Below are 70,754 nucleotides of genomic sequence, written 5' to 3' on the forward strand. Positions count from 1 at the left end.
TTAAAATAGTTAATACAAATTTTCTTAACAAAGACTCTTAACTTAACAAATCAAATGAGAAAAATCATATACAATTGTACATAATTAATAAATAAAAATATGTTTTAGATTTGGAATAAATAATAAGAATATAAAATTGTATCCTAAACTAAATATATTTAAAATTACTGTATCAATCCAAACACGAAATATATTTTGTTGTTTTTATAATTATTTATATTACTAAATTTTTTTAGTATTTATTTTTGGATATATTACCATAGTCTTATTATTTAAATATTTTTACGGGTACCAGACTTTTTTTTAAACATTTAATTATTATTTTTCACGGGTACCAGACTTTTTTCTATACATTCGCTTATTATTTTTTCATGGGTACTAGATTTTTTCTACACATTCAATTATTATTTTTTTACGGGTACCAGACATTTTCTATTAAAAATATATATATTTAAAACAAATGCGCGCTCCATACCAGAACCCGTGCAAACGCACGGGTTTGTTACTAGTTAGTTAGGAAAAGGAAAAGGGGTTTCATATATTTACTACTATGTAGTGTTTTTGTTTATTTTTATTTGTGACAAATTTAATTTAATTGAATTTGTATCTAAAAATATTATGATGTAATTATTTGATGGAATATGAGTTTAATTTTTTTTTGGTTTTATTTTAATTTTTCTGAGTTTTATTTTAATTTTTTTGGATATGAATATTAATGAATTTGGTGATGAAGATGAAGAAGATGAAGTTATATAAAAAATATTATATGTTGATAATTTATTGTAACTCTTAATAGACTATCATTTTTTAACCGTGTGATATTTGTTAAAAAGATCGAACGATCAAAATCAAAGAAAATAATAGAGTATATGGTGGTCATTCAAATTTTTTGTCTCACCTAAGACATTTAAAGTTATTAGAATGGACTTAATTGTTTAACAGAATAGTATTTAAGGAACTAAAATGTAATGTTTATTATATAAGGGATGAAAGTGAAACCTGGGGAATACCGAGTTCGATTCCTAGTAGGAACAATACTTGACCAGTGTCATGACCTCTCGACACAAACTCTGGATTACTAGAGCCCCTTTCCCCTAGGAACCAGAGTGCATAAAGCGAAAAAAAAAAGTGAAACCTTAAATTAAGTTAAGGGAAAAAAAATGAATTAAGCCTTTACATTTAGTACAAAAATTTGAAATTAATTTAAAGATGAAGAATAATTATGATAAGTTGATGGAAGCATCGAAAAAATTTCCACAAAAGTAAAGTAGTAACACCAAACAAAATAAATACTTTTGAAATACAAAAATTAAATTGAGGATATTTTATTAAATATAATAATTTTCAAATATTAAGACTCATATTCCCTCTCCTCTCATTCAAATCTCTTAAATTTTGAGGGACGCAAAAAATGTGTTTTTGAGGGATTTTGTTCCTCTCCCTTCTCTTACGCTCTTAAAATTTGAACCAAACATATTTAATTAAAATTTTCTCCTCCCTTCCCCTTTCTTCCATCTATCCCGAACCAAACACACCTTAAAGCATTGAGTCTATGTCTGTATTAGGAAGATCTTAAAGTCTCACATTGGTTGGAGATAGAGCATTGAAATAGTTTATATAGAGTGACACTCCTCACCTTACCAAACGGTTTTGTAAGGTTGAGTTAGGTCAAACTCTAATATGGTGTCAAAGCCTATCAATCAAACCATTGGCCGCCCACCGTTAATATCCACGCACCAAGCCCATAAAGAATGCTGCGCGTGAGAGGGTGTATTAAGAAGATCCTAAAGTCTCACATTAGTTAGAGATAGAGCATTAAAAGAGTTTATGGAGTGACACTCCTCACACTTAACATACCAACATCTTACTACTCAAAGATAAAATCATATGTTCTTTTATTGATTTAATTTTGATGCTTTAAAATTTTGAATTAACACATCATTTTAAAATATTATCTTGTGACAAAATTTCATTAATACACAGTAAATTACCCCAACTTCACATAGGGGTAGCTAAAAATTTACCATAACAAAACAAAAAGTACTATATTTTAAATCAATTAAGATGATTTATGAATATTTTAAACTAATTATAGAATATATTAAGGTAGTATTAAACAAAATGAGTATGACCCACACGGCATTAAAAAGCAATAAGGCATTACATTGTTATGATGATAGTCATAGGGATTTACAAAATAAGAAAGTCAAAGCTTCATATTGATTGATTTGGTACTCCATTTCATAAGAATCCCCTTGTCTCCTTTCCTGCATGCAGTGCAACAACTAATAAAGATAAAGTTCCATAATATATATTCTTTGCAACTCATCACAAGCAAAGGCAGTTAACAAAAGTTTTAACTTCAAATCAAATATTAAAAGAGTTATGCTACTTTGACACTGGATTTTGACACCAAGGCCATTTACACCGTATGTATGCTAATGATTTAGGCTTGCACGGTATTCTAGGTGAGACAAAATATCATTTAAAAAATAAGAAGTATGTATTTATGGTATAAAGATACGGTGTAAATGTATGATTTAGTGTCAAAATAGCATAACTCATATTAAAAATAGATAAACTATATAGTAATACTAACTTTGTTCACATCAACGCGGTTCTTCTTTTTCAGTCATACTTTCACACTAACATTTCTGTTTTTCAACAAATTTGGTGAAAATTTTGTAAAGGAAACACACAACAACTGTTCACATTGCAAAATGCAGGACATTCATAATTTAATTCATATAGTTCAAAATTAAATAAAGTTTAAAAAAAAGTTAACAGAAAATAAATCTTACCTGCTCTATGTTGATGAGCATAGAGTTTCCTTGTATAAAAAACTTAAGAGTTGGGAGGAATGAAGCCTGGTCCGGAATCATTTTATTGCACCCTTTAATTGCTTAAGAAGAATGGTTTCGAACCAGACAACAATCCCCTAAACTATTTAGTATATGTGAGCCAGACAAAAATCCTCTAAACTATTTAGTATATGTGTTTGTGTTGTTGTGATGCAAAGAAAAGTGGGAGAGAAATTATGATAGAGGTAATGAGGAGAGGACTATTTGATTTTGATTTGGCCATGCAACAATATGTTTTTCATGGGCCCTTTATTCTCCTTATATAGGGAACGTGTACCCTAAAACATTGCGTGGTTTTCCACTAGCTATGCCTTATGCTCCCCCATCTCAGTATAACCTCTTTTTTGTTTTCTTGAGTAAGGGAGGATGGAATAAAGTAGAATTATCTTTAGATTTTTTTTTACCCACCTCCCTATGGGGGTCACCCCAGGGAAAACCCTATTTTACCCTGCTTCGGAAATGCATTTCCGAAATATTTTTTTTTCTAAATTTTTACAGACTTCGGAAGTGCATTTCCAAAAAAATCCCAAAAATTGGGATTTTGACTAATTCGGATATGCATCTCCGAAACAACAAAAAAAAATCCCAAAAATTAATTTTAGGATATTAATTAATTCACATATCATAAATTTGATATAATTTATGAATAATGAATAATAATAATTATATATTTTGATATAATTTATGAGTTATGAATAATAGCTATTATATATTTCTATCCTGATTCATATTTTAAAATTTAAAAAAATTTTAATTAAAAAAATTAAAATAATTTCACTTATAAAATAGGTTATAATTTTTTATTTATATATTTATAATAATTGTTATATATTTATAAAAAAAATGAGTATTTTAATTTATATATTTATATAATAATTATAATAATTATTATATATTTATAAAAATTATTATATATTTATATATTTATATAATAATTATTATATATTAATTATAAATATATTTATATATTTATATAATAATTATAAAAATTAAAAAAATTGAGTGTTTTAATTTATAATAATTATTATATATTTCTATATTAATTATTATATATTTATATATTATATATTTATATAAGTTAAAAATTATTTTTAACTTTAAAATTGTTTAGGAAATTTTGATTCACCTTGATTTTATTGATTAACCTTCATTTTATTGATTCACCTTGATTTTATACCTATTAATTGTATTGATTCACCTTGATTTTATACCTATTAATTGTATTGATTCACCTTGATTTTAATTTTTTAATAATTATTAAATTCTTTCGGAAGTGTATATTCGAAACATTCCAAGACCAATTTGGTCTTGGAATATTTCGGATATGCATCTCCGAAGACACCCCCTCCCAAAAAAAAAGGTGTTTTCGGAAATGCATCTCCGAAGACACCCCCTCCCAAAAAAAAAAGGTGTTTTCGGAAATGCATCTCCGAAAACCCAAAAAAGGGGTGTTTTCGGAAATGCATCTCCGAAAACACCTTTTTTTTCGTGTTTTCGGAAGTGCATTTCCGAAATAAGACAAACTTTGAAAGAAAAAAAAGCGTTTCGGAAATGCATTTCCGAAGTGAGGGTATTTTGGGTTTTTCACCGGAGGTGATCTAGAAAAGAGGGAGGTAGGGAAAGAAATTTCCTTATCTTTATTATCATAATTGGAAAAATAAATAAAAATATTTACTTATAGAGTTTTTAATTCATTAGTCCATAGTTAACCGTTACAATCACGTAAATTTTACGATTTTGATCGGTACAACTGTTGTAACGTTGATTAGAATCATCATAGTGTAAACTATTTACAATTTTTTTGGGATAATGCTAACATGTGCTTTAAGGCACATGTTAAAAAAACTACAAATGAAAAATTTGTATTGAAAAAGTAAATAAAAAAATTAACTCCAATATTTTATAAAAACAATGCACAATTTTCAAGAAAAATATTTCTACATTTAGTTCTTAACATGTGTTTTTAGGACACATGTTAATATTATCCTTTATTTTTTATTATAAAATAATAAATAATAATATAAACAATAATTTTTGATATTTTTTTGTCACGACCGTTTTTCGTGATAATATTAAAATCATATTAGCTATTTTAACTGTGAGATATTGGATCAAACTCTAGTATTGTCGAAGGGTAGCTTCTTGGTTCGACAGTTCGACAGAGTTAAGCATGAAGTCGAAGGATTGTTCACATGCTGGTGTCGAAGTGTGCATGCTGTAGTCGAAGATGGGTCTAGCATGCAGATGTCGAAGATGCTAGGGTTGTTAGCATGTTAAATTAGGTTTTAGTGTTTAAACCCTAATTTGTTAAGTTAGCTTGTTTATTAAGTTGGTTTGTGTAATGGGCCTTGCTGAAAAAGCCCATTAGTTAGTATGTTAGGTTTTATTATAAATAGCATACTAGTCTCTCATCATTGCTAAGCTGCAAATCCTAATTTAGGGCGAGAGAGGTTATTTGTTATTCTTGTAAACTTGTAATCTTGTTTTAAGAGAAAGTGAAAGAATAACAGTTATAACCAATTCTTGTGTTCCTCTTCTTCCTTGTCCTTTATTCTTCCTTGTTTTATACTTTGTTCTTGGCATTGAATTCACAACAAATTGGTGCGGTGAGCGTGGAGAAGATGCCTTCAACAAAGTATGAGATTGAAAAGTTCACCGGAGTGAATGATTTCGGTCTGTGGCGCTTGAAGATGAAAGCCCTACTGGTTCAGCAGGGTTGTTTGGAAGCGTTGAAGGGAGAGGCAGCCATGAATGCAGAATTGACAGCAGCGGAGAAGACAAATATGATCGAGAAAGCACACAGCGCAATTTTGTTGAGCCTTGGTGATAAGGTTCTCCGGCAGGTATCAAAGGAGACGACGGCATCAGGGTTATGGGTGAAACTTGAAAGTTTGTATATGACCAAATCGCTGGTAAATCGACTCTACCTGAAGCAAGCTTTGTATTCATTCAAGATGATTGAAGACAAAGTATTGGCTGAGCAGTTGGATATGTTCAACAAGCTGATTCTTGATCTTGAAAATATTGATGTGAAGATCGATGATGAAGATCAAGCGCTGTTACTATTGTGTTCTTTGCCTCGATCACATGCTCACTTCAAAGAAACTCTCTTGTATGGAAGGGAGTCCCTGACGTTTGAAGAAGTTCAATCAGCCTTGTACTCTAAGGACTTGAATGAACGAAAGGAGCATAAACCTTCGACTGTTGGCGAAGGTTTGGCCGTTAAAGGAAAACTCTTACGAAAGGATGGTAAGTTCGACAAGAAGAAAGGCAAAAGCCAGTCGAAGACTTACAGTGGCGAAGCATCTGGCATTCGATGCTACCATTGTAAGAAGGAGGGTCACACAAGAAAGGTGTGCCCTGAACGCTTGAAATATCATGGAGGTAAGGATAATGGCAACGCTGCCATTGTTCAAGATGATTTCGAATCATCTGATGTTCTTGTGGTTTCAAGCAGTGACTCTAAGAAGGAGTGGATTATGGATTCAGGTTGCACTTGGCACATGACTCCAAACAAAGACTTGTTCGAGGAATTATGTGATCAAGATGGTGGATCAGTATTGCTGGGAAATAACAAGGCTTGCAAGATTGCAGGTGTTGGATCTGTGAGATTCAAGCTCCATAATGAGTCAATAAGGTTGTTGACTGAAGTCAGGTATGTTCCTGATTTGAAGAGAAATCTGCTTTCTCTTGGTGAATTCGACAAGAAAGGATATGTTTTCCAAGGAGAGAAAAGTATCCTAAGAGTCATGAAGGGTTCGAAGGAAGTCTTGAGAGGCGTGAAGAAACAAGGCTTGTATACCCTTGAGGCTGAAGTTGTAAGTGGTTCGACAAATGTTGTATCCACGAAACCTTTGTCGAAGACAGAAATCTGGCACATGAGATTGGGCCATGTCAGTGAAAGGGGTCTGGCCGAATTAGGGAAACAAAATCTGATTGGTGGAGACAAAGTCGAAAAGCTGAAGTTTTGTGAACCCTGTGTACTTGGAAAATCTTGCAGAGTGAAGTTCAACAAAGGCAAACAAAGAACACATGGATCCCTTGATTACATCCATGCTGATCTTTGGGGGCCTGCAAGGTGTGCATCACATTCAGGAGCAAGGTATTTTCTATCCATAGTAGATGATTATTCCAGAAAATTATGGGTATTCATCCAGAAGACTAAGGATGAAACTTTTGAGAATTTTAAAAGTTGGAAGACTCTGGTTGAAAATCAGACTGGTAGGAAGGTCAAGAGGTTGAGAACCGACAATGGCCTTGAATTTTGCAATGAGGCATTCGACAGTTTTTGTGCTGCCTTTGGTATTGCAAGGCACAGAACTACTGCAGGTACTCCACAGCAAAATGGTTTGGCTGAAAGGTTTAATCGAACTATTTTGTAGAGAGTCAGATGCATGTTGACTAGTGCGGGGTTAACAAAGGGGTTCTGGGCTGAGGCTGTTTCGACAGCAACATATCTGATAAACAGATGTCCTTCGACAACGTTAGATATGAAGACACCTGAAGAAGTTTGGTCGGGACATCCACCAGATCTCGACAAACTGAGAGTATTTGGCTGCGTAGCCTATGCTCACATTAGGCAAGACAAGGTCGAACCTAGAGCTCTGAAATGCATGTTCATGGGATACCCTGAAGGAGTCAAAGCTTATTGGCTATGGTGCCTAGAGCCAGGTCACAGGAGGTGTATCACCAGTCGAGATGTAGTTTTCAATGAAGCTGAAATGGCTTTTAAGAAAACTGATGATGTTGGTCGAAGTACAGAAACATCTGACGAAGAGCTGGAACAGGTAGAGATTCCTGTTGAGGTGGAGCATGTTGATGCTGAATTGCATATCCCAGATGAAGTCGAAGAAGAAGCAGAAGATGCTGAAGTTGAGGAAACTGACGATGACTACCTATTGTCGAGAGATAGGTCGAGAAGAGTCATCAAGCCACCTCAGAGACTTGGATATGCAGATCTTATAGCTTATGCCTTAATCTCTGCAAGTGAGGTTCTAGACGAAGAACCTAGAGACTATAAGGAAGTTATGAGAAGTCGAAATAAGACTGAATGGCTGAAGGCCATGGATGATGAGATAAAATCTCTTCATGATAATCATACCTGGGAACTGATCAAGAAACCTGCTGGGGCAAGGTTAGTCAGCTGTAAATGGATTTTCAAAGTTAAGGAAGGAATTGAAGGAGTGACGTCGAAAAGATACAAGGCAAGGTTAGTTGCAAGGGGTTTCACTCAGAAAGAAGGTGTCGACTTCAATGATGTGTTTTCTCCTGTTGTGAAGCATAGGTCCATTCGAATGTTGCTTGCCATGGTGGCACAGTTCGATCTTGAACTGGAACAGATGGATGTGAAGACTGCGTTCTTGTATGGTGATCTAGATGAAACGATCCTGATGAGGCAACCTGAAGGGTATGTCGAAAAGGGGAAGGAAGATTATGTGTGCAAGTTAAAGAGATCTTTGTATGGGCTGAAACAATCTCCTCGACAGTGGAATAGGAGATTCGACAAGTTCATGGCACGCATAAGTTTCATTAGAAGTCAGTTCGACCATTGCGTTTACTTCAGATTTCGACCTGGTAATTCATTTGTTATTTTGTTGCTTTATGTGGATGATATTCTCATAGCAAGCAACAGTGTCGAAGATGTGATGAGGGTGAAGGCTGAACTCAATAAGGAGTTCGATATGAAGGATCTGGGAGCTGCTTCCAGGATTCTTGGAATTGACATTCGAAGAGATAGAAAGAAGTCGAAGTTATGCATATCTCAAGAGGCATATCTACGGAAGATTCTTGAAAAGTTTGGTATGTCGAATTCGAAGCCAGTTGTGACTCCAACAAACCCTCAATTCAAGCTGAGTATTGATCAGTGTCCCAGTACTGATGTCGAAAGAGCCTATATGAATAGCATTCCGTATGCTAATATAGTTGGTTCTTTGATGTATGCTATGGTCTGTACTAGACCCGACATAGCATACGCAGTAAGTCTTGTAAGCAGGTACATGGCGAATCCTGGAAAGGCTCACTGGCAAGCATTGAAGTGGATTTTAAGGTACATAAATGGGTCTCTGGATAGAGTCCTAATTTATGGTGGAGCCTTGGGTGAAGATAGTAAAGCAGTAATAGAAGGATATGTCGACTCTGATTATGCAGGTTGTATGGATTCCAGAAAATCTATTTCTGGATATGTTTTCACTATGTTTGGCACTGCAATTAGTTGGAAAGCAACACTTCAAAAGGTTGTTGCTCTATCAACCACTGAAGCGGAGTATATTGCCCTAACTGAAGCTGTGAAAGAAGCATTGTGGCTTGAAGGTTTTGCGAAGGAGCTGAAACTTCAAGGTCGAGGTATCACTGTTAAATGTGATAGTCAAAGTGCAATACACCTGTCGAAGAATTCAGCCTATCATGAGCGAACTAAGCACATTGATGTGAGGCTGCATTTCGTCAGAGGAGTAATCGAGCGTGGAGAAGTCCAAGTGCTGAAGGTTTCGACTGAAGACAATGCTGCTGATATGATCACCAAGACATTGCCGAGTTGCAAGTTTTTCCACTGTATGCAGTTGATAAAGCTGCATGAAGAAAGCTAGTTTGTTCCTTGACATTGTAGAGTTAGGTCCAAGGTGGAGATTTGTGAGATATTGGATCAAACTCTAGTATTGTCGAAGGGTAGCTTCTTGGTTCGACAGTTCGACAGAGTTAAGCATGAAGTCGAAGGATTGTTCACATGCTGGTGTCGAAGTGTGCATGCTGTAGTCGAAGATGGGTCTAGCATGCAGATGTCGAAGATGCTAGGGCTGTTAGCATGTTAAATTAGGTTTTAGTGTTTAAACCCTAATTTGTTAAGTTAGCTTGTTTATTAAGTTGGTTTGTGTAATGGGCCTTGCTGAAAAAGCCCATTAGTTAGTATGTTAGGTTTTATTATAAATAGCATACTAGTCTCTCATCATTGCTAAGCTGCAAATCCTAATTTAGGGCGAGAGAGGTTATTTGTTATTCTTGTAAACTTGTAATCTTGTTTTAAGAGAAAGTGAAAGAATAACAGTTATAACCAATTCTTGTGTTCCTCTTCTTCCTTGTCCTTTATTCTTCCTTGTTTTATACTTTGTTCTTGGCATTGAATTCACAACATTAACCAACATAACCATAGTTTAATTCCACATTAATGTATAGTAGTGTCAAGGTTCTACCTATCATTTCAACTCCAAGGGAACACAGATTAATTATGTTCTAGGAAAAATGAAAAGGAAAACAATTGATAGTGTAAATAGGGCCCATATATATGCCTTATTCATAGCAAATGGTTTCAAATAAAGGCAGGATAGGTGCATTAGTGATGCAAAAGTGACACCTTTTTTCTAGCATAAATTAAAAAGACTCGCAAAGCTTCTTTTAAGTCTACCTTCCTCTTTAATGACCAATCTTACCTAACACGACACAATTACAAACTTTAATGTGACATTGCTTATTCCCATTTTGTTATAGTAAGGAACATTTTATTTATAAGATTTGTGTTGTCAAATGAACTTTATTGTAAAATGATTAAAAGTTTTAGACACATGTCTTTTGGTTGTCACCTCATAAAAAAGCAAACAAAGAGAAGGGGAAACTTCTTAGATAAATGATACTCGCAATGAGTGTGGTTCTAAGTGTATAAAGAAAGAAACAATGGGGTTATAAATAGAAATATTCTAAAAATTAAAATTGACTAGAAAAGTTAAAAGATATTCATGTGCTTCTCGTTCAAGTCTAGCTAAGAAAAAAGAGAACTATATGTAACGAACATGTGATTATTCTGGTGGTTAGAATAACTTTAAAGAGGGGTGTAGTTAGAACATGTAGTAATTAGATACTGGTAGCTTTGCAAGAATCTCGTTTGGGTGGTGTAGTTGTTCACACTTCACAGAACTATTAAAAGTTTGGCCTTCAAGAATTATGTGATTTTAAAAGTTGTTCCAAGAAAACATGTTTGCTCAAAAATTAAAAGTTAAATGGTTAAAAGACAGAGATTGTAATAGTAGAATTTTCTACAAGATTATGAAGGAGAGAAGAAGACATAATCATATTCGTCCTATTTTTTCTTCGGGTTCCTTACTTGAATCGGTTTTGGATGTTAAGGAGGAGGTTTGGGATAACTTTTCGAATAAGTTTGTGGAACCGGAGCGCGTGAGAATGAAGTTGGAAGGGACTTCTTTCAAAAGTATTAGTATGGAGGAGAGGTTGGTTCTTAAGAATCCTTTTTTAGAGGAGGAGATTAAAGATGCTATTTGGGGTTGTGGGAGTTTTAAGAGCCCGGGTCCGGATGATTACACCTTCTTGTTCATTAAAAAGCGTTGGTCTTTCTTAAAGAGGATTTCATCGTTTCTTTAATTACTTTCATTATGAAGATGTGTTATCTAAGGCGGTGATTTCTTCTTTCTTGACTTTGGTTCCGAAATCTCTAAATCCGGTGTCGTTGGACGATTATAGACCTATTTGTTTAGTTGGTTGTATGTACAAAGTGATTGCTAAGCTCTTGGCAGAGAGATTAAAAAGGGTGTTGAATTCCATTATTTCTCTGGGTCAAAGTGCTTTTGTTTTAGGAAGACAATTACTTGATGGTGTTTTGGTGGCTAATGAAGTGGTAGATTATGCCAAAAAGGAGGGGAATAATTGTCTTCTATTTAAAGTGGATTTTGAAAAGGTGTATGAGAAAGTGAATTGAATTTTTTTTAAGATTCATGTTGGAGAAAATGGGGTTTGGTATGATTTGGAGAAAATGGATGGACCTCTTGATTTTCCAAAGCAAAATGTCTGTGATAGTTAATGGTAGTCCAACTAAGAAGTTTGTTGTGGAGAAAGGGTTGAGGCAAGGCGATCCACTATCACCCTTTCTTTTTGTTCTGGTAGCGGAGGGTTTAACATCGTTAGTGAGGAAGTCCATTCGGGGAGTATTGTGGTTTCACCGTTAATGGGAGGTGTTTTGTTGATATTCTTCAATTTACGGTTGATACATTGTTGGTTGGAGGAGGTTCTTGGAAGCATGTGAGAGCTATCAAGTCGGTGTTGAGAGCCTTTAAGTTAGTATCGGGGCTTGATATTAATTATCACAAGAGCAAATTGGTTGGTATTAACACTAGTAGCAATTTTTTGGAAGCCGCGTCGGTCGTTCTAGCTTGCAAGGTGGAATTTTGTAAATTTTCTTTTCTTGGGATTCCGATTGGAGCCCATACGAGGAAACATTCGACATGGGTCCCTCTTTTGAACAAAATGAAGAAGCATTTATCGGGTTAGAAAAATCAGTTTCTTAATCTTGGTGGGAGGATTACTCTCTTGAAGTCGATCATTTGCTCTCTCACTATATTCACTATGTCATTCTATAAAATGTCAGAGAAGGTGACTAAAAGAGTTTACTAGTATCCAAGGCTCCGCCAATTGCAGTGGCAGATCTGAAATTAAATAATAAAATAATTAAAGGCTCCGCCAATTGTGGCGGATTTGAAATTAAATAATAAAATATTCAAAAGCTCCGTCATATGCAGATGCAGATCTGATCTTAAATAATAAAATATTCAAAAGCTCTGCCAACTGCAGAGGCCGATCTGATTTTAAATAATAAAATCAACCAAAACGCTATGGCAATTGCAGTGACATGTATTTAAATATTAACTAGTAAAAAACCGTGCTATCGCACGGGTCCCGTCTGAATTCACATGTCATGTCTATCAAACCACCATTTGTAAAGTTTGAATTCATTTTTCAATTGATTAACATTGACATAGTTACAAATATATGTTAATAATATTCACCAACTTTTAAGCATTGATTTGTAGTTATAATAATATTTAAAACAACAGCAAGAAAAATATTTAAAAGATGGATATTAGAATGAACAGTATACAACTGATATCTCATAGATATGTTTACATCTACTCGTGAATCCAGATGAATTAACAAAACTCAGTTGAATCCAGATGACTTAATTGTAAAACTACATATTTGAATAAAATCATTTTTCCAATTCAAATAACATTATTTTTTAGATATTAGTTAATTTTTCCAAACCTAAAATTTATAACAGCTTCCCGTCAAATATCAGTTTTAAATCCTTCTTATTATATCATATTGAAATTTTTTACAAACCTACAATATATGACAGCTCCCCGTCAAATTTCAATTCTAAATGAATATCTACACTCCATGGTATCTTGAAATTTCCGTTCTAAATGAATATTTTTTCTAACTTTTTTGTTTAGGAAAATTTCATAATAGAAGATTAACATTGACATAGTTACAAATATATGTTATTAATATTCACCAACTTTTAAACATTGATTTGTAGTTATAATAATATTCAAAACAGCAGCAAGAAAAATATTTAAAAGATGGATATTAGAATGAACTGTATACAACTGATATCTCATAGATACGTTTACATCTACTCGTGAATCCAAATGAATTAACAAAACTCAGTTGAATCCAGATGACTTAATTGTAAAACTACATATTTGAATAAAATCATTTTTCCAATTCAAATAACATTATTTTTTTAGATATTAGTTAATTTTTCCAAACCTAAAATTTATAACAGCTTCCCGTCAAATATCAGTTTTAAATCCTTCTTATTATATCATATTTAAATTTTTTACAAACCTACAATATATGACAGCTCCCCGTCAAATTTCAGTTCTAAATGAATATCTACACTCCATGGTATCTTGAAATTTCGGTTCTAAATGAATATTTTTTCTAACTTTTTTATTTAGGAGAATTTCATAATAGAAGATTAACATTGACATAGTTACAAATATATGTTAATAATATTCACCAACTTTTAAGCATTGATTTATAGTTATAATAATATTTATTATTTAAAACAGCAGCAAGAAAAATATTTAAAAGATGAATATTAGAATGAACAGTATACAACTGATATCTCATAGATACGTTTACATCTACTCGTGAATCCAAATGAATTAACAAAACTCAGTTGAATCCAGATGACTTAATTGTAAAACTACATATTTGAATAAAATCATTTTTCCAATTCAAATAACATTATTTTTTAGATATTAGTTAATTTTTCCAAACCTAAAATTTATAACAGCTTCCCGTCAAATACCAGTTTTAAATCCTTCTTATTATATCATATTTAAATTTTTTATAAACCTGCAATATATGACAGCTCCCCGTCAAATTTCAGTTCTAAATGAATATCTACACTCCATGGTATCTTGAATTTTCGGTTCTAAATGAATATTTTTTCTAACTTTTTTGTTTAGGAGAATTTCATAATAGAAGTTTAACTCTACAAAATTTATAAAATTTTAAAATTTCAAAATTATTTGATATTTCATTAAATAATTTTAAATAAAAATATAATAAATTTTTAAAATAATATAACTAATAAAAATAATTTAAATTTATATAAAATTTAGTATGCTTGATAATAATATATAATGAGAATATTTAAAAATTAAATTAATTGTTTATAAAACTCCAATTTAAAAAAAATCAATTTTGATATTGTAATGAAAAAACAAATGATAATTATGATTAATAATAAAAGACAACATTGACTATTATGATTAATAAAAGAATAAAATTATTAAGTGTTGCACAATGCAAATTTCCTTGGTAAATTGGTATGGACAAAAATTAAATTAAATTTTGTTGCAAATAAAACTCCAAATTTTTTTAAAAAAACTCAATTTTGATATTGTAATAAAAAAATAAATAATTATTATGATTAATAATAAAAGACAACATTAATTATTATGAATAATATAAGAATAAAATTCTTAAGTTTTTCACAAGGCAAATTTCCTTAGTAAATTGGTATTGTCACAAAAGTCATAAAGTGATCATTTTCTGCACAATGAAAAAGTATAACGTGTGAAATTTATTTTACACTATAATCAAAAGACATAAAGTGATTTAGTCTCCTAATAATGATTTAACGTTTCAATTTTCAAAATTAAAAAAATTAATATTTTTGAAATTATAATTTATTGGATAATTATTGTTTATTTAAATTTGAAAATTAGAGTTGATTTTAAATTATTGTTTATTTAAATTTGAAAGTTGCAGTTGGTTTTAATTTATTTTATTATATAAACGCTAAAAATGTTGTGAACGTTTCAATTTTCTAATTTTTGTCTATTTATTAAACAATTGTTGTCTATTTAAATTTTGTTTATTGAAATTTATTATAATTTTTAAAATGTAATAATTTTATAGTGAAACTCGTATATCATTATTAAAAGATAACATATTTTAAGCTAACAAATAATATTTTATTATATTATAAAATCGGAAAAAAATATGATTGACAAACATTACACTTTTCCTTTTTATAAATATATTTGACTAAAAATCCTATAATATGAAAATTAAAATTATCTGTTTTATTTATTAATTAATAAACATTATAAAATAAAACATACTATAATTACATAAAATGTAACTGGTTTAATAAGAAAATTAAAATTTATAATAATTGAGTAGATTTAATGAATTAAATCATAGAATACTTTTTTAAATATGTTTTATTTAGTTAGATTATTAAGAAATAAAAAAGTTATTGGTATTAAATTAAAATGACAATTTGGTCATTAATTATTAATTTGATTTTATAAGCAAATTCATAAAATAGTATAAATTAAATTTCGATTAGATCAATCAAAATAATTTATTATATTTATTATCACTTACTTTAAATTGGATCAACACTATACTTAATAAAAAAGAATAGAGTAACACTTATTTTAGTTTATCATAGAACAAATTTTATTTTTTTTATAAAAAATTTTGTTTGAAATTTTTTATAATAAATCAATTAATTTTTTTTTTTATAATTTAGTATATTTATAACTAAAAAAACTTTCAATCTTTAATTACCATTATATATATTTCGAAGATAAAAAAAATATGTTAATTTTTATAATTTAATATTTTACTGTTGGCATCAACAATAATTTATAAAATGGTCCATTAATTGAGGCCAAAATATTTAAAATATATGGTAATGTTTTTAATTTAAATGTGTTTCATATTCTTATTAGTTTTCTCATAAAAATCTATAACTTAAAAAAAATCTTTTATTTCAAAATAGAATCTTTTAACTTGTTTACTGGCAAAAAAAACAATCACACTAAATAAAGAAGTAATAAATTGTAATTAAGATTAAATAATAATTTAATCATTATTATTGTAGTTATATCATTTAATTGCGTTTAAGAGACAATGGCTTGAATCATATCAAGCTGCAAAACGTAAAATTAACCGTGGGAAATTAGAACGGATTAATTTAAACCTCCAACATCATATATTAACAAAAAAAACACCCTAATATTTATACATTTGAATCAAGCAAAATGTTGAATCAAGCAAAATGAGTTCCAAGTGTTGTTTGTCGGGGGAACTTGTCATAGTACACATATGTTTACAACGAACAACAATTTTTCACAAATCCTTTTAGACCGGTTACAAAATCTTTATTAAAATGGACACAGAAAATCAAAATATGAAAATGAAGAAGAATTGGAGAATGAAGAAGGAGTGAAAGAGTAAGGGTTTAGAATGGTTCTATATAAGGTAGAGAATGGATATGGGAAGTTGTGATATCTTGTAATATCAAAATAGTCTATTGTAATATCAATATAGTCTATTCAAATATAAATCAATTAAATAAAAAATAGTGTATAAAATTGTGATAGATTGACACATCAGCAAAATTAAATGTCAAATGAATATGGTAATAGCATAGTGTTGATTAGTCTATTATACCCTTGAAATAAGAAAAATTATAACATTTAATTAAAAGATTAGACTTGGAATTTCCAAGTACTTTACTTTTAATAGATTGATAATAGAAATTAATAATAAAACATTAATATATATTAAAATAAATATATTTCATAATCGAAATATTTATAAATATATTATTAAATTTAAATTATTTATTATTATAATATTTTTAAATATTAATAGTAATTATAATATTTTTTAATATATATTAATCTTTTATTATTATTTTTAATATTTAATTATAATATTTAAATTTAATGTTTATTATTGTCATACGGTAGTTGAATCTCTTTTCCACTATGTAAATTAAGATTTGATTAATCTTTCTCTTATTTTTAAATTAAAAATATGCTTACTGTTATGATTCTTAAAATTGATAAACCTTGAGTTTGTTTTTTTATTTTAGACATATATCTCCAGTGTTGTTTACAATAATATCTCTGTAATTGTTACCAAAATTAAGATATATTTAAATGATATAATATTAGTCTAATGTTGTTCTAAGACGTAGCATTAATAATATTATTGCATATAAAGAAATGAATTACTTCACGTCAAAAATGAAAGACGGTAAGTTGTTTATGTCTATTAAGTTATATCTTTGAGAAAACGTGTGATAGACTTAACTAAAATTTCATCGAAAATTTTATTGAAGGAGGATAAATTTTCACATAAACTTATTCAAGTAATTCATCTCTTATCTATAAAATTATATTGAAATGAAAGAGAAAATATAACATTTTATTCCCTCAAAAGGTATAAGGTAAAAAGATTTTCCATCTTCTTATTCAAAAGTCACGGTAAGAACGCTCGGTAAGCAGAAGCTAACATTAGTAGCTTTAGAAATTTACGGTGCAAAAGACTTTAAATTAGAAATGGCGGTGATTCACCTAGTTATCAAACACACATGAAAACTAATGTATGAATGTAAAATTTCTCATTCTTTTTGCTTTCCATTTGCACAAGCTTCTATAGAACAAGTTGATTGTGTTATCAAATGTTCAAATATTTTCTGCTAAGCGTCTAAGAAAATGATTAGCGTCTAAGAAAATGATTAGCAGAAATGTTGATATATCATCTTTGTGGAGATACTTTACAACATAATGATTTCTCTCAAATTCCATGTTACTAGTATGGGTAAGTCTTTTGGAGAAAACATAGCAACTCAAAGATCCATCACACCACATTTTACCGAAAAAATCTAGCAGATTTTAAGTGTGTAGAAGATAAGTTTTTTAATAAGCAAAGATATTATATTAGAAAGGAGCATAAGGGTGCCCAACCCAATACAAATAAAAAACAAACAATTGACCAACCAACACAAAACAGAAAAACTAATCAAAGCAAGAAATCAGATTTTCACACTAATCCATCCAACAACTCGCCTTGTTAAACTTACTTAAGGCCCCTAGCCACTTGCAAGAGAGAAATTTTATCATCACTAACATGTCAAACTTGCTTAAGATCTCTCCATTGAATAAAATTACATTCCTACAACTCTAAATGACCCAACAAATGGCAAAACCAAACATCCAATTGAGCTTAAGCTGAAAACTTGAGGAAGTTTTTCTACTAAGCTCCCTTAAAAGAATAAAAAATGACTCCGTCTCCAAAACATCCTCCACTCCCAACCACTTACAAGTTCTACTCTAAATGATTTTACTAATCTCACAATTAAAAAACAAGTGATCAACATCCTCAAAACTATGAAGACAAAGGGGACAAATCAAATTGAGAATTCTTTCAATAACTCCTCGTCTAGCTAGCTCAACCTTAGTTAGTAGTTTGTTAATCAAAAGTCTTCACCCAAAAATTAAAACTTTACTAGGAGCTTTAGACTTCCATAAAAGACAATAAATCACTCTTCAAATCCGAATCTAAAACGAGCCTCGAAATAGACAACTCAAGCATCCTCAAGTAACTAGATTTGACCACAAAACCGTTAACGTTTCCCCCAAACAAACGCATATGACACACTGTGAACTGAATGGATTGCACACGTAATCAGCTGCAATTCCTCCGCCGTTTTTGCATCTGCAGGTGGCAGTGGCAGACCCGACAACATCCGATGAAGGTCCCAACTCTATGAATTCTCGATCCAACCACCACAATCAGCAACCTTCAGACTAAAATTCCTAGCAATCAATAAAAGGGATGGGAATTGCGAACATGAGGCTATCGGACCAATCTAACGAAGGCGCCAAAAGTCAATAGTCTTGTTGTCGCTAAGCTTGCAAGAAATAGCTGATGAGAACCAGTTTCTTGAGTAGCTTCCAAAGCTTCACCCACCGAACAAATATCTCTCCACCACAAGAAGGAATTTGAAAGGTAATGAGATGAAGAATCACTCAATATTTTTTTGTCGTATGTCCATACCTTCAAGAAAGTAAGTTAGACCAAACACGATATTTCTCTGAGAGAATGTGTCATTTCCACTTGCTAAGAAAGGCCAAATTAAACTTTTCACAATTTAAACCCCAATGCCTCCTTCTTTCTTCGATAAGTACACATTGGACCAACTAACCCAATTTATTCTATTGATATCTTCTGAACCACCCCATAAAAAAGCTCTTTGCAAACTTATAATGTCCTTTGGTGTCTTATAAAAAGGGAAGAGAAAAATTGGAATGTTCGCCAAAATCACATTCTTGAGAAGCACCCTACCACCAATAGATAAATGCCCATTCTGCCACACCGATAGTCTCCTTCTAATCTTGTTAACCAAAGGATGTGGCACCTCCTTTCGACGAGGATTGACTCCTATAGGAGCCCAAAAACACAAATAGTGAAGATCCAATATCACAATCTGATCTTACCGAGCAGATCAGATGGCCAGCAACAAAGAAGGCTTGGAATCCGGAACGGTCGAGAGGGAAAAAAATGGTTGTACCTGCAAGGCACTCAGATGCCAAAGTAAATATGTGTTCAACAAGGTACAAGAAAGTGAGAGGTTTTGGGGGTAAGAAAAAGATTACCTTGCCCTCTGAGGTTAGAGGGCTATTTATAGGATTGTCCCAAGCGAAATTGGCTCTGCTTTGCAAGGCGTGAATCTAGATGACGCGTGAGCTGGGTGCTACCGGGCACGAGGCTCTCTCGTGCTCGGTTACGTCTGGTGTTTGCCTGCAGCGGACTGGGGGAGGCTGTCGTGTATGTGTCCAAAGTGCCTTGGGCCGAAGGCTGGATTGGCCCAATATGAGTGATTGGGACGGTCCAGAACACAATCTAAAAAGGAAGAAGTTGCTTGTATCAAGTCATTAGAGAGATTGCAGCAATGAATTTTAATTTTAAACAAATTCACTCTAAGACTAGATACTAATTCAAAGCCTCTAGGAAACGCTTTAATGCTCCACAAATTATTCTACTATCCACCACCTATCAAAATCGTATCATTGGCAAATTGTAAAAAATCAAAATGATTCACATTATCAAAATGAAATCCTTGATACTCACCTAAAGACATGGCCTTTTCCATCATCCTTTCTAGACCTTGAGCCATTATCAAAAAGAGGAAAGGGGATAGAGGATCCCCCTAACGTAAACCTCTAGAAACTATGAAATCTTTGGTTGGACTCTCATTCACTAGAATAAACATAGATCTACTAAACATTAACCCTTCAATCCATCCCAACCACTTAGATCCAAACCCTATTCTTCTCATCATAGATCTAAGGAAATTCCAAGACACACAATTATAAGCTTTCTCATAGTATACCTTCACTAACATGTAGCTTCTCTTCTTTCTCTTAGAAAAATCCATAACTCGTTAATAACCAAAAAACCATTAACCAAATGTCTCTTGGGAAGGAACAACGTTTTACCAATGGAAATCAACCTAGCAATCACTTTCTTTAATCTCGAAGCAAACATCTTAGCAAGAAGTTTGTAAAGACTCCCGATAAGGCATATGAACCTATAATCATCCAAGCATTGAGGATTGCTCGATTATGGAATGAGTGCGATAAATGAGGAAGTAACTGCTTTAGGTAACACCAGGTTGGAATAGAATTCATCAGCAAATCTTACCAAGTCAACATTCACACTGTCCCAACAAGATTTGAAGAAGCCCAAATCAAAACCATCCGGCCCAAGCTTTTCTTACCATCACAAGACTAAATAACGTCCTTAATTTCATCAATCGAGAAAAGGGACTTTCATCGATAAACTTTTCTCTCCATAAAAATTATTGAAAGCAATCCCCGAAAGGATAGACCTACAATAATTTGTCTCTTGTAATCTTGATTTAAAGTGATTCAACACCTCCATCTTGACCTCTTCCATTTGATCCACCCAACCTCTAGGATTAGAAATCCCTAACAAATTCTTTCTCCTATAGTTTGACTTCATTGCCTTGTAAAAGAACTTAGATTTAGAATCCTCTTTTGCAACCCATTTATGCTTCGATTTTTGCCAAAATATATTTTCGCTAACATGAAATGAGTTCCACACCTTGGACGAAGCCACCGACCATTTAATAGCCAAATCTTCCATGCTTAGTATCAAATCACTCGCCACCACAAAAAGCAAAGCATTCAATTCCTTCAATGTTGAATCCACCTCCAAGACCAAGACTTCAAACACATTTTTGTTCCAATATCTAAGACCCCCTTTAAGCATTTTAAGCTTTTCTTTAATTACAAACGAAGCTTTACCCTTCACACCATAAGTCTTCCACTTTTTATCAATGAACGACAAAAACTCTGATGATGAGCACAACCATTGAAATTTTTTAAAGGTTCCGGACCCTGGTTAACCTCATTCCCTTTGATCTTAATTAGACAGCGATCAGAGAAATATCTTCTACCTACCATTTGACCTCTTATCTTCCATTTAGCAATCAACCCCTCTGTAAGAAGAAATTTATTTATTATGCTCATAACACTACCATTCAAATTAAACTAAGTGAATTTTTTACCCTGCACCTGATCATCGATCAAATTCATATTCTTTAAAAAAATCAATCATCTCCCCTCTATTTAAGTTGGGAGTAATCCCCTTCTCTCACTTTCCTTCTTGACCGAGTTGAAGTCACCACCAACACCCACTCCCCTATAAGAAACATACTCTTACACACCCTAAGATATGCCCAACATTTCTTCTTGTTGCGAGACAAGCGAGAGGAGTGAACATTCACCAAATAAAATAAAATGCCCTTCCATCTAACAGTAATACCAAAAAAAAACTCCACCCACAAAACTTAAAAATGAGTTCAAGAAAGACATTCTTCTACAATGTAAGTAAGCCACTAACGTTTGAGTCTAACAAAAATAATAATTCTCACTAAATTATTTATAAGCCCTACTTCGGGTTACCACATGTAGATAAATCATATTTGATATTGCTTTGATTTAGAGAATTGAGACATCTTTTCACTCTTTCATTGATCGAAACATTCATATACTTATAATTTATATAGATGAGTTCAATTGAGATATCTTTGCACTTTTTCATTGATCAATACATTCATACTTATAATTTATATAAATAAGTTTAATTTATATGCTATTCAATTTCATGCAGGAGTAACTAATTCTAACATTTTGTTAAATACTCCATTTATTTCTAAATAATTATCGTAATAGGGAAAAAATATTTGTTTTAAAATAAATGTCATTCTCACTTTTTAATATATAAATGATTGTTATTTTTTCAATTACGTCATTTAATTATTACTCTATACACTACTTCCAACATATTAATAAGGTTAATTTATTAAAAGTGCAATATCTTATGACAATATTATTATATTTCTTAATATATGTACAAAAACCTTAAACGACAATCATTTTCAAACGGAGTTACTTACAACGCAAACTATTTCATAACAACCTCTAACAATTTTTTAGGTGAAAGAGTAAGCTTTGGGCTTTCATGGACCGAATAGTTTGGGCCTACATATATATTTTAAAGGGATTGTTCAATACACCCTATAACTTACTCATATACCCTAGCAAAACTCTAAAATTATTATTCCCTCCGTTTTTTATTATAAGTCATTTTAAAAAAAAACTGTATTTAAATATAAGTCATTTAAAATTTCAATAAATAATTAATATTATTTTTCCAATTATATCCTTAAATATTTACTATTCTCTCTCCTTTCAATTAAGTAAATTTATCTTTCATATGTTATTAATGAAAGACAATTTTATAAAAAGCTTCATTATTTTTCATTTTCATATAATAATAATTATTTTTTTTAATATGTGTAAAAAGAGTCTAAAACCAGTTATAATAAAAATCTTAGGTAATGTTAGAATTCCAATTTTAAAATTTGGACGTGTTAAATATAGTTAATAACCTCTTCACCATACTGGGTTACACAAAATTCCATTTATCAGTCAACCACACACTTGATTCATTTATTTTTAAAGTTTAATTCAATATGTATAGTCCTAATAAACTCAATTTACACACTCCCAGTTATCAAATTAATATAACATCTAACTGGACCGAATTAATACACTGATCCATATGCTACAATTAAATAAAATAACTTACATAAATACCTACTAAAAACATGTTTAACTATGAAATTACTTTTAATTAAAACAAAAAAAAAACAGAAAAAAAAAACGAAAAAATAAGAATAGAGAAACGAAAGTGAACTACTGATACCAAAAATAATTACAAAATTAAATTTTAAAAGATAAAATAAAAAAAATACTCCCGTACTAAAACGAAATGGTTGAGAAGTGACACGAAAATCGAGACTGAATTCAGTTTTGACTAACAGAAAACGGTTACACAGAAAGGACACGCGTCATTTTTTTATTGGTGAGCAGTCACTATATAAGAGTGCTCGTAGAGTCTTAGCATCCATTTCTTACTATAGAAGCTTTTGAATTTTGAGAGTAATAGCAAACTGCGAAATTTCCCGCGCTCAGAGAAACTCAGAGATCGAAGAAAAATGGAAGCGATTGTACTGCTAACAACAACCGGTGAGATGAAGAACATCAAGGTCAACAATGGCGAGGTGGAGAAAGAGAAGAAGATCTTCCGCATTCAAGTTTCCAAAACCAAGAAACCACTCTTCTTCTACCTCAATCTCGCTAAGGTATGAACTAATTGCAGCGCTTGTTATTATTTTTCTCTAATCTTGTTATTGATTTTGTATTCAATCGTTTTTCTTGATTTCGTTTTTTTCATTGATAATTATTCTTTAATCTGGTTTTTGATTTTGTATTCAATCGTTTTTCTTGATTACGTTATTTTTTCATCGATGATTATTGATCTTGTATTTTTTTCTGATGCAGAAACAATTGAAGACTGACAATGATGTTGAGCTCTGTGCACTTGGAACCGGTAGAATTTTCTTTAATCTTTTACTTTCTTTTAATTTACAGATATAGGTAGATTCTGATTAGGTTCAATAGGAAATTTATCTAACTTAGAACAGTGAAGGTGTTCTTGATTATGTAGAGTGAGAAGTAGAAAATTTAGATTAAAAAATTAATTTATAGATGCGTGATCTGAGAAGTACACACTTGATTAATTTATAAAATCAATATTGATTAGGTTCAATCGAAAATTAACTCTCAAAACTGTAGGTATTGTGCATTTTTCATCTTTTATGTGATCTGAGTTTCTTGAATTTAGAACAATAATATTTCAGTATGTGATGTTAGAGATAATCACATTTAATATTGTTTTTGAATTAAATCTCAGCTATTCCAACTATAATAATCATGTCTGAGATTTTGAAGCGCAATGGATGGGCAATTCAGAAAAGTAAGATCATTTCTTTAATCATCTCTGATATTTCAATAGATCCACTCATAATTTTAAGCTTCTTTAATTACTGGAACTGGTTTTCATGATACAGGTATAGTGACATCCACTATTGAGGCTAAGGAAGACAAAGAAGGTCGAGTAGGCGCTCCAAAGGCTAAGGTTCTTCTTCTTCCATGTTTCTTGTATCTGTTTTATCACTTAATCGTTCAATCTTGTAAATTGTAATAACATGTGATTATTTGATACTTCTTTGTGCAGCTTGATATTCTGTTGGGAAAGGCTAAAAGTGTTGACCAAAGTACTGAGGGTTCAACAGAGTAGAAGAAGTAATAGGAGATGATAAAACTCTACTGCTTGTAGAGTATGTTGTAATAAATGAATTTGCAGTTTGGATATATGTTTGATGTTTTTTCAGCTTTTGGTTCAAGACTATTGCAATTTCAGTCTTGTAAACAATGTATTCCTGTATAAATGTACTACATTCTCATGGTTCATCATTTTACTGTGAAAAAGCTTTTGGAGTTAATAAATGTCCTGCAATTTGTTTAATCTGAGCGCCATTGTATAGTAGTTATTTGATACACGAATGTTAGCTTGTGGTTGTGGATGCAATTTACAATCTATAATTTCCCTTACAGATTGTAAATTATTGTTTTGTAAAACTGTTTTATAATGTTTTGGAATTCAATTTTGATTTTTTCTAATTCTAATTTTGGATTTGAAAACACACAGAAAGCCAATAGTTTTATTAATGGCACACGTGTATGTTCAACAAGAGAAGTTGCTTTGCTATAGCAATTCAACAAGAGAAGTTGACAGCGTATGTTACGTAAATCATATAATAATGCAAAGCTTGAAGTTCTCGCTTTCTTTTTCCCTATAAATACTTCTATCATTTCTAGGTACATTCTTTCAGTGCTTTGTTGAAAATCCTTAGAAAGCAAAACTATAATTAACGTGTTAGAGACATTCATTTAGAAATCATCATGTCACCTTCACTTTATTATCCTGTTACTACCTTCAAAAACGAGGTAGAATATCTTGACAATGATGAAAATCCATTAATGGGTTGTTATGCTTCTTTATATCCAAATTTGCCTATTTTGGAAAACAGAATTGTTGCCAATTGGTTGAATCAGAGTTAGTCTCTCTCTCTCTCTTAATCCTTGAACAAAACAAGAAGCAACTCTCTGGAACGACGAACCAAACACCAAAGCATTCGATTTAAGTTCAGATAACAAAACCGAAGCGTGTGATTTGCTGCAGAAGCTGTTGAAGAAGCTGCAGAAGAGAACTTCAACTATAGTAACTGTGAAGCTGAAGAAGATGGTTCATGTGCTGATGGAATGAGACTAGTTCAGCTTCTGATTGCATGTGCTGAAGCTGTAGCGTGTCGTGACAAATCACACGCTTTGGTTTTGTTATCTGAACTTAAATCGTATGCTTTGGTGTTTGGTTCGTCGTTCCAGAGAGTTACTTCTTGTTTTGTTCAAGGATTAATAGAGAGACTAACTCTGATTCAAGCAATTGGCAACAATTCTGTTGGATTGGATGGGAAATCGATGATGAACTTAATGGATGCAGCTTTAAAAGAAATGGAAGAGGCATTCAAGTTGGTTTATGAGATATGTCCACATATTCAGTTTGAACATTTTATGGCTAATTCCATAATATTGGAAGCCTTTGAGTGTGAGAGTTTTGTTCATGTGGTTGACCTAGGCATGATCACACGGACACCAATGACAAGGACTAATTCAAAGTCTCGCGAATCGATCTGGAAGCCAAGTGTTATTCATCGGCTTAGGATCACGGCGGTTGGTCTATGCGTTGCTAGAATCCAAGTCATTGGTGAAGAACTCTCAATTTACGCGAAAAAATTGGGGATTCATTTGGAATTCTCAATTGTGAAGAAGAATTTGGAGAATCTGAATTCGGTCCTTGTGGTTAACAGCATTCTTCAATTGCATTGTGTTTTTAAAGAGAGTCGTGGCGCTTTGAATTCGGTTTTACAAATGATCCACGGTCGTGCATTGCAAAAGTTGTTTACCAACTATTCATTTTTTTTCTTTTATTGTTTCTATATTGTTGGTTGGTCCTGTAATACTAGTTATTAAAAAAAAGTATTGGTTGGCAAGTGTTTGCATTTTCATATTAATTATTATAAAAAAAAAAAAACAAACTTTAAAGATAAATAAAATTAATTTTTGAAATTTCTTAGATATCTTTTTCATGTTTAAAAGAAGTGAATTTATTTTCCATATGAGTGGATCTATTAAACTTTAGGTTTAATACCATTTTTTGTTCTACATGTTAACTTCAAAGTTATTTCGGCCTCTTAATTTAAAAAGATTATATTAATTTCTTACTTCTTCAAAATGAACTATATTAGTTATTTTTGTCTAATTAGAACAAAAATGTACGATTGAATTCTGAGATTTTTTGTTGTTAATTAAACGGAAAAAAAAATTAAGTTTGAAATTTAATATTAGGCATATAGTTAGAATACATTTTTGATATAAAATTGAAATTTTGAAAAATATATTACATTTGAAAATTGATGTAGGTTATGCAAAAGCTTATTGAAACGGGTTCAATTCAAAGGTTTAATCTAGTTAGAGCGTCCATTCATTAACATACATGTGAACCCTCGTTTCTAGACACCACATAGGAGTACAACCTCCCTTTTCATCTTGATCATTGTTTTAAATTCAATGATTATATACAGTCCATGTTATACCAATCGATAATTGTTCTAACGACCTCCTCTATATAAGTGTGTCCTTGAGTCACACCCAAGTATTCTTTTTACTCACATTTGCAAAGTCTCACATCATTCAAACACCGAGTTAAGCGTTAATAATGCAAACATTTTGCATATACCACCTTTTGATCACTAGAGAACCATAATCATTCATTGTACCGCAAGCTTCATCTATGTGGTCATCTTTAACCTTTCATCTATTTTTTGGTATAGTATGGATTAATGGCGCCTCTGTTAATTGTCTCTTGATTCTCGTGAACTCTCCATCGAGTTTCTCAATATTACATTGTTGCACCACCAGAACCTTTTTCGGTTATAATTCCCATAAATGTAACCTTCTTCATTGCTACCGGTTCCATTACCTTTTCCAATGGTCGGTTCAAGTCCAAATCGCACTCGCATCATGAATAAAGATCCCCAATCAATGATTCACATCCTTCAAGACAACGTTTCACAAATTCTTTCTCATGTAAACAGAGAACCTCTACAACAACAAGACCTTCAAGCTTCAGTTGTGATTACTTGACCAATTGTTCAAGATTCTCAACTAATTCCTACATTTCAACGTCATTTTCCTCCTCCCCTTTGATCTTCAGGTCCAGCGTCGTCACATGACACTCAACAGTTCTAAGTTTCATTGAAAGCACCTGATGTGAACAAACTAATGTTGAACCTTGAATATGTTACAACAATAAAACATGGGGCTCATTTTCTTTGAAGAAAATCAATAGAAAATTCTAACTCAAACATAAAACTAATGGGCAGTGTTGCAGAATGAACACTATGAAGCCATCCTAATGGATGCTCCCATCGATGTCAGGTCAAAATCATCAAGAGCTCGAGAGTTCCTAATGAGGTATCACCCGTATCAATGTGATACAAATTTCATCCCAATGACTATGGGGTGGAGAAAATAACCATACACCATCAAAATATCACCACCAAAGGATATCTCTTCCTCCCACTATTCTTGAAAGGGACACAAGCACGGTTCACCCGAATATGGCTCTGTTCGCTGTCAATTGAATACATTCACTAAACATATAATTGAGCGTCGTATATGCACGTCTTTGGAGAAGAACTCAAAGTTAGAGACCTATGGTGGAACCAAAATTCTAATGAATACATCAAGCACATGGTTACAGTACTTGACTACCACCAAGCTAAAGGTGCATTGAAGTGAAAAACTTTTGTTACATGTACCAGTTAAAGAAAGAAATATGGGTTGCATTCGCACTAATCTCGCTGACTAGATGAACAATTAAGTGAACCATAACGTCAAAAAATGATGGAGAGAAATACATCTCTAATTGACACAAGATGATTGCAGCCTCATGTTCCAACTCATCTAAGTTTCCAGAATCAATGACTTTACTACATATAGCATTAAAGAATAAGCACAATCTGGTTATAATTACCCTTAAATTTTTTGGTAAAATGCTACGAATATCTATTGGTAGAAGTTGTTGCATCAAGACATGAAAATCATGAGATTTTAAGCCAACTAATTTGATAGATTTTATTGACACGAGTTTCTTCACAAGTCACTATGTAAAGTATCATACACACGACTTTCTTAAAAGAATCTACTTCAATATCACAGATTATATATTCTAGGTTATCATTCATATCCTCACCAACTTAATCTCTATGTGATGCAAGTTTTTTTGTCATCGACAACTACAATAACACTAAACTTTCAATATCAACACAACAACTACGAATAATACAAAAACAACAACAATATTATATCCCAAGAGTCTCCAAAACAACAACAACTTCAATGAAATTATTTGTACAATCATGGAGAAAGTATTACGTACCGAAAACGTCATGATATAGTCAAAGAAATATGTTGGCTTGAGTTTTGAGTTTCCTTATTTGAATTTCCTTCCTCCTTTGCTTACTTCATCAGACTTGAAAGATGGAGTTTGATTTAGGATTTAGTGGAGAAGATGAAGAATGGTGTTTCGTTCATTAGGTGGAGAAGATGAAGAAGATATTTTGTTCGCTAGGGCGCAAAAAATTTATGATAAATGAAAAAGTAAATGAGATTTGACATTTTGATGTTGGAATAAAATATTGTTTGGAGTTTATATCTCGGTTGGAAGTAAACGTTGAGGTTAAAGTTGAGTCCTACTTTATTTAAGTAAAATAATGAGCAACATTTGCTCCCGGTTGGCAATAAAGCTAAGAGAATAAATGGTTTATATTGAAATTAAAATTAAAATAAAATAAGGATGTCATTTTGATTCAAAATAAAACACGAAATTGGAGGATTTGGAAATCGAAGCTGGAACCTTGAGCAACATTTCCTGTCGGTTGAACCAAAAAACCAAGGGAATATATTTAGTTTTAAAAAAAATTAAAAGGTCGCGCGCCAAGGTATTTGATGTCGATTTTTAATTGACCTAAGGTGAAAGTTTTGTAATGAAATGAAATATTTGTAGTAGTGATTTATTCACTTTTGATATTTTTTCTGACCACTACTCCAACCACCGCTCAAACTACAATTGGTTACAGGGGTGGGTAAACAGGCTTGTTCTGTTCAACATGCATGTTTTGCCCGTACGTTTTGGCAGGGTAGACCAAAGTTTTAGTCTCACACTCTTTAACATGATCGTCTCACTTGTTTTTTGCAGGCTTTTGCAAGCATTAATTTTTACAAGTTTTAGGTTAAAAAGGCGAAGTGCTTGTAGACCCTCCCCACCACACCCTCATTTTAGCTCGCATCCTACATACTGTTCGTTCCGCTCCATTTGTTTTTAGTGTGCTTTTGCAGAACAAACCTAAACAGAATAGACATGTCTGGTTGCCACTCACAATTAATCACAACTACAATTAATTTTAATCATCAATATAATCACCATCTACCACTAACTTCCATTCTAACAACTAACTTAACCATCACAAACCACTATTCTAATAACCACTATCAAATAATGTTGTAACCATTATTATGCATAAACCATCCTTGTAACCACATTCTATTATCACCACTAATTGACCACCATTAACTATCACTCTAATCTTATGACGTTCCAATAGACGGTTGTCTATAATCCTAATTTTATTCATTATTATTAAAACTACTACTAAATAAATAAACACATTTTATTGATAACATAGCAGATTAATAGCTTTTTATTGAACGACAATGTAAAATACAGTGCACTACATTTTAACTTTTATAATATTTTAATTATTTATTAAGATAATACTATAAATCATTTAAACTAAATTATATTTATAATAAATATGTATTTTTAAAATGATTTTAATTTAAAATTGAAACAGGTTTTAAATTTTGAAAATTTTAAATTGATTTTGTTTTTGCAATTTTCAAAACATTAAAAAAGACACACTCTAAACTGGCCCTAACCTTTATGTATTATTAAAAACAAGAGTTTAAGGAAGAGGCGTGTGGTGGCGCACGGCACAGCAACATCATGAATCCGATGAGAATGCGAATGGATCCACTCACACTCCTCCGCGATTTCACCATGAGAGGTGAACTGGACAAGATAGTCCGTCACAACACCGACCTCTGTTTCGGCGACGAATACACCTTCCCCTCCTCTCTCGAAACCGCTTACCGCTCCACCAAAGGCAACCGTTACACTCTCGAAACCCTAGTTCACTATATCAAAAACCACCACCTCAAACACGCCGAGTATTTCCAAAACACCCTCGCTCTCGGTATCCCTTCTGTATCACTCCCTGATCGGAAACCGATTCTCAACTATCTCCAAGGCGTTATCTCCACCACCGATTCAATCGAGTATCTCCCTGAAGAGCCTTCGTTTGCGGGGATACCCGAAGATCCGTCTCTAAATCAACAACAACAATCTCTACTTCCCAATTCAAATTCAGATGAAGTCATTTTTCAAGAGCCTCAATTGGATTTCATCTCTATGATCAGAGCAGCCGAGAAGCCTCTCAAGGACCGTCAATCACTCCTCGAATGTAAGAATCGCGACTTCTATAGCGTACTCGTCGCTGCCACGAAGCGCGAAGAAGAGCGACAGAGAATGGAGTCTCATCAACGGAAAGACGGGCTCGTTGCGAAGAGTCGTTTAATGGGGAGTTCTGATGATTTTGGTGATGATTTGGGATATGATCAAACTCCTAAACCTAAAATGCATCTTAAAATCGGGGAAGGTGTTCCGATTATTTTGGTTCCGAGTGCTTTTCAGACGCTTATTACTATTTATAATGTTAAGGAGTTTTTGGAAGATGGGGTTTATATACCTACTGATGTTAAGGTGAAGCAGATGAAGGGTGCTAGGCCTGATTGTGTTACTGTTCAGAAGAAGCTTAGTAGGGATAGAGCTGTTACTGCTTATGAAGTTAGGGATAAGCCTTCTGCACTTAAACCCGAGGATTGGGACCGTGTTGTCGCGGTTTTTGTCTTGGGAAAGGATTGGCAGTTCAAGGACTGGCCTTATAAGGATCATGTTGAAATTTTCAATAAAAGTAGGTTATTTTTCAATTTTTGCTCAAAATTCAAACTGCAATTTTCTTAGCTCGTTGTAATGTACTAACCCTTTTCAAATTATTGCAGTTACTGGATTTTTTATGCGGTTTGAAGATGATAGTATAGAGTCAGCAAAGACTGTTAAGCAGTGGAATGTGAAGATTATCTCGGTGGGTTACCTGTTCAAATGACTGTTTATGGTGTCTTCATGTTTTTTACTCTCCAGCTTTTAACTTGCATTGCACTCTAATTATGCTTTGCTAACTTGATGACAGATTAGTAAGAACAAGCGGCATCAAGACAGGGCTGCGGCGTTGGAGGTGTGGGACAGACTAGAAGAATTTGTGCGCTCGCGATCACATTCTTGATTTGTACCCATATTTAGAGATCAATGTATGTAATTTTGATTTTGAGCTCCTTGTATCATCCAATTATTAGAATTTTTGTTGTCTTATGATGTTTAATGATATGAGATAAATATTTCCAACTTCTAATATCAGTTTTTTTGTAAAATTAGGGTTGTCCTCTTAGTGATATGCTTTTTTGTGTGCAAATGATTAATATGCTATTGCAACTTCTAATCAATGGAATATTTTTAATTGTAACAAACTCTTAGTTATGCTAAGTGTCTCCGAATTTATACTACCAAAGTTCTTGTCCATATCAGATTAGTTTTCATGCAACATTTGGAACTTTTATCTTTACTTTGACCTATTTTCTTCATAATTAATTGTAGGATGTAGACTCTTTTGAATGAGTTTTACTATGTTTTCTTCAAAGCATTTGTTTTGTTATCCATGTCTCTGCTACTTTCATGTCAGCTGTTTATTCTTTTCCTGTCTTAGTCAGACGTGGTTTGAAAGATATCCATATCAGGCTGTACATTTTGTATTTTCTCATTTATGCAGTTGTGGTGCCCTACTTTTTCTCTCTCCCATTTTGACTGCAGTAGATGCACTAATTTATTCAGTGTTTTAGCTTGCTGTTGCCACTGCCTTGGTTTCTCATAATTGAAGCCTATGTTTTATGTAAGGTCAAATGCTCTTACCTTGATAAGCAATTACTTGAATTTAAGACCTGTTACTTTGGCTTAAGTTCGTCATGGGCAACTCATGGGAGGCTTAGTCATTAATGTGTAAATGGGATTTTATGTATGTTTTGTTCTCGCACCTCTTCTATGGCTAGGAAAATTTAAAGATTCTTTCATTCCCATCCATGCCTAAGAAGATAGTTTAGTACTAGAACATTCTGGGCCAATGGTTTTGTTGATACTTGGTCTACTTCTATTGGGTGGAAGCTTGATGTCGTTTATCATGACAAATTCATGGTGATGACCGGAGATTACACTCTGCTTCTGCTACTGCAATATGATATTCATTTGGGTAAACAGATTGTTAAATGAAGCAACTTCAAGATATTCTAGCATGCTTCCTGTAAATCCCAACTTTCTAATAGGAATGGAAACTAAACATATCTCCTTCTGATTAGTGGTTTTTGAGACAGTCTTCCGTTTCTTACTGAATCTTTTTGGTAGTTGTTATTCTTGATGTGTTAAATAAATTCAGTTACATTAATCAGTTTCAAGTGCTAGTTGACTCATTACTGCCTTTCGTAGTGCTGCACTCTGCAAAGTACCACACGACTGCATTGATTTTATTTTATTATTTGCGTTCAGGCATTTGAATTCAGTGATATCCTTGTTAATGAAGACCATGATGGCACACAACAAATTTTCATCCATGTTTTATTTATAAAGTAGAGAATAAAGCCTTCTCATAATACAAATTTATGTAAACCCAATAGAGGTTACAAAATGAATAGACTAAACCCTTCAGCACAAGGGACCTTGATGATATAAATGATTACACAACAACAATCGGTGATAACAAGCAAAGAAAAAATAGCATTTCAAATGGGAAGCCAACTGATTGAAGAATCAATATGTTCAGAAAACTGAAGCATATGTTGCTGCTGCCAAAATAAGCAACAGAGGAATTGACAGCTTGATTGAATTTCCACTGGATGATCCATCGCCGGTTGAGGGAGTGGATTTGGATCCGGTTCCTGCAGGTAAAAATCAACTTAAATGGTTAACACGGATAAGTGTCAATTTGGATAATCAAGCTGCGAAGCGTAATTCAATACTTCCTAAGTGTGGTAGTACCTGATGGAGCTGAATTTGGAGACTCTGCTTCTGTTCCTGCTGGTGAGATTGCTGGGGAAACAGCTGTTGAGAAAATCATATATTGTAAGTTAGCAGAAAGATATAGTTTAAGGGGTATGCTTATCTTTGTGAGTATATAGGTTCTCTTATAGTAGTAGTTTCTAGTTGTTGTCTCTATTATAATGGTGGATATGTGCATACATAGGGTTGGATATTTTGAAGAAATTTTCTTCTCTTACCGGTAGTAGTTTTACACTGACTGGTGGGTGGGGTTTTCACCTTGCAAGCACCAGGCAAGGCCAGAGCCTGAGTTTGATTGATGTTGATTCCCAGTGATGATGCACCCCCGCCGAGAACCTGACACAAGCACAGTGGTGATGAACTCACAACATTGGCAAGGTTTGAGCAGCATCCTGAAGACGGGGTTGAGGAATTCCCTGTTATATAGTTAAGACAAGGTGACAGGCTGACTAACACATTTGTGCAACTCGATTGCGCTGCAGCTCCTGCACACAGCATTGCCATTACGACGAAAACCAAACCCATGTTCATTTTGCTGTGTGCCATTGGAATTGTTTTATGCAAATGTGTTGGAAATCTTTGTATATTCTTTTGTTTTTTGTTTAAGACCTTTGTATATCTCTGAAGACAATGATGGTTTTGGAAGAACAGGGTCTAAGATTTTATAGAGCAAGGAGGGAAGAAGCTGACAATAGTAAGTTGATGTGGGTGAACAACTCCTCCTACTATCCAACAGGATCTATTTGGTATTTTGTGGCAATATTTTTGTGGTAAGGTGTTCAAACATAGATATAATATTTAAGCTTGAGGTGGAAATTCCAAAGAGAAGTCGGTTAAACAGGTTACCAACTTTTGGCATCAGCAGCTAATTATCTGTTAATGATGATTGCTTTATTGTGTTCAACCTTGAAGACTTTGAAAACATGACTTAGATAATAAAAGAACCACGTGTCTTAGGGGAGAAATAGATGGCATATGCAACATTTATACAAGCAAGGAGATATTGTACTGTAACTAGCAGAAGATTAGTTAGTATGCTAAACAATTTGAAACCCAAAATAAGCATGGCAAGCAGTTGTGTAACAATTTTTGCCAATTTCTATTCGATAATTTAACTAGCCGAATTTCATAGAACTTTAACAACTAAAAGAGTTCTCCCATTTTATTATTACTGAATTGCCTCTAAATAGTTACCAAAAATATTTTTTATATTTAATTCGATCAACATATACAAGGAAGTTTTCATCAATGTTTTCAAACATAAAAGCCTAGTTAAGAGCGGTAAAATGGATTAGAACTAGTAAAACCAGCCAACTTGATCCGTTTTGTCTCATCGTGCTTTTAACTTGTCAAAACGGAGCCGACTAATTTGAATTGCTGAGTTAAAACTTCCACCCTTGGTGGACCGTGTGTAAAATAAAAAAGCTTTTAAAAAATGGAACAAACTAATTTGAACGGTACTTTGTCAAAATGGAGCCGACCAATTTGAGTTGTTGAGTTAAAACTCCCACCCTAGGTGGATCGGGTGTAAAAAAAAAAGCTTTTAAAAAAATGGAACAGACTAATTTGAACGATCAAGACTTTGACTCTTATTTAATCCAGTGAATTAAACAGATCGATTCAAAACTTCAACTTGTCTTATTTAAACTAGTTGAGATCAATTCAGTAGATTTGTCATATTTAAAATAGCTTCAACTTGTCTTATTTATACTAGTTGGGATCAATTCAGTAGACTTGTCATATTTAAACTAGTTGAGATCAATTCAACCGCCTGACTTGGTAGACTCATTATATTTTGCTACTCCGACTTTATTTAGGTACTCCGATTATATGATGAATCATCTCGTCGTGCTAGACTTGATAGTTGGTTGAGTCATCTAACCACCAAATAATGTATCTAGACTTACAATCATAGCAAAATGATTTGTAAACATTTTTATTCAAGTTTTATGTAGAACTTTAATTTGTTTTTTAACCTACTGTAAAACTTACTAGTTAAATTGAAATTTAGCGATTAAACCAATTTGATTAAAAGCTCTAAACATCGAAATTTTTATTAAAATAATGTCAACCCTATAATTGAGAATTGCTAGTATGATTTGGTTATCCACCACAGCAACTAACCTAATAAAGAATGATTTGACTTGACCATTACCAACAAGTTTATGATCAAATAAGTCAATAATTTTGTGACAACATAACAAAGACCATAAACTGCTCAGTTAAAATGGGAGTTCTGTAGGGATCACAAGTCTATCAAAATGCCAATGATACATTCTTCAAAATCTTCATATCTGGTAGGTTAGTTAAAGTAGTTGAGCTTTTTAAACCAACTTTGGAGCCACCTATATTCCCTCCACAAGTTCTCTATCTATAAAATTCCATTCCCTTGTTGTATTCCTCATTCCCAACCATCAAACTCACAAACACATTTTGTTTTCTTTACTCTTGAACACATCAAATTCTCTTGACTATTCAAATTCCTAACATAAACACACATGGAGCATTTTCGGTCTCTCTACCGCCTAACTTTGGTATTAGCCATTGCTACTGTCATGGCTGCACCGGCCTACGCCCAGATCACAACTCCGTGTAACATATCAATGGTAACCAGTTCCATAAGCCCTTGCATGAGCTTCCTCACAAATAGCAGTGGCAACGGAACCTCGCCCACTGCTGATTGCTGCAATTCCATCAAGTCCCTCACAACTGGAAGCAAGGATTGCCTGTGTCTCGTTGTCACTGGCAATGTTCCTTTTCAATTACCAATCAACAGAACCTTAGCCATCTCTCTTCCTCGTGCTTGCAACTTGGCTGGTGTTCCACTCCAATGCAAAAGTACTGTTTCCTCAATCTTCATTCTTTCTTTTTTATGGAACAAAAATTAAAGTTTCTAGTAATTTTAAGTTATTAACACAACATGTGTTACTTTCTGCAGCCTCAGGTTCACCACTTCCTGCGCCAGGTAAACCGTGACGCTTTACTTTAATATGCCTAAAATTTACCAACCTGTTTTCATTTTACTAAATCTTATGAGTGATTTTGACAGGACCGGCGTCTTTTGGCCCGTCTCTTTCTCCAGCATCTACCCCAGCTGCTCCATCTCTTAGTCCTCAAGGTACATATTACCACGGTCAAGTTTCTACATTGTGGCTGCAATTGCTGTTGCAAACCGCAATTTGAACTGCGATTTCAAACCGTGTTAATATTTTAACAAAATTTTCAATCTTGCATACATAAAGATATTTTGAGTACTAATGTCTAACGTCAACTTATTTTGTTTGAGCAGGTTCTTCTGTACTCCCCTCACCAATTACACCTTCTCTGCCACCACAGCCCGAATCAACCACTCCATCATCTTCGCCAGTGAATCCCGATATCCCATCCGCAACACCCGGAAGCGGCCGCTCCAATGTCACTCCATCGTCTGCTGGATCATTATCTCACACTCTCCTATCATCTGCTGTGGTCATTTTATTTGGATTTGCTGTTTCTAAACACTACTAGGCTTCTGTTTTTGACATCCTACCTAAGTTTTCTGCAAGAAATCAATAGTTTGTTGCAATATGTGTGAACCCATATTGGGGGTGGATTTGTATTTTTATGTAATATATGTGTGCATTGAAAATTAATTAAATGTTTTTTACTTTTTCAGTCAAAAAGTGTGTTAACCAATTTCTAATATCATTAGTCAGTGTTTAAAAAATAATAATTAATGCACACATAAAAAGAACAATTAATTACTCAACTACTAGAGTTAGTTAAGTACTTACTAGTCATAACCTAGAGATAGAAGGGTAATTCTGAGAATTCACCTGAATCAGTTAGTTTTTCTCCCGCTAAAACTCATAACCGTTTAATCATTCTGTTTTGTAACTGCTTCCGGCATGGGAAACGCTTTCTTCTTCTTCCTCCTCCTCCTTTTCGTGCTGAATCTGAGCAACTTTGCCGTTACAGAAGCGGCGGCGCCGCCACCTTCATCCAGAGAAGGATGCACCGATCAGCTAATTCTATTCTCTCCGTGTCTTTCTTATGTTTCGTCTCCTCCAAACAACCTAACGGGGACAGCTTCAACCAAATGCTGCAACGCTTTCTCGTCGTCGTTCGCGCCGAACTCCCTCTGTTTCTGCTATCTCCTCCGTGACAATCACATCCTTGGCTTCCCTATGAACTCCACAAGGCTTCTTTCACTCTCCTCCCTCTGTCTTTCCCCTCCGCCAACCATCTCTTCTCTCAACCTTCTTTGCGGAGGTTCGTTTTTCATCTTTCTTTTTCTTTTCTTTTTTACTTTTTTTTTTTTCTATTAGTCTTGCTAATTTAGATGCATAATACATGATTAACTATAGAAAATTGATTAATCAAAATTTAATTGTTGTTTGATTCACATTATTACAGATTCACCTACTCTTCCTCCTCTAGGTAGCGCTGATATTTTAAGGAATCCCAACAATTCTTCAGTAACAGGTATTTTGTTTATTTTCTGCTCTCAATTTTTGTTTTGTTAAAAATTATCATAATCACCATAATTATTAATTAGTTATGAAGGAGCTTATGTAAATAAAAAATTACTATTTCATTTGTTTATTAAACAAATAAGAGAATCATATTCTTGTAATTTAAGCTAACTACTTGTAAATTTTATGTTACTATAGAAAGTAACATTTTGTCATAATAAACTATGTTAGTTTTATTTTTAGTTATTTAAAAATATTTAGAGTGATAACAAGCCTTAATTATTATTTCTTGATGTATAGTTTTTGAATTGTTTTAAATATTATTTGGATGAGCACTTCATATAAAGTTTAAAACAGAATTTTGATTCATGATTTTATCATTTTGGCAATCTTAATTTTTATAATTTATTTTAAAACAGTTTATAAGCATTACATGAAACACAAATATTTACATATTTCTTAGATATTTATTTCTTTTGTATCATTGGCAATATATTCACTGTATATTTTAAATAATATTAGACAGATTTTTTTTATCAAATGATAATTTATCTAACTATTGGTTCAAAAAGCAACGGGAACAAATTTTTCGACAATACCTTCAAAATCCTTTAATTATTGGGTCATGCTAAATATAATTAAATGTAATAAAATCATATTTAAAGATTTGATGTATTGAATAAACGTGTTTCAAAAAAATATTTTTATAAATAGCTTATTAACTTCTGTCCTTGGGGCATTAGCTTTTTCCTCAATTATTTATCAAAATTGACATAAAATATGTGGTTAAACAGGGTCAGCATCCAGTGATTCAGGAGGGAAAACGGTACCCCGCAAAGGCAAGGATAAGGGAGCAGGGACAACATTGTACTTTCCATCGTCAAATGGTTCAACTTCAGTCATTGATGGCGGATACTCCTACAAGTTTTTGCTACTTGTTATGCTTCCACTATTCAACCTCAACATGCTCTACTTTTAATGTTTCTCAATTAGTAGTACTTACTAGTTTTCATTACCATCACCCTGTACATTCATGTAATATGTAGTTGAAGCTCAAGTTTTTGTATCACCTCATATTGAGAATGACCATTACATTACAGACTTTTCCCCTTTGAGTGGGGTAGTGGGCCATTGTTTATATCCAATTTGCATAATAAAAGTTGCATGCACCATTTGTTCCTTGCAATAATTCCATCAGTTAGATAGACTCAGAAAGCTTGATGTTGCCAACAACTAACCAAGTCAGGAGTTTAACATCATCTAATTAATCAATTCTTCTAGATTCAATGCCAGTACCATATCATTTTAGAAAAATAAAATAATTCTAACTTTTCTTTTTCTCTAATCGCCGTCATAATAAAGCTGGCAGCAGTCTTTTTTTCAACATCATTCTAATTGCAAAACTCAAATGATGTTAAAAATCGGCATAAACTAATTGCCTCAAAAAGATAGTATAAATGTGAATATCAGAGTCCAAGTACTTGGTACTGGACTACTTCCAGCCATCAGACCATTCAGCTTCATCGGTAACAGGCTTAGGGAGCTCTGGGAAGGTATCTGGACCAGATTCTACATTGTTAGAGGGTGTGTTCCAGCCATTAGAGCATTCACCATGACTAGATTCTACATTGTCAGGGGGCAATGTGTTCCAGCCATCAGACCATTCACCTTGACCAGATTCTACATTGTGAGAATTCCACCCATCAGACCATCCAGCTTCATTGGTGTCGGGTTTAGGGAGATCTGTCTGGAAGGAATCTTGACCAAATTCTCCATTGTTAGAGGGCCATGTGTTATCTTCGTTGAAGCCAAAGCCGGAGTTCTCTCCAACATCTTCATCAAAACGTTCTATCCTTTCTGGAAGAGCACAACCCAGATAGGATGAATTGTCCACACAGTGCCACAGCAATTGACTCCAATGATTGTCCTGCCAAAAATGACAAGTGAAGAATGATTTCATAAACAACCATGGTTATCAGAACAAAGGTCTAGTAAACAATCATGATTGGAACCTGTCTTTGTTTAGTATCAAATTTATTTTCATCTTTTATAACCTTAATTATGAAGCTAAACAGACAAACTAACTGTTAATGTAGAAAGTGGTAGTACTACATTGGTGAGCATCCCCTTTCCCATCACAGCGTAAAAATAAAGCTAATTAAACAAGTATCGATTTAGAGGTAGAAGGCTTTGTCTTACAGGCAATGTAATCAATGAAAGGATATATTGAAATGTTCTATTCACAGTAAAAAGTTGATATAATCGAGTCATGGTTTGTTAAATAAAAGGCAGTACCTTGCATATAATATGGGGATTTCCAATAATAACCAGCAATGATATAGCACGGGTTATAGCCACATTAAACCTTCTATGATTGCTCAAAAAGCCAAGACAGTGGACTTTGTCAAACTCATTGTGTTTGATGGTTGATCGAACAGTCGATACAATGATAACATCTTTTTCTTGTCCTTGAAATTGCTCAACACTGCCAACTTTGACATCAGGCATATCATGATTTTCAAGCGTATGTCTTATTTTCAATACTTGTTGCCTATATGGTGTTATAATGCCTATGTCTTCTTCAGTTATTTTACCACCAGCAATCAGCCTCTTAACAGTTTCTACAACCTTGCTCACTTCGATTCGGTTGAACCATGAAGGGTTATTCCCTTCTCTTTCATCGCACCCTTGGATACCAAAGAAAAGAACAGGGAAATCCTTATTAGGGAGAAAATCCGCAGTCATTGTGAAAGTTGTGGAATCTCTACATGCCATCAATTCCCCAGAATAGAACAGCTTTGAAGGGAGGTGTAGAATCTCTGGGTGACATCGGTAGTTTTTAACCAGTTTTGTAATATAATTGGCATCTCCATTGCCATATAACTCACATTTAAACAATCGTTCCATGTAAGAAACCCCCAATTGGAAATCATCTGCTTTCTTGGAAAATATTACTGGGCCTAACTGCAATGGGTCTCCAGCCAGAACAACAACAGTGTCTCTTCTGCAGAGATGGGCTATAGGGATCATGGTTTCAGGTTCTGAAGCTTGGCCAGCCTCATCCAAGAAAATGTGAGAGAAGTGACCGCGGGAAACATCTTCTGCAAAAAGAAGAGATGCACTCATATATGTGGATACCACAATCCTATAATGTTTGAGGGCACTGACTGGGGGGCACTTAAATATCATCTCGTCAAAGAAGGAGAAGCGAAGAAATTCAGGTTTTACATCCTCATATGGCCTGGTAGTGGCATTGAGCCTAAATACTTCACTATCTCGAAATTCAATATCCTTTTCAGCAAGGAGTTTCTCCAGTATGTGGTCTGCTGCACTGTTTGAGGGGGCACAGACAAGAATACGAGTATTCTTATAATGTTGGTAGAGCTGGAGGATTGCTTCAACTATTGTCCTAGTCTTTCCTGTACCTGGAGGCCCATGAATCACATAAGGCGGTGCACCTCTGCAACCCAGAATCATTTTGATAGAACACATTTGCTCCTCATTTAAAGAACCAGATATGGGAACCAGATTGGTGGTTCTAATGCACCTTCTTCTGGATGTAGATGGAAAAAGAAACTCAGTTCCTAAGTTTTCTGCTGCCTCAACTGCTTGATATAACCTTCTCATATTGATCCTATTATACGTGAAGTGGACATTATAGAGATCTTCATCTCTATGGTAATAGTGAAATTCAGGATCAAATTTCAAATAGACCTCGTCAGCTTCAACCCGGTGAATAAATCCCTGCAGAAATTAAAATATCATTTTAGTTTTTTGCATAAAGAGAATGGTCCTGACTGTAAATACATTTTTATACTAATTGAAAGTAAATTTGATTGCTTAAATTGTGAAAAATAAAAGATACCCAAAATCAATTAATAGCGTCGTGTACTTCATACATACAGACAGCGGTGGAATCATCTACTCTAAAAATTACATATACAAACCTGCAATTACTATTTTCTTAAAAAATACTTTAAAATTTAGGGATGGGCTTAACTCAACCCTAAAAAACCGACTTGTAAGGTGAGAGCTGCCCCCCACATATAAACTCATTTTCAGACCTTATCTCATCCAATGTGAAACTCTTAACAATACTAATAATATAAATAACGTGTTTCCTAGATTCTACAATTGTGCATTTACCATTTTATATGCATATCGAGAATACCTAACAATGGCATTGTAAAATATATCCAAATGAATTAAGACAGTTTAGAAGATTGAAAAATGTTAGTGCCAAAGCAAAGTAAGTCAAACTCAGGCGAGAGCTGCATTATATGAACATGGAGGAGTTAAAAACAAATGATCTTTGGTTAGCCTTGCCTAGTGCAAGGTCAACCGGCATATTTCAAGTGGATAATTGCCGGTGTATATCCTTTGTAAAAGAGATTCCTCGGAGGTTCTCAAAGAGAAGAAAAGAGACAGGCATGTCAAATTTATTATATGAAGGAACCACTTTTTTTTTCCAATTCTGTATTAATCACAAGCTTTAATTTTATTTAAGGTTTTGAACCTACGTAAGAGCTCGGCCCATCATAGCTGCCTCAGGACCATCAATGCAGAGGTAAGAACCATAAGCTATAAATAAATAACCACAGGGAATGCTATCAAACCAAGGCATTATCTAATGTAATTTTCTTACATGCATTAACACCAATGAAAGGGCATTGTATGGTCAATGATCAAGATACATGATAAGGACATATACTCATCTTAATACCTACAGACTACAGATCAGACTCCATTTATAACACTTCAAAAAATATAGAAACATGTACAAAATTACAATATGCATCTGATGAATAGGTTTGACGACCGAGTTCCAGTTCAACGAAGCTAAAGAATTGATTTATCCAAATGAGAAATACCAAGTAATAATGTGGCGGTATGCAGACAAAATAAGAGCCAAACCTGATAAACAGGTGCAGAGTTCTGGTCTTGTTCGGAAGCCAGCTTGGCAAAGATATAATCCCCGTGCACCAGTGATGGCCTTCTTTCAGCAAGCCCAGGTACCTCCATGGACAAATAATTATTGCCTCTCCTTCTCATAGTTATACATTCCATGTCATAAGTTCTCATATCATCCTGAAAGCAGAAGTCAATAGCAAACAATAACAGAAACATATGTCAGACTTGTTATCTTATTTTAGTTTCTTTCTTTAAAAAAAAAAATATACCTCTAATTGTATCTCTTCCATTATGATTAGTGTTTTGAAAAAAGACGCATAACTCCTTCTTGTAAGACCATCTTCAACGACTTGAGGGACCTGATTCTGATTGTCTTCAAGCAAGAGTCTAATATCCTTGGGAACATCATATCTTGGAAGCCTATTAACGTATTTTCGATTTGCCTTCCCTGCAGGGCGTGAGCCGGGAACAAAAGCGTCAACAACAAATTTTTCTTTCTTCCTTCCTTTTGAATAAGGTCTGTTAGAAGCCAGAGATTTTGAGATCTTGTCTTCAACTAGGAGGAAAACCACCCTTTCAATTTTCTCATCTCCAATGTCAAAATACACTACAGATGAGTACATGCCCATGTCTTTTGTCTTGCAAGAGAGCCATATATTTAACACCTCGCGAGGCTGAAGCATCCTGTCCTCCACTCTAAAAGATTCTATAAAGCTCTCTGAATCTGAATTGTCCCGTGGAGGCTCCATAAGAGAAAGAGTAAAAGAGTCTGGAGGATTTGATGCAAAAATATGAACACCCCACAGGTCCACTGGTTCATCAGTAGTATTATTAATAGTTATTAATTCCACAGCAGTATCTCCAAGAAATACTGATTGAGGCTTCCCATTCACAAATGCAAACGGGACAGATACGACTATCGGAGCCCCGTCATCAGGAACATAACTGCAAACAGATCTCTCTTCCTCAAAATCTAGAAATCCAATTTCAGCCTTTTCCCCTATAACGGAGCATTCCTCGTCTGACCTGTATCCAACAATACTCATTGCAAAAATGTTGTGTACTCTTTCCAAGTTTCAGTTCTGCAAAAAATATCACCCAGAGATGAATAAATATGCATTGGATAAAATTTTCAGCAAAGGCAAAAAAATATATGAGAAAGATCTTGTTCCCCTTTAGATTAAATTAAAATCACGAAATGAATACAAATTTGCTTCTTTTACCAATTAACTAACAAAAGCACGAGAGGATCTTTTTCAAAGAGTGTCATATATTGTAAACCCCAAATAGCAGCGAAAGCGGCCAATTTCGAAACTGAGATAATGGGATAACATGTAGGGTTACGACCTTAATCTAATATTATTGGAAGTAACAAAGAAGCAAAAAGCTGTCACTGATGAAGAAACCCAAAACCCAAAGAGAGAAACAAATTCTTCATTAATGATACTCAGGCCCATCATTGGACTTTCTAAAAAGCCCATTATGTTAAATCCTAAAAAAGCCCATTATGCGAAACCCTAAAACCGACAACATCTCGTCACCTATTTCCACAACCTGATCGCCACTATTGCGAATTCTGGCAGACATCTTGCTTGCAAAACATCATGACACCGGCCACCACAGCCGCAACATGAAAACATACTGCACAGCATTTAGCATTGCACAAGAGTAGACCTCAACGCTATTAACAACATACATTTACACATGAAGACATACACAAACCCAAAATTGCATTGGTGTAAAAATAGCAAGCCCCAATAGAATCATGACAGATAACTTAACTCTAGAATAAAAACCATGCATTTGGTAAAACCAAAATAACACGATCATAACTTGCAATGCCACATTCAGTTCTTCAGTGTTTCATTCTAATTTCTTCATCTAAAATCATTCTAATCAATAAATACCCTAATAAGAGGAAATAAAATCATGCATATTGAAGAAAAAATTGAAGCAAGAATAGAAAGCATAGATAGCCATAAACATGAATAATGGTGAAAGTGAAAAAAGAGAGAGGGTTTCGGAATTGCTTACAGTTGATTGCAGTGTATGAAAACCCCAAGTGACGAAATGAAAGAGAGAACTCTTTTCTCTCACTTCCTTCGATTTCGAATCGTCATCATAATTCTCTAAATAAACTAAAAAAAAATTCTACTTCTTTATACTCCCAAACATAACAAAAAAACTCAGCGCCAAAAATTCTCGAGTAAATTTAGTAGAACCAACTTAAATTTTTAATTAATGAAAAAAATGCATTAAAAAGAGTGTGTATTAAGGAATGTTGCCATAAAACATACCCAAAAAGAAAAAATTTTGTTATCATAATTTTTGGATATTCCCTTTCAAAATATTCATCTTATATTGAAATTTAAGAAGAAAAAAAAAATACTTATATTTTTTAAAATTTAAATTTTACTAAATAAAATGCTCATTATACGTTAAAAAATGCTACTAGTAATAATTAAATCGGTGGTGAATCACCAATTTGCATTGTTGTTTTTGAATTTTAATACCCATGGTTACATAATACTGATTGTTTTTGCATAAAATTCTTTCAAAAAGAAAATCATTTTTAATGTATTAATTTTAATGATTTTTCAAGTGTATTATATGATTGACATGATGTGTATTATTAATAAGGTTTTTTATTTTATTTTTATTAATAATAAAAAAATATGTTTAAAATATTAATTTGATAAAATTATTAAAAATTTTAATAAAGTGAATGGAGGACAAAGGGCATACACCAACAGTGTGTTATTATATGAAAAAAATACAAACAGGAAGAGATGTGAGACATGTACGTGACCTATACAAAAAGGAAAAGATGGAGACATGCACCAAATTTGTTGAAAGAAATTAGCAAAAACGAAAAATTTATTAGAAATCCACCATATCTTGTCATACATTTGAAACTTGCATTTGTTATATTGTATGTGCAGTTATCGTCTTTAGAATAGATATGTGAAACCTTGAAACAAAAGGGGATAATAAATGCAGACAGTCTTTTCTATTTGGCTTGAAGCTTCCGTGGAACTATGGATATATTGGTAGATGCTTCAATAGTAAAAAGTGAATAGTTCTCTGGCCAAAGGTGTGTCCATCTTCTCATATGAGCATTGTTGATTGCAACAGTAACTCATGTTAGCTCCAAAAAAAAATGTTGCAAGACTAAGTTTGTTGAGAATGCACCCACGTATCTTCTCAAGTCATCATGAAAGATTCCACCACATTGTGAACCCGGGTAAAAAGGCCTCACATTACACCAACCATGTATTAATATATGAAAAATAGAAGAGCTATGCTACGATGACACTATTTTCCTACGCCTTATCGATTTACACTGTATGTACACATTCAATTTGGTCTTGCATGGATACCAAAGTGAGATAAAAAATTACTACTATTAATGCAGGTGAATTCTTATTTACCCAACTCAAAAAGTTAGATAAGATTATCTTTAGTGTAAAATGTTTTGAAAACAACAAACAAATGCAATATTTAATACATAATCTACTATCTACCCAATACTAAGAGATTGCCCAAACTGTCCATTTTGCCCTTCCCTTATAATTTTTTTACACACACAAAAGGTTAATCATGTAATTAACAAAATAAAAATTAGAACATGCCAAATGTTGTGTTCTCATTGGTCAGATTTTTCAATTGTACTTGGATAAACCTTTTCCCTCTTTCTCACTCTCTGTTTTCAAGAACACAGCTTTTTTCTCTCTCTCATTTTCTCTCGTCTCTCTTTCTCTCCTTCCCTCTTCTCTCTTCTTTCTTCTCAAACCCTAAAAATGTCTGAACAAAAAAAGCCACAGGCTCCTATCCCCGCCGTCGCACACCCATATCGTCGCCTCTTTCTCATACCACCACTGATTTCGATTCATCAACAAACCCTAACATTACCGTCACCCTCCTTTCTCCACCATAGATTTACCCCTTTCTTCTGCAAATTTCTCTAAGTGCATCACATCCATTTACTACCCATTATTTTCATTCCTGAACATTAGAGATCTACAAATCTCAAAGAAGAATAAACGGAAGTTGTGAGATGGTGAAGTTGCAACAATGACAGATCCGTTTAGTCGATTCTCGCAGTAGTGGAAAACAAAAAGGTTTATGGTTTAGTTTCGATTCATTACATTTTTTCTTTGTTTTTCAATTTTTTTTATCCTCCTTCTGATTCTTAGTTTTTTACAGGATTTACATTAGAGAGGAGAAATAATGGAACAGGCAGAGGGAATATTTCATCATCATTGTAAGTAGGGGTGTTCGCGGTGCGGTTTGGGCGGTTTTGACGAAAAAAAATCATCCGAACCGCAAGAGAAAAAATCATGCGGTTTGGTTTGGTTCGGTTGGCTTTTAAAAAAAAATCCGAACCAAACCAAACTAAACTAATGCGGTTTGGTTCGGTTCGGTTGATTCGGTTTTTTACAAATATTTTATTGAACCATACATATACATATAGATGACAACATAACTTTGTATTTAGACATTCATACACTATTAGATAACAAAAAAACTTGGCATATTTTGACAACAACTTTCTATTTAATATGTAAAAATTAAATTACTCAAAAGTGGAATAATAAACATAAAATAATAGTATTAAACAATATAAAAATTATTAGAATGAAACAAAAAAGTAGAAGAGGTGAGAGATTAGTGAAGGTGAAAAAGAAAAAAACAAAAGAGTTGAGAGATTAGAGAAGAAGATGTGCGATAAAAATGAAATTGAAATAGGGAACATTTGCATAAAAATGAGAAGGTGAAAAAGAAAAAATATAAGAGAGTAGAGATTATAGAAAAAGAAGGAAGATGTATGTGGCAAAGAAGGCGCGATAATGCTATTAGAGATTTGAGAAGATCGGGACTAAAATCATATGTGTAAGGATGAGAAAATTATTCGTAATCATAAGGTTAAGGTATAATAAATTTAAGTTTGGGTTGGATGTGAGTTAAGTAAAAGTTAGGTTATAACATAATGCGGTTTGATTCGGTTTGGTTCGGTTTACAAAATACAAACCGCAAACCGAACCGAACCGTGCGATTTTGTTAAAAGATGACCTAAACTAATCCGAACCAAATGTGGTTTTTTGCGGTTTCGGTTTGGTTTGGTTTGGTTTGCGGTTTTTTATTGGGTTGGTTTGGTTTTGATCACCCCTAATTGTAAGAAAATTACCTATGTTGGTTTCATCTTTTGTTTTTTTTTTTTAAATTTATCCATCTCTATTATCAATGTACCTATCATTTCTAGCATGGATCTGTGCAAGTGGAAATATCTGTGCAAGTGGAAATTTATCCATCTTTTTGTTTTTTGTAATTCATGATTTCTCTCCTTTAACATAGGAAGGATGCCTTTCCTTTATTGTAACTCAAACCATCGGTGCTTGGTGCTTCTTGACGCTGCACGACTACCTCCACCGCAAATCATCTCCTTTCCCTTTTGAATCGGTTTGCATTCGTTTTCATTTTGGTTTTCTTTTGAGTTTTAGTTATCGCTTTCGTCTTCGTTATTTGAATCTGATTTAGGGTTTGGAAAAACTGTTTATTTCGTTTATGAATGTAGCGGTGGCCGGAACAGAAAGGATCTCTGATTTAAGAAATTTGTTCCTGATTTCAACTTTATATTTTGAAGGAAGATCTACAAATTTATTTGTCACTAACTTGCAGATCTACTATTGGTAATAATGAATATAAAGAGAAAGGAAGAGATATGTTAGAGACATGGACATGAGTTTTCTTATTTTAAGTTACTAAAAGGTTGTTAATTTATTTTTCTTATGTTTTTAGAAGTTGTACTTAATGATTGACAACAATTTATTCCATAAGACATTGCTAGAGTATAGGCATGTCTAATTTCTACCACTCTTATGTGAAGTGTTTGGCTCATGCTCATGGAAGATTATATTATGGATGCCATGACAGTAGTGTTCAGGTATCAAGTTTTTAGAAGTGTGATGTAGCCTAAATCCAATGTGATGCTATCTCAAATTGAGTATGCGATGGTATCTCAACATAATGATAATAATGTTATTGTAATATTTCAGGAGATACATTTGGCCACTGGAACTATCAGTAATATACAAAGTGGTTCTAAAAGATTAATTGGGAAATCTAATCCTATTCATAAAGGTATCTCACACATATACTCTATAGTGGTCTATGTAAAGTTCTAAACACCTAATTCTTGCAAGAAACATCTGGTTTCACGATATAACAAATTTCAAAGCCTGGAATTTTTTTGAGCTTCTTGATGTTAATTTGATTGATGTCTTACCATAGTTAACTCACTGTTTTGCCCAACAGCAAAATTTGCAGCCTGTTTTACAAGAAATCAAGTTAATGACAAATGCATTAAGAATATTTGAAGGTAATTGGGTGTTTCTATTTAATATATTGGTCTGACATGAGAGGCTACTATTGCTTTGAATATTCTGTTGTGGTTTTCATTTATGGCCAATTTTCTAACTAACCAATTGTATATTTTTAGTTCTGCACTAACTGCATTATACTTTTGTACAGAGCTGCAAATACTGGTTGGGGTGAGAAGGACAATTCAAAATGGGATAAAATCTAAAACCCTTATAAGAAGTATATTGATTGAAATATCCATGGTCCTGTTGCTAAGATCCCTGGAAACCTCTATCTTTTTATCTATGAATTTGGCATTTAGTTTTAGAATTTATAATTTCAACCAATGTAAAACAAACTTTCTGTAATGATTAGATTAGAAAAATAGTTGATTTAACCAATTAATCAATGTGTTCAGTTATCGATTGTTGGAATATAAGGTTTAATACTAAAACTTAATTGTTTATTTTGTTGATGTATTTTGAAAAGACTAATAAAACTGCAATATTCATTGCATCAACTACTGTAACACTAGACTAATGAAACAAGATTGGCTTTGTCTTGAATTAGTGATTTGTATTTTACTGATCAAAACTTTGTTTTAGACATTTTGTTGTATAGCTCATCATGATATATTGCTTCTTCTTTTTTTTTTACTTCTATTGAGTTATAATGATTATACTGAGTTATAATGATTATACACTGTTTTAGAGTTAGGCCAAAACAATGTTTAAGAATTCAACTTTTTGTATCTATTATATGTTAACTACGTATTCTAAAAATGTCTTTAAATGAAAATAATCCAACAATTCCACTATCAAGCAAGTGAGTGTTACTACCAATACTCAATTTAGTTTTTGTTTGTTATACATGTGTTTTCACTTTTTACAATATAGTTAACTGGATTATTATACCATGTTGAACTTTGATTAATGCGTTTGATGATAATTTAGTTTTTGTTTGTTATACAGGTGTCTTCATGTGCAAAACACTTATACACTTAACCATAAAAACAAACATAACCAAATAAAAAAAATTTCAATCATATTATTTGGAATAAATAAAAATTAATATTTAAAATTTACAAATAAGTTAATCATTTCTAATTTTCTATTTATATCTAAAAATTTTACATTTGTATTTGTTAAATTTCAACTTTTTCCCTCACATGTTCTTTTTTATATGGTTATTTAATATAGTTGAATTTTTATAATTATTATTCATTTATAATTAAATTATTAATTTTAAATTTACATGTTTCTAAATATAATTTATACAATATTAAATAAATTTACATGTTATTAGGTTGTATTTTACGGGTCACTCTATCAACGAAATACATATTTTATTTATTTTTTCGAATGTTAAAATTCTTTTTATTCTCTTTTTGTCTCATGGGTCAATTTTTTCTTTGTATAATTATTTAATAATTAAGTAATTCATTTCAAATGTATTTGTATTTAAATAACTTTATATCATATCAATTGTATGATAGTATAATGTATTTTTTTAATCTTAATAACATTAAAAATGTATTTATCTCACGGATCACTAAAAAGACTTTATTTTAGTTTAATCAATCATTATTTTAATTTAAGAGATAAAATCTTTATTTTTAAATATTAATTTTTTCACCATCTCACAATTATATTTTTTTCTTCTTTTGTATATGATTAATTAATATAATTATATCTATATAATTACTGTTCATTTTTTTTAAAAAAAAGTTAATCTTTTCAAATCTTGCATTTATATTTAAAATTTTATATTTGTATTTGATACTATATAAGTGTTATGACATATTTTATTGTTATTTTTGTTATTTCATGATTATTATTTAAAAATTCTAAAATACTATGTTTTTTTTGTTATTTATACAATATCATAAATAAATTACCCGTGCGGGAGCACGGGTCTCTTACTAGTTAAATATGTAAAAGTTAAATAGTGTTATGTGATTAGTTGAAGGTACATTACCCATTTTTTTGTGATGGGTAGCGAAGTTGGACCCATTAATGTAAATGTATAATTTGGTGTCATAATATCAATTCTCAAAATAGAAATGAAGCCAAAAGAAATTTGACCGATGAACTTCTTATATTTGATTGTGAGTCTTACATTGCATTGCATGGTTGATTGCATGGTTGATGACAACTTATTATTGAGATTTGATTTTAGTGTTAGTATATATTCCCTCTGGTCTCATTTATAAGAAAAGATTCTCTTTTTAGATATATTGAATAAATAATGCATCTGGACAACATACTATCTAGATACATTATTTATTCAATGTATCTAAAAAGAGAATATTTTCTTATAAATGGGACCGGAGATAATATCTCTTTTGACATACAGACAATCAATCTTTTGATCTTTCTATTGTTTTTGCTTCATTGCTCGCCCATATTCTTCCCTTTTTTTTGGGTTTTATTCACATGTTGACAAACCAAACTATCTGAACCAGTCAAATCGTCATTCGAAGAACTGACCACCCGACTTAACAGCTGAAGAAAAGTGGGTTTACAATCGCCAACCAAAGGTGTTCACCGGATTAAAATTTTGAAACCTAATATATCAATCTAATAGTTTTGAGTTAAATTTATAGTTTTCTCTTATATAAATCTAATATATTTATGTATTTAAATTTCTTTATTATTATTGTATCTTAATAACACTATTTTTTTTTTGAAAAAAACTTGGCTCTATTCATACATTTTATAGAAAAAACTTTTATTAATACTTTTATTTATTAGTATTAATGAATCATATTTTTTTTAAATGGTGTATCGCATACTAGTACTAATATATGCACCAGATACTATACTCGATTTTAAGGGTGTTCATGATTCATGAAGTGCATTGAACCAAACATAAAAATTTAGTTAACTGCTAAAATAATTTCAATTAAATTTATAATTAATTTAAAATCAATTTATATTTATAGATTAGTTTATAACTAGTTTGCAATTTTTAATTTTATAAAAAATACAAAAAAAATTATATAAAAAAATAATATTTTCAGAATATTTATTTTCAAAAAAAATAAGGGTTAAATATATTTTTGGTCCTTATAAAATTATAAAATTATACTTTTTGTCCCTATAAAAAAATGACATATTTTAATCCCTATAAAATTATTATACACGTAGTTTTAATCTCTGCTGTTATATTAATATGTAATTTTGAATGATTATTTTGGTATTGAATGATTTAAATGCACTAATAATGACTCTTCGTGAGCGAGGTTCGATCGACTCATATTGACTAATCAAGGTGACCTTTGTTAAAGTTCTTTGGCGCCATGATGGGACGAGCTCACTGAGGTCCTTTAAGCGTCATGGTCGGGTGACCTCACCAAGATCTTAGTGCTAGCATGACCGAGGACACTCTCACCCTGTCTTTAAAGGATATGATTTAGATTTCTCCATATCATAGCTTTTAAATTATAAATATCTCTTTTTTATCTTTTTAGATATTAATAAATTTACCATCTTTTTATTTTATTATTTATTAGTTTTTTAATTATTTTATATTAGCGTTCAGACATGCACTCACGGGTCCGTCTGTCCGCTTTCTCTAGTGTGCAAGCGGGTAAAAATATAAACAGTATTTTTTATAGGTTGATTTTTTATTTTAATTATAATTATTTATAAAATAATAGAATAAAAAAATGAAAATTGTAAAGAGAGGTTGAATTTTTTTAAAAAAAAACTGAAAAGGTATAATTGGAAGAAAAATAGACTACACCAAAATTAGGGTTGTTTTTTTGGACCTCTGGATCCGAGAACCGGACCGGTGAAACCGGTCCATTGGACCGAATGAATGTTACTCGGTCCGGGAATAGGTAATTTTTTTATCCGATACCAAAAATGGATACTATATTGAATATTTTTGTCGGATATCCGAAATAACGGTCCAGTTTCGATCCAAAAAAATAGTCCATCACTGTTTCGGTCTGGTCCGAATTTACCCGATTACTATTTCGGTCCGGTTCTCGAGATAGAAAATATCCAGACCGGCCCGATAACAGCCCTAACCAAAACCAATGAGTTGGTAGTGTCCACATCATTTAAAATGTGCCAATTTTTTAGAAAAATTACATGTCATCTTTTTTTTACCAAAAATAAAAAAGAGAGACCAAAACTGTTTAAAAATAAAATAAAATAGAAGAATTGATTTCGTGAATTAACTAAATTAGGGGACTAAAACTGTATTTCAGCCTAATAATAATAATAATAATAATAATAATAATAATAATAATAATAATAATAATAATAATAATAATAATAATAATAATAATAATAATAATAATAATAATAATAATAATAATAATAATCCATTAGTATTATAAAACAACTAAAAATTTATTAAAAATGTTTTTCTGAGAGTGACATTTAATAATAACCGGAGTAAGCGGTTTATAATGTTGGACTGATGAAACATATTTTTATATTTAAGTTTGTTAATCAATTTTCCTTGGAGTAAGTGTTTAGATGTTGGTTGGTTTCTTCATTGCTGAATTGATGTGCTCATGTCACTAAATAGAATATGTTGTGTCTTCTTTTCTTGTTTGCTAGAATTGGTTCATTAACATGCGCCTTTTTTCAAATTAAAATTTAAGCTAGTCTACTGCATTGTCACAAATCTGAGTAGAACAGGTCATACATATTAATTCAAACAACAAAATGTCTAACTTTTAACTATTTAGAGACCGTGATTTTCAGAGATATCTCAAAATCAATAAGAGAAAGTGAAGTATTAAAAACACAGGCATAAGAGAATAAGTCCAATCAAGACCAGGAACAAGATTAACTCAAGCTGAAGGAACAGGTGTGTCCTGGACTGATTGGCGCCATGCATACTCTCTTGCTCCGTCCTTGTCAACAATTTTGATAACAAAGTTTGGAGGTGCGACAACCAACCTTGATCTGATTTCCACAATGCACTTATCAACAAGATCAATTGCTTCTTCCACAGACATTCCACTATGGAAGTGTCTGTCCATCATTGACAGTGAGAAATAGGAACCATAACCAAAAGCTCCCTTTTCAAGCTTGTGAAGTGTTGCAATGTAGTCAATGTAGTATAGTGATGGCCCTGTCTCTTTGTCATAACCAGCAAGAAGGATGTTCACAGAGTAGGGGTTCTGAAGAAAACCAAATTCATGTATAAATAAAACTCATTACTCATAATCACAATGCAACATGGCTAATTAATTGCAGCCAAACATAAATCATCTACGCATATAAATAGCTGAATTCATAAAAGCTTTTAACTCTTTTTAACATTTCTATGGACCAATATCAGGATGTGTAAGAGTGTTGAGTCTCCCGTGGTGGGAGGGGACATGTTTTTTCTGTGTATGACGGGAACTTGACAAGTTATTTTCTTTTTTAAAAAAATCTTCTATATAACCGATTCCAACACAGCAAAACATAGAACGTAACGTCCTATAAAAGTATTTTTTTTTTATATGCAAATAGAAAATTGCAGAAATCTTATAACTCGGGTGGCATATAAATTTAGACAATTGAGCATAAATCATTGGATAGGGATTCTCTGAGTTTATGGAAAGAACCGCCCTCTACCTGTCTATCTATCTTTCTCTAAGAACACTCTCTCACGCATCTTGTTTCCCTTTCTTTTCCTCTCTTTTCCTTCTCTTTCTCACTTCTCTCTCTTTTAAAAATGACCAAAGTCACCAAAAGTTAGGGAATACAAAATTAGAGAATCCATTACCTAAAGTATTAGGATATCACCACTTATGAGAAAACAACTCAGGCTCATGAGAAAACAACTCAGGCTCTCACACTTACATCAAGCATGACCCGGAAATATTACCATGTGATTAATAAAATCAACATTCTCCAAATCAATATACTATACCAACCAATGGGTCGAGACACTACTGGTCCATAGAATAATTTCAACAACCATTCCATGACGACAGTAGTACAAATAGCTATTAACAACTTGCCACTACCATTGCATGGCAACAAAAACACAAACTCAGGGTTCCAATTATCCTTTCAGCAATCTATAAATGATAAATATCCTTCACCAGCAACCAATCCAAATATGTATATCTCTATATCCATTTGAACCAAAGCAACAAATTTCATCACTACATCAACTTTTACTAAATGTTTGTTTCTTTCCTTTTCACTCAATCCACCCCTATCCTTACCATTAACCTGTAGTGTAAAAAGCTAATGATATGATAATCCTGAAATCCCTTTAAGATTCGTGAGAAGAACATGAGTAGAAAACTTCCCTCAACCAAAAAGTCAGACATATATGTAGGGGGTTCATTCATTGAGGAGCTAGTTGAGCGGTAAGCCAACCATAAACGACCAAGGGATGTATAGTAACTACAATTTACAAGTTTGGGTAACTCAAGTGGTTTGAACTAAGGATTAAAGGAGTTAAAGTACAAAGGCTCAAATCTCCATGAAGGAGATAAATGCTAACATAACAACTAACAAACTAACATTGGCTTATACAAAAATGAAATGTTATTTCGACACATGATTAGACATTACATTGACACCACATGTACTATAGCGTAATACAAGGTAACAAACAATTTAGACTCTAAGAAAACCAGTTCCTTCATACAGTGTATACAATATTATGTCTTAATAGCATTTCTCATAAGAAAAAGCTATACAACTAACAAGTTCATCTTCATATCATCATCTAGACCCAAATTATATACACTAGCAAGAAGCATAAAAACCAAGATAGCAATATTTTTATCCATTACAATAGTCACAGTTCTGGACTACTTATTTATATTTCAACCTCTTTCCATGAAGAAACAGATTCAACAATAGAATACTCTAAATAACAATAATACACACTTTTGGTGTACAAAAAAAATCCCAATTGACATAAACTAACTAAATCAAGATACTAAACTTTAGCATTAGATCAACCCATTAAAGAAGTATGAGAACAAAAAAAAATGCAATTAGGGTTTAAAAAAAAAAACAAGTAAACAACAACAAAAAAAAGTTTTTGGAATTCGCATACCTTGCGGAGAGCTGTGGCGAGCTCACCACGAGTGAAATTAGCGGCGGCGGCAGTGGTGAGAGGGATCCCATTACGGAACTGATACAAAGCAACGTTCTTCTGAATATACTCAGTAAATTGAACCCTGAAAGTGAAAGGGGGTGAATCAAATTCAAAATCAAAATCAAAATCGAAACTACTTAGAAAGAGTGAAACCTGTCACCGGGTTCGCCACTAGCCGCGACAAGTTTGTGCGAATCGAGGACCATGATCTTGTCTTCGTTGGACTTGTGAACGAGGATGCTATGAACTGCCGATGTATCGGCAACCACGATAGCGAAGCCATTACCGACTAATCCGAAAACGCACTCCATTGTTGTTTTCTTCTTTGTTATTCAATCGATCTGTGAGGGTTTGTTCTGATGAATGAATAGTGAAGTTGTTGTTTGTGTTGAAATAATGAAGAAGGGTCGTATAGCAAGTTTCTTGCTCTCTAACCTAAAATTATAATATTTGCTTGAAAGTCCCTTAAATTACAAAATAGTATACTTTTTCTATTATTTTGAGAATTGGGGAGACTTGTTGTAAATCTTGCTATTTGTTTAGCCTATCTTATATTTTTATTTATAATAAGTAACACTATAGTAGAAGAGTTGAGAATAAGGAGAAAAAGAGAATTTAGGGATTCAAATATAATATGAGACATATTTATAGTTCATATATAATAAATAGAAAATCAATAATAAATTAACTAATTGATAAAATTTATAATCATGTCATTTATAATTCTTTTTCGAATATCGACAAATAATATGTCTAGTTAAAATCTTATTAGAAAAAATCTAGTAAAAAAAATTCTAGTGAAGAAAAGTGTACAACATTCTTTGTGTGAGAACTACCCTAATACTAATCAATACAAATTATTACAAATAAGAAATAAAATTATAATCATTCATTATTCATAATAGTCCACTTAGATGTTTGTTCAGGACATGGCTCGTTAAAACCTTACTAGAAAAAGTCCAGAAAAAAATTAGTGAAGAAAAAAGAGTACAATATATTTTTAAGAAAAATTCATCCCCCCCTCAACTGAACGAATTCATTTCTCCTTCAAAGTTGAACGATCATTTCTTCGACGATGAAGATCAATTTTTTATAATAGTTGGTTAAAAGTTCCACTAGGGGGTGACTTTGTGAAAAGGTATGCAAGATTACCACATTAATAAATTTGTTGGAGCTTATATCACCATTTTTTTGAAGATCACGAGTGAAAAAGAAATTTGGAGGAATGTGTTTTGTTCAATCTTCTTTAATGTAACCATCTTTCAATTGAGCAATGCATGTAATATTATCTTCATATACGGTGGTTTTATACTTGTATTTCTTTTTTCACAAGTCAAACCACAAGTCTTTTGTATGTGTTAAATTTGGGATTTCAACCAAACACATCTTTCAATTGAGCAATGCATGCAATATTACCTTCTTATGTGGTGGTTGTATTTCTTTTTTTAGAAGTCAAATAAAGAGTCTTTTGTGTGTTGAACTTGGAATCTCAATCAAACACATTCTCGACTTGTGTCATGTAATGCTAAAATTTTTGTCATAATTAAATGAAGTTGCTGCTATGATTTTTCTTGTAGGTCTCCATGAAATAGTTGTACCATCATAAGTAAACAAACAATATGTGCGATTTACCATTATGAGGATCTGATAAGTAACTTATTTCGACATAACTGGCTAATTATAATTTGGATACTTTGGATTAAAACAAACTCATGTCCATTTACTCTTACGATAACAAAGTATGTGTTTGACTTTGTTCAAATGTCTTCGTGTAGGTGAAGAACTATATCTTGCTAATAGAGTTATAGACATTAACATATCATGGTGTGTATAATTAGTAAGATAGATCATTGCTTGAATTACACTAGAATATTGTATTTCAGGACCAATTAGTTTTTTATCCTCTTCTTGAGGTCTAAAAGAGTCGTATGCACATCCTATAATCTAACATCATAGAGGTAAACAACATACGAGATTTGTACATATAGGAACATTTTAACATTTTTTCTATATACAATATTTTCTCATATAGAAACGTTTTAATACTTTTTCTATATAACCTTCTTGGTGTATAAATGTCCCATTGTCTAAATGTTCATCTAACTAATAAGGACTTTTTCTTTTACAAGTCCTTCATCTCAAATAATTTCTTTAAATAATTTATAGCTTTTGGAATCTCTTCAGGAGTTCCAATAATTTTATGTCATCTACATAGACAACTGTTATAGAAAAAAATTCTAGATTTTTTCATAAAATTACAAGGACATATGGACTTATTTGTATGTCACTCCCTTATAAAATATTCATTGAGACACATGTTGTTAGAAGTAATTCATATTCAGAAGTTTTTGTTAGTCAGAAGTAGTAGTTTTTGAGGCTGTTAATCAGAAGCTTTTCTAGAAGCTGTTCTTAACGGTTAGACTAGCTTAGCATACTTTTGGTTGTGCCTACGAGGCAATTTAATTTTGTGTATTTAAACTCGAATGTTATAGTGAAATATTAATTGGATTTTCATAATTGAGAGTTTGTTATGTTTTTCTCTCTTCTCTCTCTCTCTCTCTCTTCTTCCATCTTCATCTTCATGTTCAACTTTATGCTCCAACAATTGGTATCTAAAGCTCTGATTTGATTCATTAGGAAACACAGGGGTACGTGAGACATGTGTGATTGATTTCGTTTTTTGAATTTGCATTAAATTCACGATCAGAATCATAACATAATTGCATTTCTTGATTTTGCAGGATTGGGAAACACGAGTGTTTGGTGAGATATGAGTAAGTTTCAGTGCACAAGAATGAAGATGAACGATGGAAATAACTTGAATACATAGCTTCCAATGTTTGACAAAAATAATTGGAATCAGTGAATGATTTAGATGCGTGTGTTGTTTGGTGCTCAAGACGTTCTTGATCTCGTCACCGACGGTTACATTCCTGTTGCAGCAGACGCAACAAAGGAACAAAGAAACACACAAAGATATACAATGAAGAAAGATCAAAAGGCGCTGTTGTACATCTATTAGTGTGTGGATGCGAATGTGTTTGAGAAAATCGCTAATTCAACGACAGTGAAGATTGCGTGGGATATACTAGCACGATGCTACAACGGTGAAGAAGCTATCTAACACCTTATAGGGGTGAAGTTGTTGCCACTGTAGCATATGTGCTCAACAGGTGTCCAACTAAAAAACTGAAAGAAATTATTCCTTTTGAGAAATGGACTGGAGAAAAGCAAAGTGAGAGTCATTTCAGAGTATTTGGTTCAGTTTGTTACAAACATGTTCCAGGTGCTACTAGAAAGAAGTTGGATGATAGAAGCAAAGTAATGTTGCTGATTGGGTACCATAGTATATGGGCTTATAAGCTTTATTGTCCAATCACTAACAAAGCTGAAGTCAATAGAGATGTCATTGTGAAGGAAGCAAGAGTGTGGGATTTGAGCAAGTCTTAATCCAACTCTGGTGCAATGTTGACACATGAGATAACTTCTGAAGAAGAATCTTCCTCTGAAGTGGATTCTGCCCCTGAAGATGAGTCAGAGTCTGAAGGTGACTCTGAAGATGAAGGATACTCTAGAGGCGAGTCTGACTTTGAAGGTGAATCTGATTCTGATCCAAATTCTGATGATGATCCAGACTCTAATGGTAATCCAACCTTTGACGGTGATCATGCTTCTGAAGGTGGTCCAACATCTAATATTGTTTCAGTATCTGAAGAAGTTTCTGGACAAGTTCATAGGCCATAAAGAATCAAATAAATAGCAAAAAGATTTGCAGGTTTGACATGTTGCAAGATATTGAGATAAACTCTGAAAGTCATTCAGGGTGTCATGTTACAAGACTTTGAACTAGTTAGTAGACTCTAAAGGATACTTTTGTACAAATATAAACAATTTATTGATATTCGTAAATCGAGAACCTGCTGACATCGATACAGACTGACTTCTTAATTAGCTGTCATCAGGCTAGCCCGCTTGAGCGATTCCTTACGCTGGGGAGATTTAGGAAAGCATGCTCCACCTTCTGCAAATGAGCCGAATTGACTCGTTTTTCAGAGGTCAGCTAACAACTTTTAAAAAATGTAATAGTTTTTTAATAATTCAATTATATAACAATATTATATTATAACACAATAAATTATACTTTAATTTCAATTTAAAAATCACTCAATTATTTTGATTTGACTTATGTAATATAATATTTTAGTTAAAAAAAATTAAATATAACAATTTCCCTTAATTTAATAACATTTTACTTTATTTCAAAATAATTCAATGCATAATAAGATTGTCTAGAAAAAAATACAATGTATTTAAATTATTAAATTTCTTGTGCATTAAAAATATAAAAAGAATAAGAATCAAATGGATTTTAAGCTAAATTCATAGTTATACTATCACAGACACAAAACTCTAGCTACCTTCTTCTAAGACTTCAATGGGTTCCAATCCCAAGCGACGTCGTTTTGGTTCATCATTTTCACTCACATCTTTAGATGATTCATCTGCTGGTGTAGTTGCTTGTGGTCAGATTGTTAATGATCAAAGTATCGTTCAAAATCCAACAATAGACAATGTTGTGGTGCTAAAGGGGAAACAATTATCGTTGGATTTGTCGGCTTCAAATGCTGCAACTAAAAGGACATCACCAATGTTGTTAGGGGATTTTCTAGAAGCTTGTCGTTGGTGCAAGAAAACGATTCAAGAAGAGATGTATATGTATGGGTATGTATTGTTTCTCCTCTCTTTGTTTTTCCCATTCTTTTCATATATTTCAGCATTAATCATGAGAAGTGAACAATAAAGATAAAGTGAACTTTATCTAATGTCTAAATCAATTGACAGTATTGTTAGCGAGATCTAAAACCTTATTTTATATTTGAATACAAAATTTCACAATTATGATTTTCATCCATTGATACTATCATGTTAATTACATAGATTAATTTTTTTCCGTTCTATTTACTCAATTCAAGCATCCATTATTGACTTTATTTATTGTTAAAAGTCTAAAGGTTTGACTGTGATGATATTTTATGTGAAATTCCAAACTCAAATGCAGATCACTATATTTTTTTAATCAATTTATTTGAATATATGTTAAACACTAAGACAATAACAACAGAAGCTCTCCATAGAGTAGAAAAATTGTCTAAATTTATTGTCTACTTGATTGTAAAAGTTTAAAAAATTGATTTTACTTCGTTATCATTTACACACAATCATGCGGTCAAGACACTATTATTTATTTGATAGGATGAACAAAATATTATTAGTCGTTTGATATTTAATAATTTTGAAATGGTATCTTAGACATAGAAATCCAACATGTGTTTATTTTGAAAGGGTATCTTACAATTGTTCAAAATAGACCTAGCAACACTGACATTAACATGCGCTAGTATAAAATTCCCTTGATTAAAACTATCATCATCAAAGATATTTGAACAGGAACTTGTTTAGAGTCGAGATATTTAAAAGAATATTTGTAAGAATGAAATTCAAAGATATCATTATTATCTTGATCAAATTTACTAATAGAGAGAAGATTTTTAGATATATTTGGGACATGTAAAAGATCGTTAAAAGATAAATGAACATGTGGATAAGAGAGAGAAATAAAGGAATAGTGTCCCAAATGGTTGAGTTGACACACCTTGTCCATTCCTGGTTAATGCTTGAACTTGACAATTGTAAGGAGTATTATGAGTAATGTATTGAGGATTAAATGTGAGATAAAATAATACTCCTGAATCTAGATACCAAAGAGATTCAGAGTATGTTGAGCAACCAACAAATTTAGATTAAGGCATTTGATAACCTTACATTTCCACATGAGAATTTGATTTGCAATTGTTCATTGTTATACTCAAATTTTAGGGGAATTTTTGGATCAAGGATGAGTCTATGAATATCCAGTTTAGTGATTTAACCATTCACATGTAGACTCCATAGCAAGAAATTCTTCTCATCAAGTTTAATTATAATGGAATACATTAAACAAGATCTTACTGAATATTTGGTTATATCATGAAGAATGACAAAACATTAGAAAATGTTATGGACAGATTCCGCATTAGGAGATGAATGTGACATTGGTGAAGCGTATAGGAAAATGAATATGTGATGCAAAATCTTTAAGGTCAAGGACCTTGAAGGATCATGATAACATGTTAAGATTCGTGAACAAAGATATTGCTTGTAAGCTATTCATATTCTTATTTATTTCATCGATTAGAAAATACAAGAAAGAGCTTGTCTTATATAGCAAAGCTCCAAAGAGACGAGTCTTGTAACTAACTTTCCACCTCAATAGAGTATTGAGTTAGTTATAAGTATTCTAACTATCTTAATTAATTATTCCATGTTAGTAAACTACATAATTACAAATGTGATATCACATTAGCGAGACTAAAATATACTTATAAATTAGAAAAGAATGGTGGGATTGTAAATGTGTCATTTTGGAAATATTTTCGATAGGAATATTTCATACTAAAATGTGTTTATTGTGACACTACCCCTATTTCATGAGAACTTCTATAATTCATAATTTAGAATATGAATACAACTCCAATCACAAATTACATTGGGACCTTGATGTACATTTTATGATGATTTGTGATAATTTATGATACTATTGTTAATTTAGGTTGTAAATAGCTAGTCATACGGTTCTAATTATTATTTTATTGAATGTTACCTTAGTTGATTTGTTTTGTTTTGATATTTCAGCATCTTTTCAGCATTTTGCTCCCCCAAATGTCGACAAAATCAGATGACATCGGAAAATTATATAGTTGACATGTGCTCCAAAAAATCAGGTTATGCAAAAGAGGAAAATGGTGGTATTAATAAAAAGTGATTCAATGCATAGTTTTTCTTTAATTTTGGAATAAATAAAAGTTGTGACCAAGTCTATTATTATGCAAGTTCATTTCATAGTTATTGCAAAGATACTTAGCAAAACTTTGATGTTGTCATTAAATTTCCCTTTCTATTGTTGTTATTTCCGTGGCTTCATTCGAGAATAATTTAACTGTTTGGTCAACATACAAGTTTTGATTTGGCATGTATTTTTCGTGTTGGGCTCAACGTAGCTCTTTTCGTGTGATTCCTCCTTATATTGAACGACAACTGATTAACGATATGAGTTAAGTTTCTTTGTGTAAAAAATAATAATAACTAATGTTGTATTGAAAATTAGAAAGATCATTTATTTTAATACACTATATAAAAATAGGCTTAATACCCTTTTTGGTCCCGTACCTATTCCTCTAGGTTCATTTCAGTCCTCTTCCTTTTAAAAGTTTCAAGTTGGTCCCTTGCGTTATTAAAATGATACCACGTTTATCCTGACTGTTAGAAATGTTAGTTTATAATTAAAAACCTGGCTGACATTTTAAGTTATTGGTGAGGTGTAATGAATGGCTTGGTTATGTGGCATGATGAGTATTGGCCTTGTTGAGGTGTTATATGAAGTAGCATATTATTAGTTGGTTCATGATTTTAATTGATTTATCATGCCAATAAGATATTCAACCTAACCAAGAACATCAAACCCATAAATGAAAAGATTAAAAAAAATACCAATTTCTCTTTTTCATAAACCCTATTCACAATCTTCTAAACTTCAACACAAAACCCATATTATTATCATTATTCAAATAAATATCCAATGAAAAATTCAAAACTGGAGTTGTTTTTCTGAGAACTCTAACCCTTCCTTTACCAACGGCATTGCCACCAAAGACATTCACATCGATCCTTTCAATTCTCTCTTTATCCGAATCTTCCTTCCTTAATCCGCACTCTCCCCACCTAAGCCTCAATCCAAACCTAACTCCAACCCTAAACAACAAGATCATGAACCTGGATCTGCCGCTTTGCAACGAAGTGGCTATGGTCCTCCGTTCAGGGAAGAGCTCCGAGGGAGGAATAGTAACGGTGTTGAGGGTTTAAATTTGATGGGATCTTCTTCAAAAATTAAATTGGTATGTTAACTGGTTTCTTACTCCAAGTTTTCATAGAGAGAAAACGGGTCACGGATAAAATGGGTCATATCTAGATTTTCATGGAGAGAAAATGGGTTTTGAAAATTTTGATTAAGTTGTACGTTGAAAACTTTTGGATTAAGCGCTTAGAGTGGATAAATGGTGTCTTCCATGGATTAAGTGCTTTGTTGATAAATAATAAAAAAAAATTCTTGTTCATGATTGAACTGAAGCAACATTGAAGATGATTGAAATTTTTAGAGCAACAATGAATAAGGTTCTGTTTGGATACAAATTTGAATTAAACTTTAGAAACTTGTGAATATATATTCATTTAGTAAATTATATCATTAGATGTGCAGTGGCTTAGTGGTGCACCGTCTTGTCTTGCCACTATAATGTCTTGTGTTCAAATCTCAATTGAAGACAAATTTTTGGAATTTTTCTTGGAATTTTGATCACCTTGATGATGACTGAATGCCACGTCGGATGCCACACGTACAAATGTTGATGTCGTTTGTGAGAATTAGACGGAAAGGACTTAAATGGTGATGTTTTAATACATAAAGGACTACACTGGTCCTTTTAAAAGTAAAGGGACCAAAATGGTCCTAGAGGTACAAATAAGGGACCAAAAAGCGTATTTATCCTTAAAAATAAATAGATGACTTATATTGAGATGGAAGAAAATACCATTTATCATTAAAATTTTTAGCCCCCTGTGTCATACATGTATGGATTCGTTTGTGGTTGCCATGTTATTTGTATGTTTTTATCTATTTATGTAGGTGGGGTTTTCTTTTTGTATTGTGGTTGCTCTAGTGGTTTCTTTATTTGTATTATGGTTGACCTCTATTGTAATTTTCCATTCCTTCTTCCTAAATTAATCACTTAGAATTAAAATTTGGGCAATTAAATGAAGTAGAGATACTAAGGGCATATTTGGAAATAAGGCTAACTAGGAGGGTAAATTAGTCTTTGCCTAGTAAGGTACATATAAGGGAGATTAGATATTTTCCTTTTATTATATCCTCCTGACTCTATCTCTTCTTATATCAGAAAATTATTTATCTCATCTCACACTTAAAAGAAGAGAAAACTTGTATTGGTATATTTGTGAAGGGCCCGCCAGAGATGATATGGGAGGCAAATGATATAACACCTTGCTCATATTACATTCCTAATCTCTCATCTCCTAAATCTATTTTCCATTTACCGAATACCACACCCCTTCCTTAAATATGTCAACCATTTTCTATATAACTCGCAGATCAAGGGAACATGGGAAATGATGTGTCCCTGGTCTACAATGGTGTATGGAAGAAGAAAGAGAAATTAACCATGCTCTCCTGAATAACAGTGATTAACCGTCCACTCCCATGTTCTTTAAGAAGTTATTATTAATTCCCAAAGGTATGTGATACAAGCCTAAAAACTACTATAAATATCTCAACTCTAAAATTGAGAGGGGGAAATCTGATAACACACTGATACCACATATAGAGTGCTCCTCACTTCCTATGTAAGCTAGATATAAACCCTACAACCAACCCTAAAAGTCTATGACAACTGTTAATCATTAGAGGTTGTCACATATTATACTTTTAGCAAGTTCAATTGGGCTTCCATCACCATATTCATCCAAATTGATATCCTCCTGTTCAATTCACATATCCATCATGGTAAAAAGGAGGGAAACAACTCTATCCAATAGTTAATTAGACGATGATGAGGATACCATGACAGAGATGTGAGTTGGCTTGGGTGATTTACGTCACCAGAATCAAACTTGGGAGGATAACAACCTCCACATTCAGCAACTGTAGCGAGAGGCTGGTCCTTCAAAAAAATTAAAATGATGGACCCTAGCCTCTCTCTCATAAAATACGAGAGGCTCCGGTAACAAAGAATTTCAAGCCACCCTCGTTGGCTAAGTTTGATGGGCGTATCGACCTATATGAGCATGTTGCCTCTATCAACATGTTGTTTACCCTGGATTTTGGTAAACAACCTCTAGTTTCTTATTAAAGGTTACTTGCAGGATCAACTAAGGAATCCTAGAACATAGCTCTAAAGTCTTAACAATTTTGTGTTTGTTTATAATAATGTGGATGCTCAATTTATTGGAATGTTCGTCGAAACTGAAATCTTTGAACTAGACTAGGAAATTGACTAAAAATATGTAAGGTAAAAAAGGGAAACTGTTTGAAAAAAACTTAAAAGGGAAAAGCTTTACTCCATCTGTCCCAAATTATAAGTCACCTTGCCAAAAATATTTGTCCCAAATTATAAGTCACTTTACAATCCCAATACATCATTAATGACTTTTTACCTAATATACCCTCTTCTATTTATTTCTCTTTCTTCTTTCAATTCTTTTAATTTCGCTTTCCAATATAACCATTGAAGGGCATTTTTGTAAATTTGCACATCTTTTCACTTTCCCATAAAATAATAATTATGTTTCTTAATTCCCGTGAAATGCCCAAAACGTCTTATAATTTGGGACGAAGGTAGTAAATTACAGTGAAAGTAAATTTGCTTGAAATTTATAATATGGAACACATACATATATTCTCCAAATAACACTCTTTTCTCTCTTTGACGCATATACTTTTAGTTTCTTAAGAAATGTAACAAATGCGGACCTCTAGAACTGGAAACAAATGCTACTTATATAAAGATCCTAAAATAACCGTCTACAACTGTCAACTAAGCAAAATCTGCCACGTTTATTTTCCATTCAAATCTCGTTCCACAAGCTTCCACGTGTCTTCGAAAATCGTTCTTATTTATCCCCTTAAAACTTGTGTCGACTACGCTTCATGGCAGCAAAGAAAACCCAAAATTTACTAATTTCTTAGAACTGCAATGACTCTGGCTCCCCAATAGGATGAATCCGACTAAGAACCATGGGCGTTGTATTTCAAGGAATCTAAGTAAGTGAAATAGACTTCCAGGTTGACTAAGACTTTTTCGACCAAAGCATGAGTAGCAAGCTTCTTCTTAATGGAATAATCTAAATCTCTTGCGAACATTTTGACCAACTCATGCTCAGGGACTTGTGTAAATTTTTTCGCCTTAAGAAGTCTAAACCTATTTAGATAGTCATCAATTTACTGAGACATCTTAGGACTCAGACTTGCCAACTGCTTCAGGCTAATCTTTGCTATCCCATGTAAAATTGTTCATGAAACAATCTCTCCAATTGCCCTAAGGTGTATATAGAGTGTGGATGGAGTGTAGTGAGCCAAGTAAATGCATTCTTAGTTAGAGAATTTGGAAAATATTTCATCTTTAAATTCTTATTATTTGCTATGTATCCAGCCTCAGTCTGGTATCTAGCGACATGTTCGATTGTAGACTCATTAGTGTCCCTTGCGAACTGGATGAATTTTTGAACTTTCCAACCCCTGGTTAAATCGATCTGTCGAACATATTTCAACGGTGGAGATATATAATTGGGTCTATGTAAACCTATGTTCAGGCCGTTTAGAACTAAAATTTGTTTGACCATATTTGCTATATTGTGGTGGCCCTCATAATTATTTTGTTGGGCCTTCTTGAGAAGTTGGCCGACATCTTGATTTCTATTTACCACTGTCACCCTTGGGTTGTTTTGATCTATACATTCTTCATCGTCCATATTTGGTATTTTCCTCACATTACCGGGAATTGCTCCATTATCATTTGTTTCGACTGGTCTTTGTTGCACCCTAAAATTTGCCCTTTTATTTTAACATTAATTAGCTCGTGTTTCATTATCATATGCATTCATACATTGAGATGAGATCAAGGTACATTGGTGCTCAGTGGCTTCGTCAAGCTATAGAAGATGGTTGTTTCGCTAATCCATGCGAGGAGGATCCATTATCCTCATTCTTTCAATCAATTCAAGAAACATCAGGGCTTTCAGTGGCCAAAGTGATTATAATGATAAAGTTTGATTCTGTTGTTTCTTCAAATAGTGAAGCGTGAACTCAAGATTTCGGGGTTAAGATGCGCTCGGCGCGTTTCTCTAGGCTACTTAATTAGTGATTCATCGAGTCCTTATCATACTAAGCTCTCATGTGTTCCAACATGCCTCAGATTGCAAGAAAAATCAAGTGTTTCAGTTGATTCAAAATAGTTTGGCCCGAAATTCAGCATTCCACGGTTCGAGTTCAGAAAATTATAACTTTTTCATAGTATAACATTTTCAAGTGGTTCTTTGGGCATAGAAAACTCCTTGATATTCTCTCCAATTCATCTGTTCGGGTCAAGGTCCAATCTGGTATAGAAGATCTTCGAAGATGCAAATACTTTGGAAATTTTATGGTGAAGCGTATTTTTTAGTCCATTGATTCTCAATATTGCAAAAATCATAACTTTTTTCGATTTTTAACATTTCGAGATGGTTCTCGTGGCAAGATTTCACAAATTTAGTCATCTACAAACTTGCATCAAGATTTGAGTTCGAATTATGCTCAGAAAGTTTCGGTTTATGGCTTGTTTCTCAAATTGCACATGAAAATATGATGAAAAAGTCGCGCAACCAAATTTGGCATGAAAAAGAAAGGGAAATGTGGCTCCAAAAACTAGTTTTTCAAGTATCAAATGCCAGAAAAGACTTAAGCCTCCCTCTATATATTGTTTTCACCATAAATTCAAAAGGGATTCCATCATTCTTACAAAAATCACTCTCAAAGTTCAAAAGCTCTAAAACTCTCAAGTAAAGTTCTCTCATAAGTTTCCGATCAATTTTTCGATGAAGCTCCGACCACCGATGAAGCTCCACACGGACTAAACGACCGCCGCGATCACCTCCGCCCGGAGCCGCAACGACCGTCGTGATCTCCCTCCTCTGACCACCTGCGATCACCTCCGCTCGAAGCCTCGAAGACGTTCGCGATCTCCCTCTACCACGACTCTTTATCACCATCTATCACGACTCGGTGAATAAACTAGTCCTTCAGTTCATAGCATGCATGCACAAGAATATGACCACCACTAGCCTCTTAATATTCTCCAAGGCCCCTTTGAATCTATGAGGAGTACCTTGCACGTTTCAATGAGCAACAATCATGGTCGTCCATCCCAACCAATAAATTTTCGTAGGCGCATTTTAGAATGGGCTAAAGGTGAGACATTTCAACAAATCATTCTCCAGAAACCAACGACTTCCTTACATGTTATCCTGACACGTGTGAAATGTTATATAAATGGGAAAGAAAGCAATGCTTAAAAGAAGGCAAGAGATGCCAAAGAATGCATCTTTAATCCTAATAATTAAAAACACTATTGAAATAATCATTACACATCGCTTGTCAAAGACAAAAAACATTCAAAAGAAAAAGAAAACCCGTAGAGAACTTCACGCTTTTACACACTCGTCGTGAGCAGATATGTTGAGAAGTCCTCTATATGTATGATATTCAATAACTGCCAGCTCCAAAGTCAGATGTCATAGGGCGTAGACCTATTATATGGTGCAAGTTCCACAAATTCAAAGGACATCATACAAAGGACTGCTATAAACTCAATAAGGATATAATACGTTTGATCCAAGAAGTTCACGAGAAGAAGTATATGAAAGGCACCTCTGCATAAAGACTAGGCATATCTAACTCTTAAGAGAGAAATGCTTTTGGGAGCTCTAGATCTAGAAAGGGAAAAGGATAGAACGAGAGGAGGGGTGATAATTGAGCCGCATACCATAACCTTAGTACCATCATGAGAGGATTCGTAGGGGCCAGAGAAACTAGTTTCGCATGCGAAAGATACACTTGCCAAATCATAACCATTGAAACCTCGTTTACCAACACTAATTTAGGCGAGCTATAGGCATTCACCCGCATAATGAAGATTCCATGGTCATCACTATAAAGTACTCCCTCCGTCCCAAAATATAAGAGAAAAAAAAGACATTTTCTTGTCCTAAAATATAAGAGAGAAAAAAATCAAATTTCATTATTTTCAAGGTTATATTAAATGCAATTGCATTTAATTTATGCTCTCTCATCCTTTCTATAACCAACAACCAATAAAAATTATTTTTACATCTTCCTATGCATATTATTTCAAAAAAATCACAAGTCAAATTATTTTGTTTTTTTCTTATATTATGGGACAGAGGAAGTATGCCAATTGGGAGATTAAAAGGGTATTGATTGATCAAGGAAGCT

General features: G+C 32.8%; 7 protein-coding genes, 1 long non-coding RNA gene and 1 pseudogene across 10 annotated transcripts; 6 read left to right on the forward strand and 3 right to left on the reverse strand.

Moving 5' to 3' along the window:
- Positions 1–23,513: 23,513 nt before the first annotated feature.
- LOC131647131 (uncharacterized protein At2g34160-like) lies at positions 23,514–24,871 on the forward strand. Its single transcript, XM_058917046.1, has 5 exons — positions 23,514–23,697; positions 23,897–23,945; positions 24,309–24,371; positions 24,466–24,533; positions 24,633–24,871. Exons 1-5 carry the CDS (start codon positions 23,551–23,553, stop codon positions 24,693–24,695), a joined length of 390 nt encoding a protein of 129 aa, XP_058773029.1. The 5' UTR covers positions 23,514–23,550; the 3' UTR covers positions 24,696–24,871.
- Positions 24,872–25,360: 489 nt separating this feature from the next.
- LOC131650386 (GRAS family protein RAD1-like) lies at positions 25,361–26,488 on the forward strand (annotated as a pseudogene).
- A 4,016-nt stretch (positions 26,489–30,504) lies between these two features.
- Positions 30,505–33,421, forward strand: LOC131652576 (protein CDC73 homolog). Of its 2 annotated transcripts, XM_058922478.1 has the most exons (4): positions 30,505–31,611; positions 31,700–31,782; positions 31,888–32,005; positions 33,288–33,421. In XM_058922478.1, exons 1-3 carry the CDS (start codon positions 30,585–30,587, stop codon positions 31,978–31,980), a joined length of 1,203 nt encoding a protein of 400 aa, XP_058778461.1. In that variant the 5' UTR covers positions 30,505–30,584; the 3' UTR covers positions 31,981–32,005; positions 33,288–33,421. The 2 variants fall into 2 exon arrangements, with proteins under 2 accessions (XP_058778461.1, XP_058778460.1); XM_058922477.1 differs by lacking the exon at positions 33,288–33,421 and having other exon boundaries at positions 31,888–32,099.
- A 118-nt stretch (positions 33,422–33,539) lies between these two features.
- Positions 33,540–34,607, reverse strand: LOC131652579 (non-specific lipid transfer protein GPI-anchored 5-like). Its single transcript, XM_058922480.1, has 3 exons — positions 34,016–34,607; positions 33,777–33,839; positions 33,540–33,676 (listed from the first exon to the last, which is right to left on the reverse strand). The coding sequence occupies exons 1-3, from the start codon at positions 34,341–34,343 to the stop codon at positions 33,558–33,560; spliced, it is 510 nt and encodes a 169-aa protein (XP_058778463.1). The 5' UTR covers positions 34,344–34,607; the 3' UTR covers positions 33,540–33,557.
- A 1,474-nt stretch (positions 34,608–36,081) lies between these two features.
- LOC131652577 (non-specific lipid transfer protein GPI-anchored 20-like) lies at positions 36,082–37,446 on the forward strand. Its single transcript, XM_058922479.1, has 4 exons — positions 36,082–36,635; positions 36,736–36,762; positions 36,847–36,915; positions 37,087–37,446. The coding sequence occupies exons 1-4, from the start codon at positions 36,296–36,298 to the stop codon at positions 37,302–37,304; spliced, it is 654 nt and encodes a 217-aa protein (XP_058778462.1). The 5' UTR covers positions 36,082–36,295; the 3' UTR covers positions 37,305–37,446.
- Positions 37,447–37,509: 63 nt separating this feature from the next.
- LOC131650387 (non-specific lipid transfer protein GPI-anchored 25-like) lies at positions 37,510–39,230 on the forward strand. The gene is made up of 3 exons (XM_058920098.1): positions 37,510–38,048; positions 38,193–38,261; positions 39,046–39,230. Exons 1-3 carry the CDS (start codon positions 37,685–37,687, stop codon positions 39,228–39,230), a joined length of 618 nt encoding a protein of 205 aa, XP_058776081.1. The 5' UTR covers positions 37,510–37,684.
- Positions 39,231–39,496: 266 nt separating this feature from the next.
- Positions 39,497–45,341, reverse strand: LOC131652580 (probable RNA helicase SDE3). 2 transcript variants are annotated; one of them, XM_058922481.1, is made up of 5 exons: positions 45,197–45,341; positions 43,432–44,244; positions 43,166–43,339; positions 40,547–41,995; positions 39,497–40,178 (listed from the first exon to the last, which is right to left on the reverse strand). In XM_058922481.1, exons 2-5 carry the CDS (start codon positions 44,206–44,208, stop codon positions 39,744–39,746), a joined length of 2,835 nt encoding a protein of 944 aa, XP_058778464.1. In that variant the 5' UTR covers positions 44,209–44,244; positions 45,197–45,341; the 3' UTR covers positions 39,497–39,743. The 2 variants fall into 2 exon arrangements, with proteins under 2 accessions (XP_058778464.1, XP_058778465.1); XM_058922482.1 differs by lacking the exon at positions 45,197–45,341 and adding an exon at positions 44,386–45,074.
- Positions 45,342–46,931: 1,590 nt separating this feature from the next.
- LOC131647132 (uncharacterized) lies at positions 46,932–49,832 on the forward strand. The gene is made up of 8 exons (XR_009297745.1): positions 46,932–47,283; positions 47,369–47,426; positions 48,518–48,622; positions 48,842–48,931; positions 49,050–49,106; positions 49,219–49,303; positions 49,490–49,541; positions 49,694–49,832. It is a non-coding gene; the product is annotated as an uncharacterized LOC131647132 (long non-coding RNA).
- A 4,336-nt stretch (positions 49,833–54,168) lies between these two features.
- On the reverse strand, positions 54,169–57,028 carry LOC131652581 (proteasome subunit beta type-2-A). The gene is made up of 3 exons (XM_058922484.1): positions 56,753–57,028; positions 56,558–56,681; positions 54,169–54,668 (listed from the first exon to the last, which is right to left on the reverse strand). Exons 1-3 carry the CDS (start codon positions 56,908–56,910, stop codon positions 54,336–54,338), a joined length of 615 nt encoding a protein of 204 aa, XP_058778467.1. The 5' UTR covers positions 56,911–57,028; the 3' UTR covers positions 54,169–54,335.
- Positions 57,029–70,754: the final 13,726 nt, after the last annotated feature.

Source organism: Vicia villosa, linkage group LG2, assembly GCF_029867415.1.
Source record: "Vicia villosa cultivar HV-30 ecotype Madison, WI linkage group LG2, Vvil1.0, whole genome shotgun sequence".
NCBI lineage: Eukaryota > Viridiplantae > Streptophyta > Magnoliopsida > Fabales > Fabaceae > Vicia > Vicia villosa.

What these genes read in the sequence shown, in the direction of transcription:
- LOC131647131 (XM_058917046.1), top strand. Translation starts at nt 23,551, where the DNA reads ATGGAAGCGATTGTACTGCTAACAACAACCGGTGAGATGAAGAACATC. An exon ending in TCTACCTCAATCTCGCTAAG is followed by an intron (nt 23,698 to 23,896) that starts GTATGAACTAAT and finishes TTTCTGATGCAG; the next exon opens with AAACAATTGAAGACTGACAA. An exon ending in TGGATGGGCAATTCAGAAAA is followed by an intron (nt 24,372 to 24,465) that starts GTAAGATCATTT and finishes TTCATGATACAG; the next exon opens with GTATAGTGACATCCACTATT.
- LOC131652576 (XM_058922478.1), top strand. Translation starts at nt 30,585, where the DNA reads ATGAATCCGATGAGAATGCGAATGGATCCACTCACACTCCTCCGCGAT. An exon ending in TGTTGAAATTTTCAATAAAA is followed by an intron (nt 31,612 to 31,699) that starts GTAGGTTATTTT and finishes AAATTATTGCAG; the next exon opens with TTACTGGATTTTTTATGCGG. An exon ending in GGAATGTGAAGATTATCTCG is followed by an intron (nt 31,783 to 31,887) that starts GTGGGTTACCTG and finishes ACTTGATGACAG; the next exon opens with ATTAGTAAGAACAAGCGGCA.
- LOC131652579 (XM_058922480.1), bottom strand. Translation starts at nt 34,343, where the DNA reads ATGGCACACAGCAAAATGAACATGGGTTTGGTTTTCGTCGTAATGGCA. An exon ending in TCAGTGTAAAACTACTACCG is followed by an intron (nt 33,840 to 34,015) that starts GTAAGAGAAGAA and finishes TTTTCTCAACAG; the next exon opens with CTGTTTCCCCAGCAATCTCA. An exon ending in TCCAAATTCAGCTCCATCAG is followed by an intron (nt 33,677 to 33,776) that starts GTACTACCACAC and finishes TTTTACCTGCAG; the next exon opens with GAACCGGATCCAAATCCACT.
- LOC131652577 (XM_058922479.1), top strand. Translation starts at nt 36,296, where the DNA reads ATGGAGCATTTTCGGTCTCTCTACCGCCTAACTTTGGTATTAGCCATT. An exon ending in TGTTCCACTCCAATGCAAAA is followed by an intron (nt 36,636 to 36,735) that starts GTACTGTTTCCT and finishes TACTTTCTGCAG; the next exon opens with CCTCAGGTTCACCACTTCCT. An exon ending in TCCATCTCTTAGTCCTCAAG is followed by an intron (nt 36,916 to 37,086) that starts GTACATATTACC and finishes TTGTTTGAGCAG; the next exon opens with GTTCTTCTGTACTCCCCTCA.
- LOC131650387 (XM_058920098.1), top strand. Translation starts at nt 37,685, where the DNA reads ATGGGAAACGCTTTCTTCTTCTTCCTCCTCCTCCTTTTCGTGCTGAAT. An exon ending in TCTCAACCTTCTTTGCGGAG is followed by an intron (nt 38,049 to 38,192) that starts GTTCGTTTTTCA and finishes ACATTATTACAG; the next exon opens with ATTCACCTACTCTTCCTCCT. An exon ending in CAACAATTCTTCAGTAACAG is followed by an intron (nt 38,262 to 39,045) that starts GTATTTTGTTTA and finishes GTGGTTAAACAG; the next exon opens with GGTCAGCATCCAGTGATTCA.
- LOC131652580 (XM_058922481.1), bottom strand. Translation starts at nt 44,208, where the DNA reads ATGAGTATTGTTGGATACAGGTCAGACGAGGAATGCTCCGTTATAGGG. An exon ending in TGGAAGAGATACAATTAGAG is followed by an intron (nt 43,340 to 43,431) that starts GTATATTTTTTT and finishes TTCTGCTTTCAG; the next exon opens with GATGATATGAGAACTTATGA. An exon ending in ATCCCCATATTATATGCAAG is followed by an intron (nt 40,179 to 40,546) that starts GTACTGCCTTTT and finishes CATTTTTGGCAG; the next exon opens with GACAATCATTGGAGTCAATT.
- LOC131652581 (XM_058922484.1), bottom strand. Translation starts at nt 56,910, where the DNA reads ATGGAGTGCGTTTTCGGATTAGTCGGTAATGGCTTCGCTATCGTGGTT. An exon ending in AGTGGCGAACCCGGTGACAG is followed by an intron (nt 56,682 to 56,752) that starts GTTTCACTCTTT and finishes TTTCACTTTCAG; the next exon opens with GGTTCAATTTACTGAGTATA. An exon ending in TCGCCACAGCTCTCCGCAAG is followed by an intron (nt 54,669 to 56,557) that starts GTATGCGAATTC and finishes GGTTTTCTTCAG; the next exon opens with AACCCCTACTCTGTGAACAT.